Raw genomic sequence first — 72089 nt, 5'->3', positions numbered from 1 at the left:
CGGTTATTGTACGAAGAAAATTGATTCTCTGTTGGCATTTTTGTTTCAGATACCTAATGTGACATCCCCAGGTGCCTTTGGAGTCGAACCAGACCCCGAGATATTTAAATGTGAAGACCTGAGCTATGGTTTCACCCCCTAGTTGAAGCTGTAATTGTGCTGGTTCTCGCTTCCTTGAAAATACAACCAGCTCAGTTTTCTCCGTAGAGAACTCGATACCCATTTGAAGAGCCCATGTCGACAAGTTGTCGAGGGTATCTTGCAATGGTCCTTGGAGATCGGCAGCTTTGGGTCCTATAATAGACACAACGCTGTCGTCGGCAAGTTGTCTTAGCGTGCAAGATGTGTTGATACATTCATCAATGTTGTTCACGTAAAAGTTGTATAAAAGGGGGCTTAAGCATGAGCCCTGAGGAAGACCCATGTAACTGAATCGTATTGTCGACAAATCACCATGCGCGAAATACATGTATTTCTCGGACAACAGATTATACAAAAAGTTATTCAAAATTGGTGAAAGACCATGCTGATGCAACTTCTCAGATAGGATGTTTATGGAAACTGAATCAAAAGCCCCCTTGATGTCTAGGAAAACTGACGCCATTTGTTCTTTACGAGCAAATGCCATTTGAATTTCGGTTGAGAGCAACGCAAGACAATCGTTCGTTCCTTTACCCCTGCGGAAACCTAATTGTGTATCTGAAAGTAAGCCATTAGTCTCGACCCAATTGTCTAGACGAAACAGAATCATTTTTTCGAACAATTTCCGGATACAGGAAAGCATAGCAATCGGCCGATACGAATTGTGATCGGAGGCAGGTTTCCCTGGTTTTTGAATGGCGATAACTCTTACTTGTCTCCAGTCATGTGGGACAATATTATCCTCAAGAAGCCTATTGAATAAATTCAATAAGCGCCTTTTGGCAGAGTCAGGCAAATTTTTCAACAAGTTGAATTTGATTTTGTCTAACCCCGGAGATTTATTGTTACACGATAAAAGCGCAAGTGAGAACTCGACCATCGAAAAAGGTGTTTCGTTTCTGTTTGATGAAGCGACGCGCATGATTGTCTGTTCCGGAACAGAGTCAGGACATACTTTTTTAGCGAAATCGAATATCCAGCGGTTAGAATATTCCTCGCTTTCGTTTGTGGTGTTTTTGTTGCGCATTCGTCGGGCTGTGTTCCAAAGAGTGCTCATTGATGTTTCTCTCGATAATCCGTCTACGAATCGACGCCAATAACCGCTTTTCTTCGCTTTAATCAAGCTTTTCATTTTAGCGTCTAATGCCGCGTAGTTTCTGAAATTATCAGGTGTTCCGTTTTTCCTAAACTCGACAAATGATGCAGTTCTCTCCGCGTTTAATTCTGAGCACTCTTTGTCCCACCACGGGTTGGGGGGACGGATGTTAGTTTTCGCGCCGGGTACACGTTTCGTCTGAGCTTGAGTCGCGGTGTCGAGAATCAAGCCAGCCAAAAACGTGTACTCTTCCTCCGGAGGAAGTTCTTGTGTTGTTACTAGTTTCTCAGATATCGAGGTCGCATAGCTATTCCAATCAATATTTCTTGTGAGGTCATACGAAACATTGATTGTTTCCGATGGTCTTAATCCGGTGGCGATTGAAATTACGATAGGCAGATGATCGCTACCGTGGGGATCAGGGATTACCTTCCACGTGCAACCCAACCGTAGCGATGTCGAGCAAAGGGATAAGTCTAGCGCACTTGGTCTTGCTGGTGGTGCAGGAATTCGTGTCATTTCTCCCGTATTCAAGATTGTCATATTGAAATTGTCGCAGATATCATGGATCATAGTTGATCTGTTATCGTCGTGAAGACAGCCCCATCCCGTACCGTGTGAGTTAAAGTCTCCTAAAACCAACGTCGGTGCGGGAAGAAGCTCTATGATATCATTGAGCCGCCGATGCCCAACCGAGGCTCTTGGAGGAATGTAGATGGAAGCAATGCAAAGGTCCTTGCCTTTGATTGTAACATGACATGCGACAACTTCAATACCTGGTATCGAGGGGAGGTTAATGCGATAGAAAGAATAGCACTTTTTGATCCCCAAAAGTACTCCTCCATAGGAATCATCTCGATCCAGACGAATAATGTTAAAATCGTGGAAGTTTAAGGGTATTTCAGAAGTTAGCCAAGTTTCGCACAATGCAAATGCGTCACATTTCAGATTATTTACTAGAAATTTGAAAGGATCTATTTTTGGGATGATACTTCTACAATTCCACTGTATAACAGTGATTGTATCCGTGACCTCGGTGAGTGTCTTAGCCATCGAAGGATACGATCGCTGAAAGAAGGGGCCATTTTGCAGTCAACTGCTTCAAGAATGTTTTAACTGTAGGAATAAAAGCCATTATCAGGCTTTTAAGAGGTTCAGAAATATTGAAAGTAGACATGATCCAGTCCACAATATCAGAGAATTTAACAAACCCAGTATTTGGTAAATTTTCTGACTGATCTTTAGGGACTTTCGGGGGTTTTGAAGTCCCAGGAAGTGATGGAAATTCTTGCTCGGAATTTAATTTTCCAAGGCCTGGAGCTTTTTTCTCTGGTTTTTTGCCATCACTACCAGTTGTTGTAATTTTTCGGAACCCATCAGAGGACATCTTCGAACCCTTACTAGGGAGCTTTTGAGAAGATTTATTTCTTCTCTTTCTAATTGATGAGCTATGAGGGACAGCCGAAGATGTACCTTCGAGGGGGTCATCATATTCGCTCTCGTCAGTTGACAAGTAAGCGTAAGGATTTTCGGTAGGTGGCGTAGCACATTTCAACATTTCTGCAAAAGAGCGTTTGGAATGTTGCTTAAGTGAACGCTTCATTTTATCCTTACGCAATTTGTACACGGGACAATCAGAGAGGTCATGCGGCCTCTCCTTACAGTAGAGACACTTTTCATTGTCTCCACTGCAGGAGTTATCCGCATGACTCCCTCCACACTTTATACACCGGGATTTATTGCAACAATGGGATGCTGTATGTCCCAATTGTTTGCAATTGGTGCAGTTCATGACCCGCGGCACAAAAAGACGAACAGGTAAACGGACTCGGTCCAGGAGGACGTAATTAGGCAAAGCCGAGCCAGCGAAAGTCACCCGATACGAGTCTGATGGGATATAGGACTTAGTCCCATCCTCAGCGGTCGATACTGAACGCAATTGCTTGCAGTCCAGTATCTTAACGTTCTTGAGTAGGGGGTTTTTAAAACCGCCTGCCCCATGCTTAAGAACGTCCTCGCAAGTCAGACTCGGATCGGTGATCACGCCGTCTATCTCGACTTCGCGAGCTGGTACGTATACGCGATACTCCCGCGTGAAATTCTCACTTCGAACGATCTCATTAGCCTGTTTTGCACTGGCTAACAAGACCCTAAGCTTGTCCGGGCGTACTTTCTCAATTTTTTGTACAGTATTGTATCGCGAGGACAGGTCATTAGAAAGTTTTAGAAGGTTCAATTTTTTACCATTCGCTTTGGTCCGGATGTAAACCGCATACGGTCCGGCCGAGAGTGCAAGCCCATCGGGATAGCTTCTAATGCGAGATTTATTGCCATCAGAAGCATCCATTTGATCATCTAGGGGAAGGTCAGGCAATTCTGTGCCTTTTGTCATGGCACGGAAATGTGTCCGTGCGGGTAAATATTAGGGGGCAATAAAAATCTAATGGTACTGAACAACAGGGAAAAAGAAAAAAAAATACTTAGCTTTAGCTCTCGAAGGGTGATCGGCCGACAAGGCCCGGTCCTAGGCGACCGGTGAATACTCCAGTTCAATAAAGTGCAAAAAACCTCTCTGAGGAAAAAGCACTTTGTTTTTAGTCTCTCACTACACTGTCCAATGAAACCAATCTTTTTATCACTATATATATTTATCACTGTTTCTAATGTACAACGATATATACGCAGCGCCCAGCGCTGGCGCTGGCTAACGGTACCACACGCAGTGTTGCTTTACACAAGCTCACAGTCGGCCTTGAGAACGGATTAATTAGAACTATCACTCGACCGCACTGATGCACACAATAGAATACGGGATGACCTTGATAACGGAATAAAACAATTCACCACGCGATTGGAGAAAGCAGAATTTACGTCCGATCGATCCGATAGTCACGGCACGAATGAATACAAGCTACTTGACACAAGTCGAGACATGGCTTGCTTTGAATATTTTTTCCAACATTTAATTTTCACTGTGTTTTTGCAATCTCTAGGGGTACTCGCTATGGAAATTGCAATTGTCTCATGATCTGAAATCTTGCAATCGGTCTCCACACACGAATAAACTCCGTCAAAATTGGAATATACGTGATCTATCAAAGTTCTGATATGTCTCGAAATTCTTGTAAATTCATTCACAGTTTGTTTGAAACTGAAGAATTCTGCTAACTGTTTCAAGTGATTCGAACTCTGATCACTGAGCCAATCAACGTTGAAATCTCCCGCAATAATATTAAGTTTACTAAAATCTACAAAATTTTCCCACCAGTTTTCTAGAATTTCCAGAAACTGGCGATCGCTTGAACTAGGGGAATGATATACAACTCCATAGTTTCCCATCTGCATGCCTCTCTCAACTGATATACCCAAGAACCAATTATTTCCAACTACTTCGTTTGATAGAATGCTGAGCTTAATCGATTCTCTGGCGTAAATGGCCACTCCACCCGTGTGTCTGGAATGTGACAAGCAAAACGCAATAGTGTAACCCGGAATACTGAACTGATCGAAAGCATCAGAATCAACTATATGTGTTTCTGAGAGCAAAACTAACAAAGGACAGTTATTCTCCACAAGATGCCGCAATGCGACAAAATTAGTAGATAAACCGGCAATATTTAAGTACAATATTTCCGATAATCTCTCCTTCGTTAGTTGCTATTCACTTATGTTGTTCTTTCTCGATTCAAGCAGTTTCAAATATACCGGACACTGCCCACATTATCAGATCCGAATGGATTCCGAATCAATTCCGAATCGGCGAGAAATTTTCATTCGGAATTTCATGTGGAAATCATAATGGATTCCGAATCAATTCCAACTCCAGTGCAACAACCGATTCCGAATGAACCGGTTCGCCTACAACCGGTTGATTCGGAATTGAGTGAGAAGATTCGGACTGAATTGTCAATTCGTTTTCTTCTTCTTCTTTCCTGATTTTGCACGTTTTCGTGCTGATTTTCAGTTTATTTTTAAACGAAAACATTATATAACTGAATATACAAATTTAAATCTTCATGTTTTTCGGATATACAGAACTAGTAAATAACCAGTTCTTCTTAGAATCCCAACATAAACTAATGAAATTCGCTGGAAATTAACAAAACGGCCTACCTTAGTCAGCATCATCCATTCCTCTAGCTGGAGTGTAGTGAAATGGCTTAAGTCGCTTAAATTTCACACTAACACATTCATAAAACGAGCGAATATTCAATGACATTTATAATGTCACTGTCAATCAGGTTGGTCGAGCAGCCAACTCAGGCGAAAATTCTAGCACTGAACCGATCGAGCACTAAAAAATCATGCAGTCGAGTAAGAATTCATTGCTCATTCCGTCATTTCGATAATGTGGGTGCTTGCTAAATGCTGGATGGTTGATGTCCAAATTCATTTTACGTACAGTGTTCATTTTCAGACAATTAACGCATTTAAAATCAGTTGAAGTACACTCAGATGTTCTATGTGCAGCATTGCATTTGGAACAATTTTCTTTATTCGAACATTCGGTGCTCTTGTGACCAAACATACGTGAGTATACGAGCACTCGACCAATTTTTGGATTTGAGAAAAATGCAGTCAGTTGCATATGGAAGAAACTAAATTAATCGGTTGTTTGAGATCCATCAAATCAATCTCAAAGAACTTATTATAATATTTTCTACCATCGAAATGAGAAAACCTACTTCTTGTTTATTTCTAAAATTTTTTAGTTTTTTTTATTATTTGTCCATCGGATATTAAATATAAATGGACAATCAAAGTGGGGAAAACTCGATTTTAGTTGAACATAGACCTGTGCGCCGATCAAAATTGTCAACATCGGCGGCTAAAGCGTCTTTTTGACCAGCGGCGGCGACAAATCGGCTTGACGCCATTTCCGGAAAATATCGACGGCGGAGGCGGCGCGATTCGGCTTAATCAATTATAAACATATTATTAATTTTAGTAATGACACAGGACATTTTCTCTATTTAATTAATTTCTCGACCTACATACAACGATCCTAATGTTTATGTGATCCATTAAAGCCAAAGCCATTAGTGAATAGATATGGTGAATGGTTTCCAATGCAGTGAATAAGAGAAGAAATTGAGATGAATATGAGTGCAATTATTTGAAGATGGTTGACTATTGTTTAAATAAATATATCTTTCATATACAAAAGGTTTTTTTTTATCATGAGCAAGAAATATAAAGTTTTATTCGGAACTATTTTTTAAATCGCTCGCGGTTTTTAGATAAAACTGCTGAGGCTCCTGTTTAAATTGAAGGCTAATAAGTGAAAAGAAAACAAATATATCTTTTTCGTATACTCACGTATGTAATTGACATAAAATCGATTTTGCGCTCAAATTCGTTCAGATATCGAAAATAATGTCAAATTAACACTCGATATCACTGAAAATATTATAAAATTCATTTCATACAAATCTGATTAGCAAACAGTTTTATCAAAAACCTGAGTTACAGTTATTAGAAATGTATTTCTCACCTAATAAGTAAGTTATCTGGAATTTTCGTAGACAGGCATAATTATACTTTGTGTAATGTGTATTTTACTCATACCGTTTGGTATAATGAAAAATCTCGGTTGATATTGCATTAGGGCGTATAAGCAAGTGACAGTTTCTCTGTGTTTACTTTCTCTTATATTAATTATCAAGCGGTTTCCACGTTTATCACTCCACTCTTTGCATGAAATGATACCCGAAACTTTCGACTTTCAAACAGAGTAGTGAAATCAATGATAATCTTTTTAATCACATCACAATAATCGAAAGAGAGAGTGATTAAAGAGAAACTGTCACTTGCTTATACGCCCTAATGAAATATCAACCGAGAAATAAGAAAATTTTCCAATATTCTGCCAAACATAAGTTTATTTTAATACAAACTTTCTATAACATAACGACATTTAAGGCTGTGAACCATTTCGTGGTTAATTTTAGCTTTTGGTTGAAATTGGACACTCGAGTGGTTATTATGAAAGCATGGTTATTTTTGATAGATCGATGATTATTTTTGGACATAGAAAAAAATCTCGCAAATAAAATTCTAATATCAATCCTTTAGTTAAAATTATTTACAGTGCAAAATAAACCCAAATAACTTTCCATCCGTCAAACTTTGAAATGGGCTGCAGTTTTAGTTAAATTTAACTACTCGACACAAAATAACCATTCAAGTGTCAGATTTTAACCAAAAGTTAAAATTAACCGCGAAATGGTTCACAGCTTAAATATATTTTTTAAAGGCGAACCAGATTATGGGCAAAATTACGCCCCAAAATGAAATGTAGAGGCGCTGCTTGTTTAAAGATGATCCTTTCAGTAAGAGCTGTGAAATCGGCAGGAAAATTTTCATTTACTTCACATTTTTAACTATTTCTTATGAAAACGGGTAAATTCATTTGAAAAAATCATAACAGAAGTAGAAGAAAATGTTTTTACTCTGAGTTGGAAACGTTTAGTTTTTTGGCGAAACAACTGGATGATTCACAAAACTCGTAAAGATTCTCATCAGCGTTGAAAATTCGAATGGAAACAGTTCTTTGTTTATTAAATCTAAAACGAGTTTTAAGGTTGTGGAATATCTCATGGATTATTTTAATCTGTAGTTGAAATTTGACAGTCGAGCAGTTATTTTGTCGCTGTCAAAAAATTTCTTCTGTGTAATCTCTTTTTATACTTTGTCAAACGAAGTAAGTTTTTCTTAAAGTTCTTCTTACGTTCTCTGTATTGCAATTATTATACCATCCAAATAAGTTTCCATCCGTTAAACTTCAAAATGAGCAGCAGCTTTGGTTAAATTTAGCTACTTGATAAAAAATAACTGCTCGACTGTCGAATTTTAACTAAAAGTTAAAAGAATTTGCGAGATGGTTTACGGCCTCAGACATCGCTGGTGAAGTATTTCTTAATGCAGTAGCAGGGTTGTATTCCGCAGTGTTCTATTTGGTATCCGAAAATTTACTTTAAAACACAATCCAGAACTCTTCACTGATCAATTTCTTTATTAATAACGCTTGTTGGCTTTTTCTGTGCCGATGAAGCGTGTCATTTTCTATTAGTTGGTATATGACATATTGAAATTTCGTGGTTTACACGGTGTTTAATGAGTCACGCTTTCAAAATATTTTTTTCTCGTTTCATTTTGAAAGTTGAAAGTAATGTTTATAAGGAACGTTTACAATATTTCCCCTGAAATGACCCCTTCGTCAAAAATTTTAAGAATTACCGTCTTAAACTGATTCACGACCTAGTATTCGTTCAGCTTCAACATCATACATGACCAAACAAAACAAAAACGATAGGATTCAAATCCGGGGAGCTGAGAAATTACAAAATTTTGCCCAGATAATCGGTTGGATTGTCCCGATTTCGGGGTTGGATCAGATTTTCCTTATGGACTGGTCCTGCTAGAACGGGAAGTGTTTTTTTTCCTTGGAGGATTCGAAGACTGGGGGCAATAATCTTTTCTAAGACCTCAGATTTGTAGTACGCTGCATTGATTTTGACGTTTCAATCAACATTGAAGAGAGCTTACCACATTTGTTTACAGCCCCCAAACCATCACCGACGCTGCACTTTGGAATCGAAGTACATACCCGATAATTCAAAATATTATGCGGCTGCTGGCAAAAATGAACCGGATCTTGCACGGTATTCGATCGAGGTCGTCTTCTGATGTCGCCTGATGGATGTGTAGACGAAATTCCGCTTGATTTCAGGAGCTGAAATATACCACCTAGTTGCTCACAGCTAAAAAATCGCCTAAAATCCAGTGTCCCAATAACATTTAAATAGAGATGGCATGTAGGAAACCCTGTCGAGTTTTCTACACGTTTTCTACGAAGAATACCTGCGGTATAATACCTTAACGGAAATAATATAGATGGATTTGTAGAATAATTAATTAAACTAATGATTTTGAGTACATACATAAGGTATCAATGCAAACTTCAGTCAATCTTAATGTTCACAATTATTAAAGTTATTGTTCAAGTAAACAAGAGGGCCCATCGTCTTGCAACAGCCCTTTCCGAGACTCGCAGGAACTCGAGAGATTCTCAGATACTCGTACGTAACACATTGCTGTATCCATCGTTGCTCTGACTAATCCATTAAAACTTTCTCATTTATGATGCTGTAGTTGAAGAAACAGCGAAACCTGCTAGAATGGTTTCCAAATTCGTAAAGTCCATTCCCATTGAACGGTGGGTGGATAAACGCTCGATTCTCGTTTTTTTTCTGATATTTTGTATGAATTTGATCAATGCATGGCTTTCATTTCATTTAAGAAAATAAGCTTTTAAGATTCTTGTAAATATTCTACGAACATTAGACAGGTAACGAAGGAGATTTCCACTATTCGAGAAGGCTTGTCATTTGCATATATCCAACATATATTCTACTGATAGAAGTGCCTGATCTTATCTATTTAAATCTTATTTATTTCAGCTGTTGGAAATCTTTAGAATACGTTCGACGGATCCACGCGGTAAGTAGTAAGCAAGCTAATACCAAACATCCAAAGATGCTTATATCACAGAAAGACATGGCAATTACCCAGTTTGGTTTCATAGGGTAAGTCATGGAATTGTACACTAATGACCCGTCAGTAACATTCTAGCTTGTTCCAGTTATGTCATGATAGGTCCACGAAAACTAGGCATTCAGTATGACGAAAAAGAATTGGAAGGTTTTGTTCACCTTTGGAGAACTATTGGTCATATGCTTGGGATTCAGGAACGGTGAGTGAGGCTGGGTAACATAATTGGAGTCCAGTTAAACACCGAATACTATTTCAGATTCAATCTATGTACTGATAGCGCTTCGAAAACATTACGCCGGATGGAGGCGTTAAACGAACAGATCGTACGTCCGGCACTGCAGGTTTCCAGTGCTGACTTCGAACAAATGACTAGAGCGTTAGTAGATGGGTTGTGGTGCTACAACTTTCTTATGGAATACAACACGTTCGTGTTTCTTACCAGAAGGCTTTCGAATGTTCCTGGTCACTATTACTGGGATGACGAGCAACGCGACACTCCTAAGGCGTTGTATGAAGAGTTTAGTTGGTATAGTCGGGCAATGTTGAACTTCACGCTGGTTTTACACGAGATTTTTTTGAATTACACCGTACTTCGATGGTTTTTTAACTGGTACGGAAAAATTAACATAATCGTGAATTGGTATTTTCCATGGTTGGCTATGTTGAGCTACGGTATTAAAAATGCCTACGTTAGATTGGTGTACTAGATAATGTCTGTAAGAAGAAAATATATATATCAGTGAACGAAAGAATAAATAAAATATCCATGACTTTTATAAACTGTAATATTCTGTTTCTATTGTTCATCATATTTAAAAATGGTCTGTCATTTAAGTGATTGTGGGGATGGACTTCTATTTATCCAAACTGTTGAACGAAAGGCACTGTTACTTCCTCGAAACATGCGACATCGATTGATGCTTTTTCGGACAGAAGGAAGATTCATAAGCCTATTCCTTCTCGAGTGTATTTGGTTCAAACAGCATGTATTATTATCTATCACAGGTAGCCCATGAGAGTTTTGTGATTAGGTAGGTATCATCTCTGTCTATCGAAATATTGTCTATGACTGCGCTTCTCCACATCAGGACAAATAGCAAATATTCGTCCGGTTTATATACCGAAGCATTCTGTTACAAGTTCCAAGACTACCATGCTTTGATCTCATGTTTTAAAATCATACTGAAATTTTTATTCTGCAAAATAACGATTATTTCAGAAAGTATGATAGGCACGTCCATACTTTCTGGGCAGTCTTATGAATCAATTTTGAACGATTATCGAGAGAGAAAATAACAGATGTCATTCTGTGTTTATTCAGATCAAATATATGTTACAGCCGTAAAAATAACTTCAAGGGACAGCCCTACGGGTTTGTTCGGACTGTTAAAGAAGGACTCCATAGCCACTCTCAAAATCATTGTTGATTTTTGTTGCGAATATAAAGGCACCAGTTTGGCCGAGTTTCAAAAACGTAAGTTCAAATGAAAGGTACTGTTCCACATGGAATTCCTGAATTTCATCCGGATCCGACTTGCGGTTTCGGAAGTATAGGGTAAAGTTTGTTAAAAATTTCATACTATCACTTAAAGGGTGAAACAAAAAAACATTAACAATTTTTCAGTAGAGTAAGGGCTCCCTATTTCATCTCATTTGTTAGGACGTTATTTTAAAAACCTGATTTAGCCACTAAAATCACAATGATTTTTCCATATTTCTGCTTAATTCGCCTCCACATTGAGAATTGATTCACAAATAATATTGGAAAAATCAGCTAAAAACACTTCTGATATGTTTACCACTCTGCTCCTAATTTCATCTCAATTAGCAATGGCGACAACAATCAAAACAAACCATTGCACCATTACACACTCAGGTTCAAAATGTCAGAATTCTTCTTAAAAGGGGTCTAATGCCAACTATGAGGCAACACACGATATTTTTAGAAAGAGTTTTGAATCATTTCGACGCTTAATTAAATTTTAATTGATCAACAGTTATTAATTGATTACTCGATTGGTTATTCGATTATTAGTATTTGGTTCTCGAGTTATACGATTAATTAAATTATCGAAAATAAATTTAGAGCCAATCGATGAAATTTCAGTCGATTATTTGTGTTATTATTCGATGACTCGATTAATAAATCGTCAATCCTAATACGCTAACTGAATGAAGGGCTCTCTTTAAATGCTATGTTATTCCACGTTTGCTGACAATAGAAGGGGGCAAAGGACAGCTAAAAAAATTGCCCTGTCGTAGAACAGCACATGTTTTGAATTACAACACTCACACTAGCTTTTCAATTGGAAATCCAGGATCTGGATTCTTGTCATTGGTTTCACAAACATTTCCGTTGATTTTTTTAATAATCAGGTAGCTGAAAAAAGTTGTTTTCAATTGTCCCGGAATTAAAACAGCAAAATAGATAACAACAATCTTTTTGATTGAGTCAGTAAAGTGTCTAGACTTATATTTTGTTATTTCACAATTAAATTTCAGTGTTTTTGATAGATTAAATGAAGAGTAACGTAATAATGATGATTAGAACAATTAGAAACTAGCGCAATTATTGTTCGATTGCTGTTGAGATGAATTGGAATTATTTTGTTTTGTTTTTGAAAGTGATACGTTTTGAACACACCAGCAATTGACGCACCGAATGCTTAAAACCAATTAATTATCTGAAAAAATAGTTGATTTTCTGAATCTAGCTGGTTATTATTCGAGGTAATTTAAAAATCTGATGCAGCTAATCTGAATCAGTATCTTGTCATTCTTAAATATAATTAAAGCCCTGCCTCTAGTGTATATTTTTTCCAAAAAATAATCTATTCTGTGAGTTTATCAATCATTTTACGTCTCCAATATATGTTTCCACTCAGTCATTGCAGAACTGAATATAACTACGGTGTCTTCACTCCGAAAATTAATAAATCCTTGAAAATAATTGCGGTATGATTTTACGTAACAATCTGCCTTTGGTAGTGAAAGGGCAGACTATCAAACAGACTTCATAGGGTCTGTAGATGACGATAGCAGACAGCGACTGGCACAGTGGAGAAGGCAGCAAGGGATTATAAATATACCGTCCTACCCAGTGCTTGAGCGAAAAATAGGTTAAGATCGTGAAGACTAGTGTGTTGTTGTTTGATGAACAGAGAAAATGTTCTGATATGAAATACCGGTCGTGAGGCGGCCAACCAACTCGGTTCTGTTGTAGTTGTTGTCTACTACAGCTCAGGGTGGCGAAAATGGTGAAAGGCGTTGGCATGGATTTCATAAGAACACAGAATCGAGTGCTGCCTCTGAGCATATCTTTTTTCCAAAAAAATCATATTTTCTGTGAGTTTCTTCTCATTCATTTGGCTTCTCCAATATATGTTTCCACTCAGTCATTGCAAAACTGATAATCAAATTGGTGGTGAAGTTACTGTTCGTTTAATTTAAATCAACCAAACTGTGCAAACTTTGTTCAATTTTTTAGTAATGATATTGATTTGAACTAATATTTTTGCTGATTTGGTCTAGGTGCAATGAATTATATTCATATAACGAAATTTTCTGAAAAAAAAAGTTATTTTTAAGTTCGGTTGTTAAATGAACGGCTGAAAGCAAAAATCGGATAAGTGCAAGTGCCAAGTGTGGAAAACCCGTTTAAGTATTTTTGAATGCAAAAACCGGATAAAAACATTGAGAGCAAAAACCGGACATGGATTTTGCAATGCAAGAAACTTTTAAAGACATCTTATTTGCAAAAACCGGACAGAAAAACTTTGAATGCAAAAACAACCGAACATAAAAATAACTTTTTTTTCAGAAAATTTCGTTATATGAATAATAATTCATTGCACCTAGACCAAATCAGCAAAAATATTAGTTCAAATCAATATCATTACTAAAAAATTGAACAAAGTTTGCACAGTTTGGTTGATTTAAATTAAACGAACAGTAACTTCACCACCAATTTGATTATCAGTTTTGCAATGACTGAGTGGAAACATATATTGGAGAAGCCAAATGAATGAGAAGAAACTCACAGGAAATATGATTTTTTGGAAAAAAGAGATGCTCAGAGGCAGCACTCGATTCTGTGTTCTTATTAAATCCATGCCTACGCGTTTCACCATTTTCGCCACCCTGAGCTGTGGTAGACAACAACTACAACAGAACCGAGTTGGTTGGCCGCCTCACGACCGGTATTTCATATCAGAACATTTTCTCTGTTCATCAAACAACAACACACTAGTCTTCACGATCTTAACCTATTTTTCGCTCAAGCACTGGGTAGGACGGTATATTTATAATCCCTTATCGTCATCTACAGACCCTATGAAGTCTGTTTGATAGTCTGCCCTTTCACTACCAAAGGCAGATTGTTACGTAAAATCATACCGCAATTATTTTCAAGGATTTATTAATTTTCGGAGTGAAGACACCGTAGTTATATTCAGTTGTTCAAATGTTACTAAAATGAACGCATAGCTTCTGAACTTCTTTGCGTCATCAACAATTTTAATTAATTGAACAAAAGCGAAAGCAATTGTATTGTTTCAAATCAATTCAATGAAAAATTCGATTGCAGATTACTTGTCCAGGACCCAGTGTATTTCAAGCGTGAGCTAATTTCAGTAAATAGTTATTTATTCCAACTAACGCTGAGTTTGAGTTCAGTGTTGATTATTGATTAGATTGAAATGTGTCTTTGTAAAAGTAACTAAATTTTGGTTTCACGCAGCGTTTTTTTGTTGTTGAAATAGTGACAAAAGAAAATCTGATTTGAAATGTCAAATACTGTTGCTTGAAGCTACAAAATAAAATATTTGATTTTGCTCAGTGCATTAGTTTGTTTCAAGATATATTTTGTTTAAAATAACAAATATTTTACTTGCGTGTTCCTGTCAACTTCTTCACAAACAATTTCATCGTAAATTTAACTTTCAAAATAAGTTTAAAATGAACTAGCTTTAGATAACGGTAATATTATTAGTTCTTTGAATTTATAAACTTGATGAAATGGATGGTAAGATTCAAACCGAAAATAATTAGTACTTCAACATACGCTATTGTTTGTGAAAATCATACATTTTTGTTTGGCATTACTTTTAAAAATAGATTTCTTTCAAACTAATTTTCAAGATCTTTTTTTAAACTAATTTTATTTCGATTTTTATCCATTTTCAAATTGTTAATTGCTTTCAATAGCAATTCAAATTTTTCACATGCCACAATCAATGATTCGATGCTTTTCTGTAAAAAACGTGTTATGTAATGTAATGCAAGTTCAGTAATATTTTGAATTATACATACATACACTTGAACTGTTAAAAGACCCCAAAGAAACGAAAGAAACACTTGAATTTTGCTTCTAAAGCACAAACAGAAACAAAACTGATACGGTTCAGTTGTCATTACACAAATAAGATCATAGATAAAATGAATCAATTTTTTCTTGATATAAATGTAAAACACGATTGCATCAACAAATACGTTTCCAATAACTTCAACTCAACATTTGTTGACATGTAATAAATGGTTGATTTATTTCAACGATAAAATCTGCCGAAACAAACCAGTTTTTCATTAACCAGGATGAGAATTTGTCTTCAAATCATTTTTAATGAATGAAATTACGGTGCACTTGCAAGAGCGTTCTTTTAAAACTGCGAGGCGGATAAATATTGACATATTTTACCTACCCAGTAAAAATGGAATGTTGCTCACTATACATAAAAATACTACGCGATTCTAACAGTGTGTACTTGTGGCTCGCAGTAATTGGTCGGCAGCAGGGCCGGTGAAAGAGGTGGGTACAGTGGGTAGCACTACCCACCCGAAAATTCCAAAGGTGGATAATTACCCAACTGAAATTTCGAACAAAAAACAATGGAAATATTAGCCTTATTCATAATAATAAGAATATTTTTATTGTAATTCGGAATAATAAATAAAATCAAAATTTTAGAATGCTAGTTCTCAAGGTAGAGCAAGGATGTGAAGATATACCACAGAAATGTGAGACGTGACAAGGGTCATTTGAGCAGGCAGATATCTTTTAGTAACTTAACTTTTCCCTACCAGCAAATGAGCCGAGCTTAAGCAGCTCATCAATGCGAATCACTCGTGTCTCTGAGATACCGGAAAATACCGATAAAGGTCTTCTACTCTTTACATTCAGAACCGGCAAAAAAAGAATGCAGTAACAAGTAGAAAGTAGCAACTTTTGGTAGTTTTGCCGGAATAGTAAATATTAGAAGACCTTTATCGGAATTTTCCGGCAGATGTTTAAAGTCGATTCCTCTCGTAAAAAATGAAAGTTAAGTTACTAAAAGATTTCTGCATGATGAAATGAGCAATGTCACATCTCACCTTCTATATCTTCACATGAAGAAAATCATTCAAAATCTTTTGACGTAGGACTACGGTTTTTTTATTCAATAATATAATATAATTTCAAGGCACACTGCTTGAGCTCTAAGATGCCAAGGGTATTTTCTAATCTTAATTAACGACTAGCTTAAAACTAGAATAGTATCATTCGGTAATGTCGTATCGGGGTTGCGGATTTTCGAATATTCAACTATAGCATAAGCATGAGAGTCTTCCAGAGTGCCAAAATAATATGCTATACTTCATCAGGCTACGAAGACTCGGCGGGTGGCCCGCAGCCTGGTCATCGACTGGAGCGGTTCTCCGTTGTCGGTGATGGTGATGTTACTGAAGAGAATGAAAGAGAAGTAAATATTCGGGAATCGGGCGGATGACTACGTTTTTGCTTTCTATACCGGTGTGCAAATTCAAAATACTGAGAACAGTACAAACAGTGCTCAGGTTTTGAACATCTATATCTCAATCATTTTTAAATAATTTTCCATATCATTATATAAACTGCATTAAAAATATTTCTACACTTCGATTGGAGTAGATGAATCTATATCTATAAAATCATATTTCAGATAATTGGTGATCGAAGCTTCAGTTAGTAACGAAAATCTTGGTCATGGTTTCTTCTAACAAATACATACAAGTTCACGGTTTCCATTAAATTTCTGCGTTTCAATGAGTGTGTTCTCATACAAATCAAGATTCTGTATCGAATAAACTTGAACTCTGTGTGGTTCAGAAAAGAAGTGAAAGTTGCTAACACGTCGATCAAACAGTCCAGGAACTAACCAGAAAAACATAATTTCGTGTGCAGGCATATTTTTTATTCATCAACATTATCATCTTCAAATGACATACAATCGTTCTAGCACTTTTCATAATTTTTCAATACCATCCTTATAGAATGATTTGTCACTGGTCTAACCATCGGCTTCCTTTGCGGCGATGACTGTCTTATTCGAGCCAAAAAATTTTCGCTGGTGTGTCTTTTTCTGATCCGCAAAGGACAAGCAATCGCTGGGGCTAGGTAATTGTGAACAAGGTGGATGAGGAAACAGATCGCAGCCCAATTCGTTTAATTTTTTCATTGTTTTCGTTGACTTATGGCACGATGCATTGTCTTGGTTAACGGTGAATCACTTGTGATGGTACTTTCCTGTTCAAGATAGTCGATGTTAATTATACCTGGAACATCTAAAAAACTTATGCCATGATTGTTTCAGCTACCTGTTACGTTTTCAGATGGCTTTCCCAGTCTGAATGCTGGTTTGACTCCGGATAAAAATAGTGGATCCATGTTTCGTCCACTGTTCCATACCAACGCACTTAATTTTATTGCGGCAGACTTTTGTCGATTATGAGCGGCCATGTTCGAGATCCGTTTGGTGACGATTTTTTTATGCTCAAATTTTCGTACAAGATCGTAAAAGAACTTCCAGTTCATGCGCTTACGATTTCAGCATATCTAATCTCAAGAATTTTGATTTTGCGTTCTTACATCACGATTATCAAAACTTGCTTAATTTTTTCCGGTTGACTGCTTCATTTGGCCACGTTCAAAATCTGAATACTACAAACCTTCATTTTTAATGGGTTCTAATGGGGAAAACACTTCTCAAGCTATAGCTGGGCTTGCGCGTTTTTCCCTTTAAAAAGTAATGTTTTAGCAACACACGGAATTCGTTATTTACATTTTTCATAAATGAATTAGTAACGTCACTTATATGTTGATGATGTTAAATGTTCTTTGAAGGTTGGTACTTTGAGTTGAAAACAAATAGGTTAAACCTTAGGTGCGAAATTTTGTTTTAAAACTTAGTACCGAAAACTCTTCAAACTTCTAATTTACGCGTTTTATGAAAAGTTTTATAGAATCAATATTTTATTGAAAAAAACGACTGCACTTTTTAGGGATAAGTATCATTTCCATTAGAATAGAGAAATACTTCGAAATTGTGGGTCTTTCTTCGCAGTAAAAAAAATTACCCATCTGGGTTTAACATGTTTCACCGGCCCTGGTCGGCAGTGTTTCCTAACGACTTCAACTTTGAGTTTTTTGTGGTTATGCATAATACTGAAAGTGTTATAAAAATTGCTGATCATATGTGCGGTGGCATGGAGCCAAAACTGTATTGTTACGCTTAATAAAACAAGAGATATTCATGATCAAAAACTTATCCCTCACTCTCCGTAGTAAAGTGAGTCTCATAGTATAAAGCTCTCGGTAGGATTCAAACCTGCGCTTGCTAGTAGGGTGAGTTCCTACTCTACGATTAAGGATCGTTGGAGATTCACAAATTACAACAAAAGTTTGATTGACTACCCTCCAGTCAGTCCGATGACAGTTTAACATTATTCCGTCATAATAAAGCCAGTGCATAGTTCAGTATGATAGCAAAAATATTATTTTACCTCGATTGTCATCTACAATCGTGTCACAAAAGCATTTTGATACATCGTAAATGGAGTTGTAATTAACATAATGCGAAGGTTTTGACGAGTGATACCATCACAAGGCACAAACATAGTCGTGATATTTATGTAATTTTATTACATTTATTGGTTTATTTCTATAACGTCTTCCGCATTTCAATTCCACAAAAGCTAGCACGCAAATTTCCTCTTATTTAGATTTTTCTCTTTATTCTTAGCTTCGTTTTTAACTTTAGTAATTTTGGTGAACTGTATCCCTGCATGTTCGCAAAACCATGTGTTTAGCAATGGCGTACTCGAAATTTAGCACGCCAAAAATATACTCGTCATACATCATCAAACACTGCCAGTTTCTATTCTATGTCCGGTAATAGGTCTCGATTCGGGAATGATACAAAATACCTTTCGCGCTTGTTTCACAATTTTCTATGGGATTACACCGATAAGTAGTAAAATATACCAGTGAACATCTATTTATTTCACTATATAATACCGTAAACCGGCTTATATTTCTCATCTGAATGTGTTGTAAACTTTGATCAAACATTGACACTGACTGGAATCACAAAAGGCTTACCTAGTAATGCAAGCTCGTTGGGCCTGTTGAACTTTACGTGCCACACGATTAAGGTACGATCTCTCGCAGTAGATTGTTCCGTAAGGTGGTTTTATTTTTGATCTTGAAATTTATATATGAATGGAAATAACTCTTTCCCCCTACAAACAATAATCAGTTATGTACGTGTACGACTATTAATTTCCGTGAGATGAACGGGATACATTTATGAGAGATTAGTTCAGCGTTTAGACATCATCGTATAGTTTGAAACCAGTTGGCTAATTTCTGCAAATGCATTTGAAATCTTATATCTAGTTGAACGTAGCGTAGCTTTCTAGTAAGCTGCGTTGTCAATTGTTATCAACAAAAACACTAAATAAATGTCTAATTCTTAATACACATAGAACGGTATGACGCAGCATCTTTATCGAACGAATAGAATATAGTAAAACTAAACAAACACAATATCACAATGGAATAGTTTTTAATATTTAATGTATGTGTACAGCAATATGTTAGCAGATATTATGTATTATCAAATCAACGAACTGCACATTAACTTCTTTTTTTTAAATATATTGTGTATTCAAATATTGGCTATATAAGCCTGTTGATTTGGAATATGGACATGGAATATGGTTTAAAAAAGAAAACACAACTTGTAAAAAACTATGAGGTTCTGATTTATATATTTCGTGGTGCTCGCGGTCTTATAATGAAGATGAAGAATTTGAATATTAAAAAAGAGTATACGAACAATTTAAATCGCATTTTTCTCGAAACCATGTTTTTCGAACCGATGACCAACATATGTGGAATATCAATGCACAGTGGGCGCAAAAAATTAAAAACAGTCACTAAACTTAATACTTCATAGCAATTCAAGAAAAAAACAAACAAAATAAGTGTTTCTTATGTGAAAATGTCCGCAGAATAGTTTTCCCTGTTTTTTTCTTGTTATTTTATAACTTCACGTTACCTTTTATCTCACTCCTGACATGTGACTCCAAAGTCACTAGACTTGCTGAAAGTCAGAATGAGAATAAAAATCAATAAGCTGTTTTCTCATAAATTAATCTTTCAGTTAAATTATCATTACTGATCCTTATTACTTTCTGAGCTAATTTTTTTTTATTGTTCTTCATTTTAAAATTTAATTCTTATTGCATTAGAACTTCCAGCGAATAAGTAGCCATACGACCAGGTTTACCCAATTTTTTTATTATTCGAATTTTGGGATAAACATTCTTTCGCATTCCGAAAGAAGACAGATTGTTTTTGATTGAAAAAAAAGTGTTCATGAGTAGAAAACCTCACGAACTAAATTGTAGATATTTTCAACTAACGCACGAATCTGTTCTGCAAATTAGTTGAATAAAAATACACCATTTTTCAAACTGTGTCACGGGAACGGAAGTATATGGCAGAAAATTGAAATTTTGTGTACTCCCATAAAACTAGGTAGGAAAATATAGAAAAAATATTTCATCAATCCACCTGTTTTTAAAACACTAACTTGTTCGTCAATTATTTCTTCATCCTGACCTAGAGTGCAGTAAACTTTTAGCATTTGGGAAATAAAAAAAACTCTATTTTGAAGTAATCGATTTTTATGTTTCATTTTAGAATTTGAATAAAAATACAACCGTTGTTTTTTTTAAGTTAGATATAAAAAAATTGACGCATTTATTTGCTCATTCTGCTATCTAGTTTAAATACTTGAAGACTTACTTGTACATCCAATACAGTCTGTTACATAAGAGCGTGGTCACGATTATTCACGATCGGTAAAGTGGAATGGTGTGATTATTTTTTTTACACAGAGGGCAGTAGTGTCCTTCATGCAATGCGAAAATAAATTGGTCGACTATTGTTCAGAATTCGATCTCAGTATTTTTCAAAATGAGTACCGCATACGCTTCGCGCTTCAAAGCAGTTTTTTTGTGCTCGCACCCGAAAGGTGCCAAAATGACTCAAGCTGCCGCGGTGAAATACATGCAAAAGTCGAAACAGTTTGTGAGTAGGTGGTTGAATCGTTTTAAAGAGGTGAAAAATGAGGTGACTTTCCAAATCGCGGTTCTGTCGGTATATTGTCGGAAAAAGACGAACAAGTGATTTGTGATCTGTTTTTGAAGAATCCGACATCAACTTTGCACGAAGGTACTTCAAATTTGACCAAAAAAGGTTTAAATATATCGTACGGAACTGTTCGGAGACATTCGATCGCAAATAATTTGAAATTTCGAAGTACTTTGCAAAAACCGATGTTGAACGACAAACATGTGCAAAAACGTCTTGATTGAGCCATGGTGTCGTGACCTTGGATTGCCCTCTCAGTCGCCCGATGAAAATCGTCGCGTTTCGGAAGAATACGCGCAAAATCTCGCTCAAAGTATGCCTCGGAGGTGTCAAGCCATTATTAACACTGAAGGGGATTGGACTTTGGCTATTGACCTATGAAACAATATTCAAAAGTATTTTCGTGTTGAGTCTTTTCATTATCTCACAACAATGACCACGCTGTTTTGTAACAGACTGTATGTATAAACTTCAATCAGAGGGTATGAATCACCGCTCCAAATGACATTAACCGCTCTTCCGGAATCTCCCATAGCTATTATTGGCAATTTGCAAAACAGCAAATTCAAGTGCCCTTTGAGTGTTCATTTTTGGAAATACAAATAAAATTCGATCGAAAACCCAATACGCCAATATTCAGAATAACATTCATTATAAATATCACGCCATCTATATTTTGTAGGAAAAATGATTGTTTCATATACATACAACCTTTTCGCGATCTTGACGAACTGGTACGAATGGTGTATGACCAGAGATGCCAGATAAAACTTTCAAATATCTTCAGACAGGGTGGCAAAAGTATGTGAACCCGAAAAAAAATGTCTGCGGGCTTTCATTTCTCCATAACGTATTACATATACTTCTGGATTGGCGAGCAAAAAAAAGTTCGCGAAAAACTCGATTTTCAAAAGTCTGCAAAAAAAAATGTCTGCAGCACTTCATAAGAAATCTGCAGGTATGACACTCGGCCTTCTTTTTCTCGATTCAATTTTGATGCGATTATTGGAACTATCCGCAATCGATTGGCTCTAGTCTGTTACACATTTAAACTTTAAAAACAACCATTCTAGGTTACCATAACATGAAACTTGGGGTGAAATGAGCATGATAGCATTTTGGTCATCCTTCTAATTAAATAGAAGTATTTTCCAATATAAAAAATAGCTATTACTTTTAGTGTATCATTTCTTCAAACTAACGTCTTCGTGGATTTGTTATTCATTTTGATGTTTTAGCCCACTGTGCAATGTCATATCTCAAAGGAAACCCATATCTCAAAGGAATATCTGTAGTCATATCTCAAAGGAAACCCATCCAACAGAAAATAACACACATCGCATCGCAAGTCTATCTTCACTTTCTCTGATGACTACAGATCAAGTGATAGTGGTCTGTGCAAAGAATTTTTTGTTTTTTTTTTTCATAAGTAAATGATATGGAACAAATAAAATTTAAAGAAAATATCGATCGTGAGTACTTTTATTTAGAAAAAAATGATTCTATAATTCTTAAAAACTTCCTGAAAAAATCACCCTTTTCTCAGTGTAGATTAACCTTCAACTTAAGGCCACTCTTCTCGGATTCAAGCTAACATGTCGGTGTGTGTGTGAAGTCCCGAATAGAAATCTACATAAACAAAGCCGTCGTTTTCAGGGTAATATCGCCAAAAGGGTAAAATCACCCTTATTCTGAATAACGACGTATCGTTTTTTCGATCGTATTTCATTCGTATTCCTAATAACGCCAGCAAAATCAAAGGTAGCTAGGATTCGACCGTACCATATTCGATCGAAAAACCAATACGTCGTTATTCAGAATAAGAGCAAATATTTTGAAAATTAACATGTTTTCATGCACATATTTGGACTATGGAATTAAATATAAAATTGATTCGAAGTTCTCGAAAAATTAATGCATTCCAATTCAATTTTATATCGATGACAATTTTTTCTTACTATTGATTTACTCATCGTGTTATTTTCATTTTTTTTCTGTATATTATTCTTCCATAGCATGTAGTAAAAATTCAATTGTAAATTTCTATTCGGTGTAACGACCCCCCCCCCCCCCCCCCCCGTTTCACTGACTGAGAAATAGATTCTTGCGCAAAAACTAAGGTCGTTTTCACTTGGATTCGATACTAACGCATTTCCGAACATTTGAAAGAAATTAGGTTTAAAACCAAATTGAGTTTAACTTCAAACGAACACGCCGTGAGCTGATGCGTGTATTTTTTTTGTGGTAAAATTGAGTAATTTTTTTTCACACACTAACGTTGTTTTAATCTTAGTCGAAGTCAATTAAAGTCTAAGTGGGATCTAGCAGTTTTCCATCATTGATTACCGATACTCGCTCTCTAAATAAAGAATCACAACAAATAAATTAATAAGGATGAAAACTGTCTATTTTAAGTATAAGAATCATATCTCACAAGCTGCTACAAAAAAGAAAACACGAATTTTTGAAGTATCTATTGTGCACTAGTTCTCTTAAACATATTTAATACCTGAATCTCATTCTGATCACCATACTGAAACTAAACTTCCAGTTGCAAATCAAAACAGCCTAGCTGCAAAAATTTACACGATCAGTATTTGCTTGTTCTGAAAAAGGTTTGAATTGATTTGTAGCAAAACTATACACGACGGTATCTTAATTTTTAATGACAAACATACTAAGCCTTTTCCGGAAGAAAATTTACGCCGTGGCTACTATTTTTTTCGGTTCTATTATCGGTAAAGCATTTTTTTCAATAATGCGAATTTATTAAAATTGTACGCTGTTGACCTTATTCGATTGTACAAATATATATTCGTAGCATCACTTTCACTTGATTATCTTAAAAATAAAAGAATGGATTTATAACAACATTAAACAATGGACACACTACTTATGGTTATGCACGTTTTCTTTTTTGTTTTGTATTTAGCGACATTGCGTCGGTTTAACACCAGACTTTTTTGGGCTTCTATGAACTCAATCGTTATTGTGCTATAATAAAAATAGACTTTAAAATGAAAGACGCTTGTTGTTCATTTCACCATTCCCTTCGCTAAATATCATCATGTGCTAAGCTAAAACATAAATTCTAAACATGTTTTAAAAAAAGATTACTCCTTCGGATCGGGCGTCGTCACTACGGATGAGGAACTCGAAATGAACTCTGACCTACGTCGACGAACGGTGGACACGAGCAGTTTGAGCAACGCGATGAAAACACCACGAAGCGAGGGCGTCGATGGTATTGCCAAAAAAGGCAACAACCACCGCTGTATCCAATCGGTGCTCCGATTGCGGGACGTTAGCGAAGGGAATGTTAGCGAATCTTAAATGATGATTGAACTTTGTTTCGCCACCAACAGATCGTTGTGCGACATCACAATACCACCGACTAGTGCCACGAGGGCACGATCCAGCCATGTAACTGGGTTCGGATAGATTAGGCCACCTTCGTAAAATCCGAGATGCCCACCGTTAGCAAGCTCGACGTAAAGTGATTTGTTGTGTGTTGCTGAAATCGGATGAATGGCTCAGTATTTCACTACGTCATTGAAATACAAAAAAAAACAACTTACATGCAAATTCCTTGATCGGAGAAAGCAGAACATCCGGCACTAGAGGATCGTCCCTTGCGTTGACAAACACCATTGGACGTTTGATGTTTGCCAAATAGTTCACCGAACTACTCCAACTGTACATGTCTTTGACGGTCTTGAAGTTGTGCACACGTCGTGTGTAAGCCTCATCCAATTCGGGCAGTGTGGCCGCCGCGGCAATATCGCGCTCATTCAACTGATGTCGCTGCTTGATGTCATCCGCCAGAAGCACGTGGCGGTGCTTCATGATAATACTTTTCACGTTCTCGGTCAGAACGTAGAGATAGAAACGATGGAAGTTTTGCCACTTGAGTAACCATTGGGTTGCACTGAAACGGAAGAATTGACATTTGATTGGCTGCATATTGACTAATCGACTACTACACTCACACAACTGCGTTGTACCCCTGACATATCGAAACGCCACCGATGATGTTGCTAGGCCGCTCGGCTTCACCCAGATACTTGGAAATTAAATTACCGCCTAATGAGAATCCCACGGAGACAATGTTCGATGTAGGGTACTTCTTCAACAGGCTGTTAATCATTGCACCGTAATCATCGGTGTGGCCTGCCAACGGGAAGAAAAAAATTCAAACACTGAGAAATTCTCAACAAAGAAATTAAAGCAATTAATTAGAATAAATTTTTAATTCCAATAATGGTTTGTAGCGGCAGGCATTTTCTTCCACAAAAAGGCTACATACGGCCTTTTTGTGGAAGAAAATGCCTATTTGTGTTTTTTTCTCAAAGTCATCACAGTTCTTAAATATAGTAGTGATTACGCACTCTTCTAGCGAGTTTTGAGTGAATGATGAGAGTTAAAACAATTAACTCGTCGTACATAGGCAACAGAGCTAATAAAAGTCATTCTCATTGACTGAAAATAAATGAAAATTACGAGAAATAAATGTCATTCTCAGCTTCGCTTGCAAATTATGAGAACGAGATCCATATTCAGTCAACGACATAAGAGGAACAGTAGTTTCGTGTTCTTTCTTTCATTTTCCCTTTCAGTCATTTTCGGTTTCCAGTGAAAATCGTATGCTGTGCAGTGTCAATACTCAATCGATGCTCTGAGAATTGATAATGACAAAAAACGATTGACAATGATTTTTACCTGTTGGTGCTCGTATCTATAGTACTTTCGGTTCACAAAGAGGTTCTGGAGTGAAACTACTTCGATTTATCATATTTTAGATACTCTTGATAGTTAAACGTCACAGATTTTCAATATATCGATGAAACAATGAGAATTGAAATTCGACTGATTCAGAAGTTAGTTTTGTTTCGTCTTGCCATAGAGGAACGAGTTATGGTGGTATTGATACTCTCTTTGTTTTGCAATGAGAGACGAAAATGGTTTGTCTATTTTCGTTTGTTTTGTATGCGGTCATTTACGAATGAGAGAGTGAAAAAACGTTTTTTAATACACCTGAATGATGCCTTTCTCATATTGCTTATATTTTCAAAGATATCACCAGAAAATTTAATGAAGAACTATTTTTTTTCAATCTTGAATGAAATAAGATACTTTCTTTGGGTATCAACTAACATAACCTTTTCAAATTGTAAACAGTTGTTATGTCAAGTTGATAAGAATTTTTCTTTATTTTGTATCGTCGCAGTAAATGATTAAACCCACTTTACCCTATAGTTCTGGAACCGGAAATCGGACCCGGAAGAAATTAAACAGCAACCTATGAGACTATAGGAACTTTTATTTGAGCCTGTTTGTGGAATTCGATCAAATCATCACTGAGAAAATTGAGTGAGTTTCGTTTTAAACTTTTTGACCACTACTTCTGGTACTTCTGGAACCGGGAACTTGGAACCAGTATAGCCAAAGTCGGTTTGTTTAGTAAGTAACTAATATAGCCTACAAAATGAATCAATTTTAAGACAAATCTAGAAGAATTTTCCTCTTCGTCGCTCTAAATGACGGCGTGAAATTCAATAGCAACCTATGGGACTACGAGATTTTTTATTTTATGAGTGACATTATTCGACACATACTAACACACATACACGCACAGATACATACATTGCTCAGCTCGATGAACTGTGTCGAATAATATAGAACTTAGCCTTAGCCCTTCGGGCCAATTTCCACTGGTGAATTTTTCAAGTGATTGTATAAACTTTCTATATGAGAAAGGCAATAAGTGTACTTTTATAGAAAAGTATTTGCATATTTTTCACCTCAAAAATATAAATTTTCATGTAGCAATCCTGCACGCTATACGAAATTGAACAAAGCACGCTGCGAACGGAGCAAAACTGCACGTACCAATGCGTACCAGTTTTGCATCATCATTTTGAATTTGAATGTTTTGACAGGATGAAAATGCACAGTATATTTAAAGACAATGAGAGCTTTAACGGCTTAACCCTTCGCTATTATCGGTGCTTTCGGTGCACCTCGTTTCGCCATCGCTTATGAAAAAATACTCATGAAATTGTAAATTTTCACTAATCGCACGGTAATACCGGAACCGGAATCGGGAATTAACTTTTCGGGGATTTTTTAAAGAATTTTAAGACCTTTGATTTGCTTCTTAGTTTCTGAAAATCGGTTAAGAAATTTCCGAGAAAATTTATTGCGCATTTTTCATAAATTTTCACATATTTACACATTCCGGATCCGGAAGTTGGATCTAAATAATTTCAGGAAAATTGAATGAGGTTGTAAGACCTTCCATTTGAACCTATAAGTTTGTGAAAATCGGTTCAGCGATCTCTGAGAAACGTGTGTGACTATTTTTTTCCTTTTTTCGGTGCAATTCCTGTAATTCCGGAACCGGAAGTCGGATCCATATAAAACTCAGGAACTTTGTATGGGACCGCAATGGTTCAGAATCTGTCAATTTTTATGGCTGCGTCCTGCTGTTTACACTCTTCTCTAACCACTTGGGCAGTTGGTTTTTCGTTTTCATTAGTTTGTTACGAAATGCGTGGACTTTCAGCAGAACAACGTCGACAAATGGTGCACAGAACGCGGACTGTCACTAAGAAAGATATCAAAAATGGAAGGAGTAAGTGAAAACGCCGTGCGAAATGCAATCAGGAAGTTCGGTGAGGATAACACCTTTGAGGATAAACTGAAAATGGGTGGAAAAAAAGATCCTGCAAACCAGAGATGCCAGGTCTGCAGATTTGTCTGTAAATCTACAGATTTGGGGTATAGTGCTGCAGACATTTTTTGTTGTGCAGACTTTTACAGACTTTTGAAATTCTCGCAGACTTTTGCAGACTTTTGAAATTCTCGCAGACTTTCGTCTATATTTACAGACTTTTGAAATTTCCGCGACCTTTTTTTTTTGCTCGCCAAGTCAGTTTTGCGTGTCATACTTTATAGAGAAATTGCTGCCAGCAAGACATACTTGCTGACTGCAGATTTTTTTTCAGATTTACAGACCCTGTCTGCAGATATTTGAAATTTTTACCTGGCATCTTTGCTGCTAACCCTCAGTTGGATGAACGTATACTGAAGGCGTTCGAGCAAAAGAAGGAGGTTTCAGTTCGGGATGTGGCCGAACCTATAAGAAGCAGAAACAACCAAAACGTAGTCCGAAACAAGAAGCATTGATCAGGGCGAGGGTTCGAAAGCTGTACAATACGATTCTTGTTGGAAATTTGAACTGCATAATCATGGACGACCTATGTGAAACTCGATTACAAATCCTTGCCTGGACCACAATATTATACGGTGCGAGAAGGGCAAGTGTTAAACCAGTCCGAGACATCGATTGAAGTCGAAAAATTTGATGAGAAAGCTATGGTCTGGCAAGCAATTTGTAGCTGCGGTAAGATTCCGAAACCTTCATCACCACTGCTTCAATGAATAGCGAAATATACATCAAGGAATGTCTACAAAAACGACTTCTACTCGTAATTCAAAGCCACAAGGATCCTGTTGTCTTCTGGCCAGATCTTGCTTCTTGCCACTACTCGAAATCAACGGTAGAATGGTATACTACCAAAAATGTCACTTTCGTCCCAAAAGACATGAATCCACCAAATTGCCCACAACTTCGACCAATTGAGGAATTTTGGGCATTAAGGAAGGCACATCTTAGGAAACATGTCTCGGCAACCGAAACCATTCAACAGTTCGAAAAAGATTGAAAAAAAGTTTCAAAACTTGTCGCCAAGAAGTCTGTACGGAATTTAATGAGGAACGTTCGCAAGAAGGTGCGCCAGCTAGTCTACAATGGCTAAGTAGCAAATGTTGAGAATAATATTCTGTTGTTGTAGTCTAATATTATCAGTATATCGAATAAAATTTGAATATCTAACACTTGTGAATTATTTACAGCGAAATCAAAGTGCGTCCATACTTTCTGTAACAGTCTTTAAACATTTTAGGTAGTTTTTGTTTTTGTTTACCCTACCATTGATCTATTAAGCATATACATCACTTGAGGCAGAAGGTTCAAAGTGATATCCAGGTAGAAAATTGAAGTTACGAGTTTTGAAAGAAATACATTCCTCGCAAGTAACGCATTTTCCGACCATGATTAATTTTCATGGGAGAAAAGTTATTGTTCATCGTTTGAATCGTTTTGATTATTAAATGATGAACATTTATCATGACTTCATGACAAGTTAAAATGATTTTTTATTCATGACAGCAGTAACGGATTTCTTTCCGTGTGATACAACGAAGAGTAGTAAGACGTTTGAACAAAGAAAATGCAATCTCAGCTTTTCGAAGGACCATAAACACAATTTCTATTTTTTCCGCTTATTGTGGCAATACAGTACGACTACATGTAGGATCGATTAGTGCCACCGGGCATACGCGTTCGTTAACAACGTTATTAAAAAAAACACAGTTTTTGTTTTCAATTAAACATGAAATCCATGAAATTACACTTATCATTTTAATGGAACGTTTCAGATTTCATGTTACTCTCAGTGCAATCGCACATTGACATATATTCGTTCGAGACGTCAGTTTAGATATTGCACTCCGGCGAAACGTGAAGTGTTTTACAAATAGCATTTACTTTACGTTTGCTTGGCGGTTTATGTTGAACCGTTAGCTAGCGTTGGCAGTTCAATGTAAACTGTCTAACGCACTGATAAGTCGAAGACGAAACGTGAAACATAAATTAAAATACCTCATTCAACCGAACCGATTGCGAATAGTTCAACGTTAAAGGAATAGGCACGAAAATTATTTATATGGTATATGGAAAAAGTATTGATTGCATCTACTGATGGGAATCATGGAGAAAAGTACTTACCGTAGGTAAAAATTCGACTAGACGTAACCTGAACACTATCCAGAACTCCGATATGATTCAACACGGCACATCGATAGCCGTGACACTGTGCGTAATGGACAAAAGTTCGGATGTAAACCGATTCGGAAGAATTGCCGATCCCGGGACAGATAGCTACTGTGATATCGTCTGTATTTGGTTAGGATAAACAAAGCAATCAATCCGATTAGACTTCACAATTTTAAGTAGCACAACAAATGACTTACCTTCAACGTTGTTTATCAATGGCTGGTACAAATCGTAGGTTAGCGTTGATCCGTCCGCCAGGGCCAGATAGACTCGTTCCCCCAGTGGCCAGGGACATTTTACACGACCCACAATACTGTGGATAATGGTCTGAATGTGACCGCTGAAGCCCCATAGGCGCGTAGGAATGTATCTAGATAGATTTGAAAGAGAAATAAAACCTTTTAGAAAAGTGTAAGTAATTTTAGAACAAGTAAGTTTTTCCATAAAATGTCTCTTCTAGCTGTTCAAGAATCAAAAATACGTAACAGCGACCTGCAACAATCTACCAGAAATCGTTTTATAAGCTTCCACTTTGCTCGAGAGTTTTCATTTATCACATCACTATTGCTTCCGGCAAAGGTCAGGAGAGATCGGATTTTCTATTGCCGCTTGAATTGATTTTGCCACTGCAATCTTGTGAAAACTCTGCCAGCTTCATCATGACACGGTCTGCACTGCTGGCGTTGCTCATAAAAGACAAGATTAAGCTCACTGTTGGTCATGCTTGGGCACCAACGAAGCAATCCAGATTTGTGCTGATGACACAAACTAATAACATATGACCAACCACGTGCATGGTTTAATGGTTAGTGCGGTGGAAAGCTTTCCATGGCATGCTCACATCAAAAGTGAATTTATGAAGATAGGATGTGAATGGAAAGTTCATCGTCAGACACTTTGAAGCATGCATTTTTATGTATAATGCTAGAAGCGATTATTATTAGCACAGAGTATAAGAATCAAATATATCAGCTTCTATCTCACGGGTATGAAATAAAAACAAACTCAAACTGGTATCGTGAATGCATCGTATTTGTCTTCAAACGTAAATAATAACTTAAGTCTGGATAAAACTAATAAAAAAACTAAAAAAACTTACTTACTGCCTTACTGCACTTAAACTCTAGATATAGACCCAGACTTTAAATGCATTAGCGTTTCAATGAAGGGTGCAAAACTTAAGATTTTAGGTTTTTTTCAATTATAGGGGTTCTACCATTTAGGTCATTCATTTAACCTTTTCGGGCCAGAAAAACTTTCAGATCCTGTGTGCGGGGTTGGGAATCGAATCCAGGTGGGCTGCGTAAAAGGCATCGACTTACCCATCTCGCTACACCCGTCCTCCGAAAACTTAATATATTGTTCACTCTTTCTTGAGAAAGAAGTGGGGATCTTTTTTCTATATTCTCTCATCCCACTTCTATTCCCGTGATTCATAATATGAAATGTTTGGAGGTAATGGGTGGAACACTCTCGTGTTCGTTCATTGATTCATCATCGTTGTTAATATTGCGAGACCTAATCTAATTTCTTTCATCATTACTGATATCGGTTACGAATTACACTAATCCACACTCAAACAAGAGTTGAACATATATTGTACTGTTGGTTTTGTTTATTGGAATCTCTCTAACTTTTTTTACGTGAAGGTATATTTGCTCCATCAGCAAAACTTTAATTTCGTCTATCGCAGTTCGAATACGATAGTACTTGAATTAAACCTAAGATTGCCATTGGTTTCGAATGCATTGGATCTTCTTAGTTTAGTGCGTTAGATGGAATTGTATAAAATCTTGGCATCCCTGAAATATTTCGCAGACTGCAGAACTCATATAGATTTATTTGAGATGATTGGACCGGTTTCTACAAATGATAGAATGGATTCAAATGAAATTTCAATTTAATCCGAATCCGGCTCCTGGTTCTATAAATACACGTTTCTTCAATAACTTCTGTTAGACTTGAAGAAGTAGTCTTTAAGGTATTTCAAGAATACTGCTAGTGCTCGCAATCGAGAATGATGCTCACGTTTTAACAGACTTTTCCAAGTTTCATTATTGAGTATTGAAATAAAATTGTAATTACATTTTTTACGTCTATAAAGCACAACAATCAACAAGTCTTGATGATGATGCGATAGATTTTGAGTGGTGGTCCGAGATAGCTCCCTTACTCCAATTCGAGGAGAACGGAAAACATATTCTGAATTTGTAGGTCATTATACATTTTGGCCATACTGCGGTTTCGGTTTCAGGTTTCGAAAAACGTGGTCTAAACTTCCAAAAGGAAACGATTTCTCAGATGAGTTTGGGAACAAATAATAGTTTGAAGAACCCAAATCAGGTGAACAAGGTGGATCTTTTCGACCCATTGAGCCTCCTTTGAGGCACTTGTGCCGACTTCAGTCCATGGTCAGGTAATATTTTTTTTCCTGGTGTATGATAATGGATCCAGCATGTATTCGAAGTGCGCTTGCGTTCGTCTTTATAGTTCTTAATAAGCATGTGCGGGATACAGAGGCAGGATATCTCTCATCTGCAGAATCTTTCCAGTACAATTTTATGTAGTATTATTGCGGTTTAATTTGTTCCGGTTTTTTAACCTACATTTCATGTAGTTTTGACATTGTCAATGGTAGTGAAGTTTCGAAGATTATTCAACTCTTAAAACCACTATTTTACAATGTAATCTGAAGGATCATCAGCCATATTATTTATTAAGCTTTTTTTTTGTTTCCATTTATAATTTCGGGAGGGGCCAGGGCCTAGGTACGTGCCTGATACTAACAAACTTTTAAGATGAAGACTACAAAAAGTAGTGTTCGGAATTGTAATTATTGCATTTCAGTTATAGTGTAGTGACGTGACAGTGGATAGTTGAATTCAATGGTTAGTAACAAAAATGTGAAATTGGTTCTGAATAATGATCCCCAAACACAGCGATTGATTTGGACAACTCCATCGCTTATACCAACTATTTTTATGATTAGATGTGAGTGAAAAGAAATAAGAGTGTGCTTGCGCAAACAAAGTACTGAGTTTAATTAATAAATGTAATAAATTTGGAATGAAATGCGAATAACTTAGGTACTTAGTAGGGTAAGGTGTTCGGTTGCCAATTTTCCATTGATGTATATGTGTCCGCATAATGAGTACTTAGTCACGTTGACGGCCGTTTTCGTATTGATTGAGCGTGTTGTATTCTTGATTGCTATTTTTTTTATCAGAATAAATTGAACTGGCAATGAGAATCGGAAGCTGAACTGTCATAGAGAATCGGCAGGTAACAAATTACCGTGGTATGTGAAACTATACTAGTAATGAAAATATGTTTAAGGTCTGAGGCAAGTGTGTTTCAGAGGTTTTTTTACGCTTCAAATTTGATTTTCTCAGAAACGGTGACGAATATCAAAAAACCCAACTGACAATCTCTTAGAAAATTAGTTTGGATTATGCTGTGAAAATTTCAGAATGATTAATTGACTTTAGCGGTCGGGAAAGTTTTTTTTTCTAAAGGAAGAATTGCATAGCTGAAAACGGCAACTTTCAACTTGTTCATTGAATATCTCGCCTTCAAAAGCATGGATCAAAAATACATCCTGACCATGTCTAGATAATTCAATTTAGATGCGATTAGTGCATAAAAGCGTAGGTGTCGTCGCGATAAAAATGCAGTGAATGTCATTTTTGTGAAGGTAAGTCGATTTCTTTGCACCCGCCATTTTTTCTGTTCTAGTTTCCTGGTAACGTAGTTTTGATATTTTCGGTTACAAGTTTGACTACATCACATAAAATCCAACCGCTTGTTTGGCAGCCTTTTTGAGCCGATTTTATTTCTCTCTCATGTTTCGTTACGTTACTAGGGAACTGGAGCAGAAAACAATGGCGCCGCCATAGAAATCGCCTTACCTTCACAAAAATAACATTCACTTCATTTTTATCGCGACATATTTTTATGCACTAAAGTCAATGAATCATTCTTAAATTTTCACAGAATAATCTAAATTAATTTTCTAAGAGATTTTCAGTTGGGTTATTCTGATATTTGTCACCGTTTCTGAGAAAATTAGATTTGAAGCGTGAAAATAGCACTCTAAATCATCCTAAAACAAACTGGCCGCAGCCCTTAAATCCTCTGATCACAGTTTTTATCTTGCACACAATTGTAACAAAAAAAAATGAAAATGTGTAATTTCTGCACCTACCATCCATTAATTCTCAACGCGAGCAGTTCCCAGAACACGATATTTTGTTTCCAATAGATTTTCCGATTTTGTTAATCTCTACTGCAAGCAACAATGCAATTGAAGATAAATTTGGTTGTCAAAGTATGCACAACATGGGCGTGCAAGTGGGCTGTTAACGGTTCCCTAGGAAGCTAATGTAGCTGAACTGAACTGTCACTATTCGACTGAAACAAATTTCTATTTGCTTTCCAAGTGATTCAGCAAATTGCCGTTAGACTTTCATTTTCAGGTGAATGCATATATGACTTAGTCGGTGCTGTAGCGCTATGATAGTCATTTTAAGCGTTGGCAATGCATTGGACGGTAAAATGACTGCGGCAAGCGTGTTACAGCACGTCATTATTTATGAAGTCTATGGTTATGGTGAATAAACAATGGTTTTTATTTCGTTAAATAAACATTAAATGAGAAATATGAAAATTTCCCTTGCATATCTGGAAAAACGCGCAATCCTTTCAGAATAGAATACAGGTATGATGATTGCATAATTCATTCTACCTTCGAAGATTATATCATTAGAGTGGACTAGTAAATTGATGGATGATCATTTACCACCAAGATAGCATCATTCGATCAGGGTAATTTAATGCATTTTGTTATCTTGCTTCATTTAACAACGTATGCACTTGACCTTCGTAGAACGAACTAGAACTAGGCAGACTATTAACTACGAAAGAGCTGAACTACAGTTACTGTCAGCAAAAATGCTTTACAAGGATTCCTGACCAATTGCAAACGAAACAAAAGAGCGAGAAAATCACTCAAGTGCATCTTTCTTTGCTGTTTACTGTACCGGCTAGAGAGCCTATCGTAATCCAGTACTAAATATACATTCGCCTTGGTTATTGCAGTACATGGTGGTAGGTGTTGATTTTTTTCTGCAGCACGATATTGCATTTTTGATAGGGTTACACATCAACATTTGTCTGAGATGCTTGCCAGGTCTTTGCAATTCTCACAAAATAATAGTTTAAATGAAACACTGATTAGACGAACTTTCATTGTAGATTTTTGTAATCAAACAAATAAGTTTTTCGGCGTGCTCCTGAAAAAAAGTTCAATTTCCGAACCTAACTTTAAGGGCAGTTTCCAATTTTTTACGTGAACGAATACAATTAATTCAATTGAATGCAATGATATAATGAACCCTAATTATGCCCGTTAGGGCTGTTTAAAAGTCGTTCGGTAGTTTAGAACGGAAGTCGGCGATAATGTGATCGAATGGATGGTTCTAGTCAAGGGAAATCTAATTTTCAACAATCAACAATTGCTTTCGGAATATGTAGCACGAGAGAATAGAATGCAACCACTAAGTAAGGGTTGCCATGTCTTTTCAATAATAACAAAACTGAAACGTCTCGTGCGGTGTGCGGACTCAAATTGCATCACCTTCAATTGACTATCGTTTTACCGATTGGGTATTTTCAATGAGAACTTTGGGTGAAATCAATTCAATGTGTAATTTTTACATTGTGTTAATGATAGTAGTAGTTTAGCAATCGATGCGAAGATGGAATTGGCTGCTATTTCTAGCAGCGGTGTAAAATAGTTTTGCTCACCCACCATGAAAATCCGGTTCTCTCTCAGCATGCCATTGTCAGGAAGTTGAGCTTTCAAGAGGAATTCAAACAGTTCGATAAGAGATGTGGCGAAAAAACTGCAGTTGAGTAAAACTTTCGTGCGAGATGCAAAAAAATACAAACAAAGTTCAAAAGGCACCGAATCACAAAGAACGGTAGAATACGGTGGGAAAAACACGTGCATGGAAGCTCTACATACAGATGTAGACAAAACCGCATTGTCTCATTATGGATAACGAGACGTACGTGAAAGCAGACTTCCGTCAGCTTCCGTGACTCCTGTCTTTCACTATCCATCATAAGTTCGACGTCCCAGAACCAGAGGAGGTTGAAGTTTGCCGAAAAATACATGATTCGGTGATCAATTTGCTGAGTGTTACAACCGGTACGATCAACACGCGCGTATACATAAAGCAATGCCTCCAAAAGTGCCTACTTATGCAAAATCGCCATCGTTTACCCGATGGGTTTAGTGTCATCTAATTACTATAGAGTTAGTTAACTAGGGTTAGTTTTAATTGATAGTATAAAGCACATACATATATCTGTTAGATTGTTGTAATATGTTGATATAAACGATGAGGAGGTTTTATGCCTGTTGGAGTGAGAAATTGTGATATTTCAACTCCATCGGGCTTTTTCCTGCTCCAAATAAATATAGATATAAATATAAACCGCTCTGAACTGACAGAACTTTAACGTCTATAAACGACTAAGAATCGGCTGCGAAGTCTGTTAAAACAGAAAGGCCAAATCCCACAAATGGAATGTAATGCCAGGATTTAGCTTTTTTGAAGTAAACAATAATATCATTAAATTCTTCGGCAGGCTATATATTTGGACAGCAACAAGCATATTTCTGATAAACCAGTTGAATGAAAATGGAGTGATCCTGGAGATTTTTTAGGTCTTCCAATCGAACCTAAACCATTATTCAGAGGAATTAGAATTAGAAATAGTTAGGTTATTTTAGATGTCCTACAAAATAGATAACTAAGTTACAAAAACGGGTTTCTGTCCGATGGTCGGGCTGGTGTTGGTGTCTACTGGCGTGAAATAAGACTAGCACTATCATTTTCAGTTTTCCACAACAAATTTTATCGGATAAATTGATTTCAGAACCCAAAGAGACATGTATATTTCAAGAATCTACCTAAACTTTATGCTAAAATTTTACCTTATCAATTGTTGTTGAATAAATGAAACTGTTGACAATAATATACAAGCGTTTTAATTTTTTGTAACTTTGAGATAGTACAACTGGCTGTAGTAGCCAGCTGAAGATGCATAAAAATACATTAATGCAATAATAATCTAGTTATTATAAAGAAATGGAATAAAATAACTAAGCTAAGTACATAGTTTATTACAATCATCAAATATATGTGATATGATATGTATGAATGTGAAATGTATAAAAAAATCAAAACACAGATTACTGAACCGATTTTCACATTTTTGGATTCAAATGTGCAATTTTTTGGTTCAATCGATTGTTAGTAAATTCAATTTGGGTCGATAAAAGGATTTGGAATTCTACAGTCCAGAGTTTTTCAAACCTTCACATAAGTATCGAAACAATAATAGAGATTAAAAACCTTTCAATCCAGGTCAAAAACTCGTGATTCAGAACCCCTCCAGGCAGAAATCACATCTGTCTACGTTTACTCTTTTCTCCTGATTTACCCGAAGCTAGATTTTTACGGCTTAGTTGAAACCAAATCCGGCATGGTTAGAGTTTGTGGTAATGTTAACAATAACATTGTTGCTAAAGAGTAATGATAGTATTTTTACTGTTTTGAAAGTGCTACTTTAAGGGATTACGTTTAAACCGCACATACAAATTTTGTTCTCAAAATCCGAGTTTATCCCATTATCATCAAATTTCCTGGGAGTAGAATGAAACAATTGCAGTTAGTTTTGGCATCATTAATTGAATTAATTTTACTTTGTAGTTTTTTGTATCTTTGTGGTTTTTGTATCTTTCACTATTTCAGGTTGGTTTAGAATGTACTCCTTACTAATGGCTCAGTATTTTTCTATTGAGCCCAGCTTCGGAGTATTTGGGAGGTTCAGATTTTTCAGCACGAAATCGACATCATTCGTTTTATACCACTCCATGATGAAAAATCCGACCAGAAGATTGTCGGACTATCATATGCTTCCAGGAGAGATAGAAAGAGAGAGAGAGAGAACCCGCTTTGGAAGATACTCTTTTAAAAACACAGATAACAAGAAGTATACTCCGCTTTCCGCAAGTACAAATACCTTGCCAAATAAAGAAATTCCGCTTTCCGCAAGTACATACAACTTGCCAAAACATCTTGGCGAACTTCGACTTTATCTGTATCCGGAGGTTCTCGGGAACATCTCACCTATCCTTGGTAGTCACTTACAGGTCACTTGGTAGTTGGAATCTGGTGGAAACTGAAGTTTTTTTTTGAAACTGTATTCTGTTCATTTTAGGGTTTTCGGTTTGTACAAAAAGTACATATTTAAAGCAGTTCAAACTGAACCGTCAACTCCGTCTAATAGTTTGATTTGAACCGCTAAGCAGACGCAAAGTTCACACAATTTATGTGACCCTTTAAGGATACGACACTAGCTGCCATATCCTTCTGACGTCTCGGGCGGAAACGAGTGACGACCGACTACTGGCCGCCACAGAATTTAAACATTTAGGAGTCTGTGGTTTGTACAAAAAGTACATAATTAGTTTCGATTTCCTATTAGCATTAGCGATATCAGCAACACAAAAAAAGAAATGGAAATGTTCTTTAAACGAGTCATTCTGCAAGTGAAGTAAAAGCAGCTCAATGTCCTTTGAACAACTTTCTGATAAATTCTATCTTAGGAACTCAAATCTTGCATTGTGTTTATACATCATTAGTACGTAAGCAGTTGTTGATGTTGTTCAAACAGCACATTTTACTACACAGAAAAATGTATGAATTTCACAGGTTTCATAATTCTACAAACGATATTATTCATAACTACAAAGTTCGGAAAAATGTTGTGATTTTACATTTTACATAAGATGTACATAAATGGAACGTATTTCACACAAATTTGTATTCAGGAACATGTAAAATTGTGTGATTTGAAAATTACATGGCTTGAAATCGAATGAAATAAAAACAAAAGATCGATGGCAACAGCGCGACTTGAACCGAGGAACATTAGATTCCAAATCACGGCAGTCAATCGAATGAGCCACAGAAGCCCATATCTGCTTGATGAATAATTGATACATATAAACCCATACCGCGGCACTTGGTTGTCGAGTGCACATTACACTCGGAGCCTGTAAAATTCTGTACGAATGGAATATTGTGTCATTTGACAAGCTAAGTAATTATGAATTGTATCGTTTGTACAATTGTGTATCCTGTAGAATTCTTCATTTTTTTCTGTGTGCTGGAAATGTGTCATTGCACAGTTGTAGCAGTCACATTACCTTGTAGCGTTCCATTTTCTATTTCAGGTGTTTATAATCACTCAATTGGCTCAAGTATGTCATTGCTAAACTCCCAGCATGAGAAATCAAAAATGATCGTTAAAAAAACAACTGTCTATTAGCTGTTAAGCTTTCTGGATCTGAGCCGTATAAAAGAATTTTATGAATAAAAATTAACTGGAGTTAGATCTGCTATTTCTGTTCGATGCATGGGTAGAATAAGTATTGGAGCATAGTAGCATAACTCAGTTAACGAGATAACTATTGGTACAATGACCCTACACGAGCAAAATTCCGATTCTAGAAATGAGCAAAACGAATCATGATTTGGGAAAAATAATATGTTTTCATGTTATGATAATACACCATGATTAGAACTTCTCGGATCATGATCTATTAGGACTGATTTCGCTGAGATTTAAACGTAACGCACTTGACGTTGGTGGGTATAACTTCAGGCGTGTTTCTGTTACGATGGTAATTTTTGCAACATAAATTCAGGCGTTATGTGTAATTTTTGCAACGATGTTAATTTTTGAAACATTAATTCAGTGAAAAGCACGACGAACTTCTTTTAATCAGAGTCACTAACAAATACAATATTATGTTTTTGAAAAACGACTACGCCTAAAATAACGTGTTCATTGCTTCAGTTTTGATTTTTTGTTTCAGAATTTTAACACTTAAACGAACCGCATGAAAAAATACGTGTGAATCAAACCGCTTAAAAAGAAACTCTATGTCGAATTCTTGCAAAAAACAATCTTCTTTTTTATAATATTTAGGTAAATAAATACAGCTTGTGTTGTTATATCTATGAAACAAAATAATCAAAGTGGTTGAACACAATATTTTTCTGATTTTCGTTAGATGGTGTTCTACAATCGAATTTATTTTTTGGTTTACGCTAGCTCTCGGAATATTATTCTAGCAACAACGGTCACATCAAATATGTAAGAATACATTCAAACAAAATGTAACATGTGATGTTTGTTAAATGAAAAGCGTAGCCGTGCTTAGTCTCTTATGATGTCAATTTTCGGTTCATTATCTTTATTTTTATGTTATGTTTAATTCTCTATCAGTCGGTGGGTAAAACAACACGATTATTAAATGAACACGCTTCAGAATCAAGTAAACATTTTCAGTAGGTCTTGTTTTTCAATGTCTGCTTTTTGTTTTACCATTAGTCTATTAAGCAATCTATCACATCACTTGAGGCAGAGGGTTCAAAGTGATATTCGGATAGAAAATTAGAGTTACGAGCTTTGAAAAATATGCATGCTTCAAGTAATGTATTTTCGAACCATGATTAATTTTCATGGAAGAAGAGTTATTGCTCATGGTTTCAGGATAAGTTAAAATTATTAGTTTCATGATTTTCTAATCATGACAGCAGTAACGGATTTCTTTTCGTGCATAAGTGACAAAGAGAATTGTTACCAAGCGGAATCAGTAAAGTGAAGACTAAAACGATAAACCCAAAACATTTCACAATCATTCAACTCTATATAAGATTTGCTACATAGTCAGTGATAGCGATTTATCAAATAGTCGGATTTGTCGGATTCCATTATCGTGCCAAACCCGATGGGTGTGCTGATATAGCAGTAGATTAGTTTTCGAGCTCAACAATTTCGCCGTTGTCCCAAAGTCCCAATAGATCACTCACGGTCAGTAAATGGACAGACTGGCAATTTATGGGGAATGCATAATCAAGATTTGCTCGTGTGTGCGCATATTGAATCATTTTATCAGAAATACTTATCTTTGTGTGACGTTTCACATATGTTCGTACCCTCTGTATCAGCTGGCTATAGAAACTAGTTCAGCATTATCGTTTCTGTTGTTCCATCGCTTTCGTTTCAACATTCATTACTTTGATAGATATATAAGTTGAACATTTCGACCAATATTTTTGACTCAATATATAAGCAATGCATGTGTCCCAGGTCGTTTTGATCTGAAGTATTTGATTTTTTTTGGAAGATTTCCGCATGTATATTTGCCAGATAACGTTTCAAGGTCGAGAAAACTTCTGAACTATTGAAATAAACCAGTAAAAAAAAATAGCGATTAAATTTGTTTCAAATTTTCTCATAGATTCACCAAATTCAATGGAAAAAGAGCCATGGCAAATTTTCGAAGTTACATATAAACTTATAAGACACAAGCGAGCACAATTATCATTCACCTCACGCATCGACCGGAATGTGATAAGCTTTTGCCCCCTATTTTTCAGCCGCAAAAAGATGATGTAAAACTGCCGGTGCTTTCATGCAACGCTGTGTAACAGTTCGTTGCTTTGTACCAATAACCCATAAGGCGGAACGCCTTAGCTCGTATACATTTTTTTCTGTGCTGACAATTACCGAGGATTGATTGAGAGACGCTTCTCGATTGCGAGTTGAATAAAAACCGAGGACGTCCTTGTCGTTCCTACGAATTACAAAATGTAAAAAGGTTTGTGTATTTTTTTCGAAATTTATAATCTCATTAGTACGAACACGCGGCGTAAGTTCAGTTCCGGTCAAACAAAATTTTAGAAATTAAATATTTTCTTTAACGAAGCTCAAACAGGGAAGATATAGGAAACAATAGTTCTCGAGCAAAGAATCACTACGGATGAGCCATTCGGTAGTAAACTGTTCAAAATAACTAGTTCTTCTGAAAAAAGGATGCTTAATATTTCTCCAATGTCATTCAATTTCATTTGAAATAGTTTATAAAATGAATGTGAAGTACCCTTTCTTTTCATTCAGAATAAGGCATAAAGGATCAACTTTGTTTTGGCCTGATCTAGCATCCGGCTACTATGTTCAAAACGTCTTGAGGCGGTACCGAACCAACGCAGTCAATGTTTTGCCAAAAGAATTCACCCAATTGACAAATTCTGGGCAATTTTTTAGACAAAATTCACAATCATCCCAAAACTATTATTATTCTTTTTTCCATACATTAGACCACATAATTTTACTGAAATAGCTCGATTGTTGTACAGGGTGATTTTTTAAGAGCTTGAGAACTTTTTTAAACAATAAAACGCATAAAATTTGCAAAATCTCATCGGTTCTTTATTTTAAACGTTAGATTGGTACATGACATTTACTTTTTGAAGATAATTTCATTTAAATGTTGACCGCGGCTGCGTCTTAGGTGGTCCATTCGGAAAGTCCAATTTTGGGCAACTTTTTCGAGCATTTCGGCCGGAATAGCCCGAATTTCTTCCGAAATGTTGTCTTCCAAAGCTGGAATAGTTACTGGCTTATTTCTGTAGACTTTAGACTTGACGTAGCCCCACAAAAAATAGTCTAAAGGCGTCAAATCGCATGATCTTGGTGGTCAACTTACCGGTCCATTTCTTGAGATGAATTGTTCTCCGAAGTTTTCCAACTTTTCTAGGGCCCATTCACTGAAAATTCGACGTTGTGGCAGATCGTTCGGCTTCAGTTCTTGCAGGAGCTGTATTTTATACGGTTTTACACCAAGATCTTTGCGTAAAATCTTCCATGTGGTCGAATAACACAAACCCAATTGCTGCGAACGGCGACGAATAGACATTTCACGGTCTTCAGCAACACTCTCAGAAACAGACGCAATATTCTCTTCTGTACGCACTGTACGCATTCGTGTGGTTGGTTTAATGTCCAATAAAGTAAACTGAGTGCGAAACTTGGTCACAATCGCATTAATTGTTTGCTCACTTGGTCGATTATGTAGACCATAAATCGGGCGTAAAGCGCGAAACACATTTCGAACCGAACACTGATTTTGGTAATAAAATTCAATGATTTGCAAGCGTTGCTCGTTAGTAAGTCTATTCATGATGAAATGTCAGAGCATACTGAGCAAATAATAATGCATGAAAATCATAACCTCAAAAAATCTGAGCAAATACTAATGCATGAAAATCCTAACCTCAAAAAAATCACCTTTTATTTTCAGAGGCGTGAGTGAGATCTTAGCACCAGCCATGTAATTATTCTGCACGCTACGAATCAGCTGCGAAATATAGTAAAATCAATTTCCACAAAAATTTTTCCTATGAAAATTGGTGTACCACGATGTAGCAAATTAGGAACTTTATTGTTCCTCTTGTACTCATTTTTTTGAACCGGGATCCGAAAATTGCCGGAAAGATGGGAGAAAGTTGTCGCTAGCGACGGACAATACTTTGAATAGTACATCTGTAAGCACTTTTTCGCAATAAAGCTTTTAATTTTGAAAAAAAAAAACGGCGGTTGCAAAGTTGTACACCTGATATTAGTGCTCTGCCGCTTTAAAAAATTTGAAATGACAATATTTTGGCTCGCTAATAAACAGTGTAACCGACAACAACCACGCACATTTTTAAAATAATTTTCGCACATTTTTAAATGAGTTACTAATCACTCATCACGCAACATGTAAACTTTCAATTTTATACCAGATTTAGGTCAAACTCTTGAAATTTAAAGACTGTCCCAGAAAGTATGGACGCACTTTGATTTCGCTGTAAATAACTCACAAGTGTTAAAGACTGTCTCAGAAAATATGGACGCAACCAAAAACCGCTGCCATTTCGCAATGGTTCAGAATCTGTCAATTTTTATGGCTGGGTCCTGTTGTTTACACTTTTCTCTAATCACTTGTGCAGTTGTTTATTCGTTTGTTTCGAAATGCGTGGACTTTCAGCAGAACAACGTCGAAAAATTGTGTACAAATGGTGGCCACCTCTGTCTAGTTGCGGGCGTTTGCCCGGATTACCCAAAGCTAGGAGCCATCCCTTAGTTAAATCCGAACGAGTGTCAGCGAGGTCGGACAGCAGGTCATTGAAAACGATGAGGCGTAGCCGCATTAGACCTTTCAAAATTGCAGTAAATTAGAACAAATTCTATTAAGCAGTATCTTCATCTGTTATGCCAAATGACTGTTATGCCAAATGACCATTATACCAAATAACCTTTATGCCAAATAACCATTATGCCAAATAACCATTATGCCAAATATAACGACATTATGCCAAACGGTATTATGCCAAACGGCTTTAAGCCAAACGTGGTAGCCCCGTGAGATGTATTATATGATTTTTTTTTAATCAATAATAATATATTTAAAGGCACACTGCTAAAGCTCTAAGATGCCAAGGGTATTTTCTAATCTTGATTAACGACTAAGTTAAAACTAGGGTATTATCATTAGGGTAGTGACGTATTCCGGTCGAAATGGTCGATTCTGGCAGATTCAGCCTGCAGCTGGCGATTGGCAATGGTCGGTGGATTGAGTGTCTTCCAGATGACGATTCTACGTATCAATGGGTCCGCGAGAAACACCCCCAGGCCACGGATACCCGGTGGGTGGCCCGCATGTTGGTCATCGATTGGAGCAGTTTTTCGTGGACAATGATGGTGATGTTGCCTAAGAGATTGAAAGAAATATGGAGAAGTAATTTTGTGGAAAACGGAGTGAAAAAAGGGGGTATGGGAACGAATGACTAAATACGACAAAGATCTAATTAGTTGACATCGACAGAGTAGAGAAACGAAAACGAAAAAGTTAGTGACAGCAAAAAGATCTTGTTATTTTCGACAGAGATGGTGGACAGGCTAGGGATTGGGAGAATCGGGCGAATGTTAGTCTCGAACCTGTAGGTGAAGATTATTCTTAGCCTCGACAAGAGAGAGGATACTACGGATTACACTTGTATATTAATGTGTTTAAGGTACTGGTATATGAGAAGCATATATAAACTATCCCGACTCGCCAACACATCCCGAACCGGAACCTTGGGTGGTCTACCTCGGGCCCTAAGGGATTCCAGTAGCTGCGACCTGACGTCACGATATTCTACGCACGACTACACGACATGCTCGATGTCCTGATAACCGTCGCCACAGGTGCAGAGACCGCTCTCCGCAAGCCCAACACGCCGGAGATGTGCGTTGAAGGTGTAGTGATTTGACATGAGCCGCGACATCACACGAATGAAATCGCGACTCACGTTCATCCCCCTGAACCAAGGTTTCGTCGATACCTTAGGGATAATGGAATGTAGCCATCGTCCCAGTTCGCCATTGCTCCATGAAGTTTGCCAACTTTCGAGAGTTTTCTGACGAGAAAAACTGAAAAATTCATTGAAGCAGATTGGTCTTTCATAAATATCACCTTCTAATGCGCCCACCTTAGCCAATGAGTCTGTCTTTTCATTGCCCGGAATGGAACAATGCGAAGGGACCCAGACTAACGATATTGAATAAGACCGTTCAGATAAAGTTCTCAAATGTTCCCGTATTTTCCCCAGGAAATATGGGGGATACTTTTCTGGCTTCATTGCCCGGATAGCTTCTATTGAGCTTAGACTGTCCGTGACAATGAAATAATGGTCTTTGGGCAAGGTTTCAATGATCTCGAGGGTGTACTGAATAGCAGCTAATTCTGCGACGTAAACTGAAGCCGGATCACTGAATTTGTAAGAAGCGGTGATGTTTTGATTGAAGATGCCGAAGCCTGTGGACCTGTTGATGTTCGATCCGTCAGTGTAAAACACCTTTTCACAGTTGACTGTTCTGAATTTATTATAAAAAATATTTGGGGCCACTTGAGGGCGCACGTGATCCGGAATTCCACTAATCTCTTCTCTCATGGAAGTGTCGAAAAACACAGTAGAATCAGAAGTATCCAAGAAATGAGCACGGTTGGGAACAAACGAAGAAGGGTTAATATTCTGAGCCATGTAATCAAAATACAAGGACATAAAACGGGTCTGAGAATTAAGCTCGATAAGCCTTTCGAAGTTTTCAATCACCATCGGATTCAAAATATCGCATCGGATTAGCAATCGATATGAGAGATCCTAAAATCGATTTTTCAACGGTAAGACGCCCGCCAACACTTCGAGACTCATCGTATGAGTTGACTGCATGCAACCTAAGGAAATACGCAAGCAACGATACTGGATTCTTTCCAGCTTGATGAAATGAGTGTTCGCCGCGGATCGGAAGCAAAAGCATCCGTATTCCATTACGGACAATATCGTTGTTTGGTATAATCTGATCAGGTCTCCTGGATGGGCACCCCTCCACGATCCGGTTATTGTACGAAGAAAGTTGATTCTCTGGTGGCATTTTTGTTTCAGATACCTAATATGACATCCCCAGGTGCCTTTGGAGTCGAACCAGACCCCGAGACATTTGAATGTGAAGACCTGAGCTATGGTTTCACCCCTTAGTTGAAGCTGTAATTGTGCTGGTTCTCGCTTCCTCGAAAATACAACCAGCTAAGTTTTCTCCGTAGAGAACTCGATACCCATTTGAAGAGCCCATGTCGACAAGTTGTCGAGGGTATCTTGTAATGGTCCTTGGAGATCGGCAGATTTGGGTCCTATAATGGACACAACGCTGTCGTCGGCAAATTGTGTTATGTATTATATGTTGTTGTCTGTTGTATCCATTTTGGTATGCTTAACAAGTTCAATTGAGATGTCGAAGATCACCACGCAATACGATGCGATGTTAAATAATCGTGGCTTTAATGATCCGCAATCTTCATTTTGTAACTAAGATCACAGATATAAGTATCATACAGCTGTCTCACTTGCGCCTAGGTTTGTGTAAATCGGATGATGATCACTTATGTCACCTTTGTTTTTGAATTAAGCCACTTCACTTTCAAATCTTCGAAGCTTTTAGGAATGCAATGGCAATGAAACCAACTTGATAGGTTGAACATATAAAAAACCAACATCACTTCAAATTTTGTGTTTGATTCGAGTCTGGTAATTAAACTGTGATCAATAGTAACAGCATTACGTATGTTTAATTATAATTTTACCGCGGTATTTCGTGGCTTTACATCATATAGTAAATCAGCTAGCTTTTGAAAATTGCATCATTGTTAAGACACTAGGTAACTTTATTTATGCATCATTGAAAATAACTGCATAAATTCATTAAAACACTTTCTCGTCAAACCGGCACTGAATGTTATTTAGGGAAGTTAAAAGCTAATGACTTGAAATGAAAATTTTGCAGCACGTTCCATGTCCTTGTACGCTTCATTTGGTTTCATATTTTGCATATTGATTGACTAAAGCGGTTTCTATCATTCACATACTGAAGTGAAGGCGCACGCAATGTTTGCATTTTTGGTTATCAGTAACTGTTAAATCTGTTCACTATCTGCAAGTCCGGAGAACTTTTCACCGCGCTAAACAAATTTCACATTTTGTTCGATTTGTCGTTGTATAACACATCAACAAAGTGTCAACACGTAGGAGAAGTGCTCCCTTACGTATCGCTGCTTCACCATTCATCTTATATAGAAAAACAATTAGTTAGAATGAGATAAACCATCTCTGTTCAATGGATTAACTCAAAGAGTAAGATAAAAATAGGTGCAATCGCATCGAAATTTCGCGTCACAATAAAAGAAGTATTTTTTCTCGGATCATTGCTTCATCGGATTGAAGCGAATATTCATCGACTGATTAAAACGAAATCCATTGATAGTAAGCCGAGTAGCAAGCAAAAATATTATGAGATGAGACGACTAATGAGATGGCTATTGGTACGATTCCACTATTAACTATTCGTGCTTTTGATTCTGGTTTTGCCTTGCCATTTAGTTACTATTGTACCATATTTTCTACACACAATAAACTCAACATGTTCTACACAGTTGAAATAAAGTTATCCAATGAGTATTATAGAACCAGTAGTCATTCACTCAGTGGTGTAGTGATGCCATTTTCAACGTATGAGAAATAAATGTAAACTTCATTTCTAGTTTTTTTTTACAGTCTCTTCCGAGGCTCCGGGTACCGTTATAACTTACAAGAGTTTGTTTACACATGGATTTACAGTTTTGGAAGTTATTTGGATTTGCTCGAAACACGAAACAAGCGAAAACATGATTAGAATATGATTTTGACTTTTGGGTTTTGAAGTACCTTATTCGTATCTTCTCTCAATTCCTATATACACATATACACTTCTTCCTATATTTACATTTCTCATCGGAAATGTAGTATGAAAAACAAGTTGTACAAATTTTCTCTGGGTCCTTTCTTAAAACATCAATTCAAGAATTATGTTATAGAAATCTTCAAAACTCTTTTCTAAACAAGAATGGGTAGAACTTAATCGTGAATATCTCTTGTTGTATTTAACCAAACAACAAAACTTTTTCTCCGTACTATCGGAAATATATATGATCAGCAATTTATGATAACATTTTCAGTAGTATGAAATAAACACAATTGGCTCAAAACTATAGTTTTCTAAAATGTTCCATGTCTTCCTCGTGTTCGGACGACAGTTTTGAAACAGAGAGCGACATTACATTCTCGCGTTACCAAGTGAGTAGTTATAAGACACGTTTCATTCGTTCTAGCCTGTGCAGTTTACTTTTAATATCAGTTAATTCCATTGAAATTATTGCTTCTCGTACCGTACCGTTCTGTAAGTAAACAATTTCGTACTCTCTTTTACCTTGTGTGTCGTGAATTCGTCCTACTTTAGTATAGGTGAACCGTTACAATTCTGGAAGTGAAAAAATGAAGCCTCGCACAATTTACACAATATATCAACTTATGAGAACGATTTGGGGTATTCAGAAGTGCGAAGCAACGTGTTAGTTTTATTCGTATTCACGTCATCCAGTCTCTGACATTACCCACCCACTTTTTGACCATGGAATGACAAGTTTTGAGTTAGTAAGTATGTAAACCACGAAGTGCAACTACGGGTGGTCCACGTCAGCTTAACTCAATGTTTTCAAATGGTTTTTGCATTTTAAATTACTTTTTTGGGTTTTTCAAACTAAGTTGCATTTATACAATTTTTGGATTCAGCCGTTCATTTGAATTGAAGTTTATATCTTAGTATGTATGTATCTTTGTATCATATCTCGTCATATTTTTGTTACACACAGATTAGATTAGCGATCTCTACAAAACGGATTCGGCTGGTATTTTACTATCTGTTTTTGACTCAATTACAGAAATAACAACAATTACAATTAAATAATTGTAAAATTATACATCGACTGGCTTTTAATATTTACAATTGCCAGATTATGATGCCACAAAGGGTAAGTTTAATGAGAATGTTTAATGTGGTGCACTCTACTCATGTTTAGTGGTGCTTTTTATGCCAGCATGGCTTCTTTTTCTTTGTGTTCTTTGTGTTCGATTAAATATTTTCAAGGTCTTCGTAGTTAGTTAGCTTATTCCGGTGGTAGGATTTGATGTTACTACCCCACGGGGGAACGCATTAATTCCTTCTACTGTGTAATGTAAGCAAAAATGCTGACTTGAAAGGAAACAGATCATAACCCACACAGAAAGAAATAATGAAATTTACACGAGATGTAAATCAATAGTAACATGGAATAGACATGAGTTGAATCGAAATATTGATTGAAAACCTTCATCGATGCAAAACTAAATTGAATTGCATTGAATTTTCAATGAATATAACTGTATCTTTCAATTAACGCGTATGTTGCGATTAAATTGTATTGAAACGTACAGAATCGTAAAGTAATTTTATGTTTAATTACCTGCTCCTAATATGTGCATGAAAATAGATGTAAATTCACAAAATATTTTTATCTGTGCATTTTGGAAAGTTTTAGTAGAGGACACCGCATCAAGTTTAATGAATTCATTCCGCAGTTCATTCCACGTCAGGAATTTCCCGGTAGATTTGAATTGTACTGCCACAGGCAGCTCGTACATTGTTTCAGCTGCTGACTGTGTTAATGCAAAAGCAGAAGTAAAACCTTCGAGATATGTTGGAAATAGAACCTTTACTTTGTTGTCCCCGGGTGTCTACTTTCCGTAAAGGAAACTAAATTGAATTAATTTAAATAATCTAAACAGCAAAATGTCACTCAGTAGCATAAAAGGCATCCTTTGCGTTTACTTGACAGTTTTTAGTGAATTCTAGATGCAGAGCGTGTCCTTCTGTCCGGGAATGTCTAGCTGTTTTTAATTTTTGGATACCACAACTTGAACGGATGAAAAGATTTCAATTCACTTCCTTTTTTCTGCTTCGAACACATTTCACCAGAAACTTTTGTTTGAGTTTTCAGCTTTTTCGGAACCCAAAAAAAATATCGATATGGATAAACAAAATGATCGCACGACGCACAAAGCTTATTATTTAGTGGTTAATTTCTGCTTCAGCATATCTTCTGAGAATTTCGTATTGTATTCGCTTCGGTCTAGGTCCTGATCTCCTATTTGGTCATCTGTCGATTTTTATCCAAATTTTCTACAATAAACTAAAATAGAAAGAGTCTAAATTGTTTCTAAATCTGTTATTTCAATCTTCTCTAATTAGTCATGTGTTAGTAAACATTGCACATGAGGAACTGAAAAACAAAAGCAATTAAAAACGCAATTGAAAAAAAAACATTTTCAAGCGCCATCTGTGCTTTTTCCGTCGTCTTGTGCGTTCTCTTTTTGTTTTGTTTTATGAGCTCATAAATTCATTGCCATATGTTAGTCCAAAATGAATTTAAAAATTTAAGTGAACTTCAATGGTGTACTTACATACTACAAATTCTTAAAAAAGAACATGGAAGATACAAAATACTGTATCAAATATCAAATATGATAACACACAATGGAATTATAGGGAATAATAGGAATAATTCTTAATAATGAAGTATGCGGTATCCAAAATAAGTAATAAGCATCCAAACTAGAGTTGTTTTACAAATGTTTCGTTAAGAATATTATTCCTTGTATCTAGAACCTTGAATCGTAAACTTTTACTATTAATATAATTTCGTAAATGTTTGAAATATTGCATTTTAAATGTCATTGCAATTTGTTGTGTCTTGTACACTACACTGTGGCCCTTATTACCGGCATCACTACACGGTGAAAACCAAGTGAAGTGATTGTGACCCTTATTATCAGTATCACTTTACAGTGAAAATCGAGTGAAGTGAATGTAAATCTTTATTACGGAAGTCGTTTCAGAGACAAAAGTAATTACTTGGATGCACTATATGTCATTATGAACATCACGTCACCAACATTTTGTTGAAAAAATTAGTTTTTTGATCACTTCGTGATACTGGTAATAGGGAAAATCAAGTGAAGTGAATGTTGAAAAGCAGTCTATATTTTGTTGTCTCATTCACACAATTTGAAAGGGCCACGTTACGCACTTCGAAGTTTTATATTACTTGATTTAAGCTTTCCAAAAAGTGTATGTCTGCGACCCTGCTTCCTATTAGTAGTTAAAGTTAGTGCATATAAAAGTTTAAATGTTAAATAACTTTTTAGGTCTCGAACATAGTAGACACTGAAAATAATTGTGAAAAAAGTTATGTACAAAAAACTGATTTTAAGTGGTTTCAAACGAAATTGTTTCATATGTTTGAAACATTTTGCGTTAGACCTGTAGCTTCTTCGGCAAAGTTTTTTCTCGTTAGAAGTTCTAAAACTTTGTAGAAGACATCGTTTTTCTATCTCTTGAGGGAAAAAAGTTGTTGAAATGAACTTTCATCGTAGTAGGCTTTGCACATTTTTTATTGTGATTAAATCACGAGGTAAATTTTTGTGAATGAGTTCTTCAAAGGAACTATGTATATCGGATCAACGGTTTAACAGTTATAGAATTAAGTTCACGTTTTTGTTGATTCAAACCACTGTGCGGAGTGTGGGTAGAAGTAATTTGGCAACCATGATCATAAGAAGATTTCACACCGGCACTTGCTTTGCTGGTTAAGAAATAGATATCCACTCGTTCGGTTATCAGCGGGTTATCACTTAAACGCATGATCACGCATTGCTAGAATGACAACCGCCGGTGTGGAAACGCGGTTGAGCTTCAGCAACCGTGATATGCACAACCGGTGCAGAAATGAGTGTTCAAGTAAAATAGTAACGCAATGCGTAATCATAATAGACACGCATTTAGCTACCCACAGGTGGGCTTGGTCTTAGTGACGACGCAAACTTTTGGCGAAACTTTCGTTTTGAAGAATCTGATGTTTTTGGCGAAAACTGTAGGAAATTCAAATAAATCTTTATAATGATCTGTGGCGCTGAAAAGTGCCTTGATATGCAATGTCCTATAGAATCAGCATTAAGGCAGAACTGAGATGGCTCTTGGCGTGTATACTCGGTAAAATCGCATTGTGATTTCCAAATGAATTCCAGGCGGAGTCGGTAGGTGCATATGATTCGTAATCCATTTGGAACTCACAATAAATTTCGAACAATTCAACTGCGCGGCAGTATTCACGAACTCAAATCGTTGTGAAGGTTCGTTCTAAAAGCGTGAGGTCTTCGATGTCTTGCATCGACAACCGTTGGACAGAATATAATATAAAACCTGTTTTAATCCCCTTAGTGGTGTAATGATACCTTTATCATATCTCACATATTCTCATATATAAGTGTGTGGTATTCTTAAAAATAATTCTCTTTGATTCTTGAAAAACAAAATAGATTGTACATAAACTACACTCTTAGAAAAAACGAAATTTACGCTTGATGTAATTTCAAGCATGCCGCAATTTCTTCGGTGATTACACAATATTACATCTATTTTCATGTAAAAATAAATTTTGCGTCTGTATCGATGTAAGCTTTAGCTAAACGAACTGTGAAGTTAATGATATGACTTATCTTTACATGCTTTGGATTGTGAACGTAAGTGAATCGCGACACTCGTTTATGTTCAATTTAGGGTGGGACAAAATATTGATTTCAGCTTCACCAAACTTTTCCTGTTCCTTTTGGGTCCCATAAGCACCAAGTAAAATTTTAGCTCGATCGGAGAAACTATATTTTCGCGCCCGAGGTTTAAAGTTTGTATGGGATTCAGTATGGAGAAATTCACTTTTTACAAAATAAATCGGCTGGAAATCAATCTATGAGCTCTAAAAATCAATGCGGTTTATTGATGAAGTTATTGACAGACTTGCTCGACGTACAGAGGGCCGAGGGTCTTCTATTGTATCATGAAACGAAATAGGTTGAATAAAAAATTCCCATTCAAAAGTATGTCGTTATTTCATTGTATTGAAAAACACTAACGAATATCCATTTCTCAATATTGAGTTTTCACTTACAACGAACTGTTGCATCTGAGATATCATAGCAAAACTTATGTTGATACGTTAGATACAACAAGAGAAACGTGAACTTACTAGAAGGTCATCCAGCAAGTTTGGAAGGGTTGCGGTCAAGGGGAGGACGCTTAGAACAATGTGCCAATCACACATTAACACAATGCGTTGGTGCATTTATCAATATTGGCACTTTCGTTTTCATACAGTTGCACAGTTGTGGCACACAAAGGGCTCAGTTTTGACAAGTAGCTGTTTCTTGGGGCACAGAGTGGCACACTTAGACTCACAGTATATCACGTGTTTTTTAGAGGCACAATATAGTTCGTATTAAGCGACTCTCTCCTTGGTTGCGGTTAACATTTCCGGGACTGAAGATGTAATTTTATGAATGACGTTACCGAAAAGCTGCAGTGATTTTCAGTATATTAAATTTTCTTGGAGTTATCTAATCCGATTTCTAAAATCGTAGACGCGTAGACGCGTTTTAAATTCACGCTTCTGAGTGTATTCTTTGAAAGTTTTTCACCTTCGATGAAGATTGGGTGCCAATATTTTAGGGTCATCTCTAATTTCGTTAAGTGGTAGTGCTCAAAAGTTTAAGCACCTCAAAAAAAGTCCCTATGTGAAATTTGAGCTAAATCGGATATGGATAAGAGGTCAAAGTTCGAAAATTTTCGATCTTGAAAAATCAACATCTCGATTCTGGGACTTTTTAGATTTTCGAAATCGATTTTTTTGTTTTTGTCGAATGTCTTACAATTGCATGAAATTTCTTCGAGATAACACCAGATCTCCACGTTTCATGAAATTCTAAGACATTTGGCATTGAAAAAAAATGTTCGATTTCGGAAATCTCCAAATTGTTTTTCGAGATAACACTAAATCTTGAAATCTTTTGGTATCAATAGATTTTCGATAACGGAAATTTTATGTAACCTCCTACTTTTCAAGATCGAAAATGTTCAAACTTGCGGCACCTCTTATCCATATCCGATTTAGTTCAAATTTTGCATACGTGATGTTTCAAGGTGCTTCAACTTTTGAACACTACTGCTTAACAAAATTAGAGATGATCCTGATATATTGGCACCCAAACGATGATATGAGAACTATGGAACAAAATTTGTGTTAGTTTTAATAGATATTTGGAAGTTTCCCACTTTACCTAACGATTTTCGTAAATGTCCATTTTGAGCATCGTCGGTCGAAGTTTAGTAACTCAACATAAAATCAGTTTTTGGTTGGTTTCTTCAGCAAAAGACATCGAAATCGTTAGAATTTTTTTAATTGACTTTGAGCAACCAGTTATCGAAATAATATCGATATTTCTAGAACTATCAGGTGTACAACTTTGCTTTCGCCGTTTTCCGATAGGTGGCTGTACCGACTGAGGCTGATCAAAATACATAGATGATAATGCCTTTAAAGTGAGTGTGTACAGTGCCTAACGAATTGTCATCGCCGTTTCAGTGATAGTTGTTTCGTATTATTCACGCTCGAAAATGTCTGTTTATGTGCCCAATTCTCGCCATTTGCGGGAAGTTTTTCTTTTCTGTTACAATTCGAAAAAAAAAAATGCAGCTGAAGCGCATCGAATGCTCTCAGAAACTTACGGTGATGCTGCTCTGAGCAAAAGAACGTGTGGGGAATGGTTTCAGCGTTTTAAAAATGGTGATTTCGATGTCTAAAACAAAAATGGTGGTGGAAGAAGAAAAACCTTAAAAGATGAACAACTAGAAGCATTACTTGATGAAGATTCGTGCCAAACCCAAGCAGAGCTTGCCGAATCGTTGGGAGTGAGTCAGTAAGCCATTTCAAAACGTTTCAAGGCCCTGGGTATGATTCAGAAAGAAGGAAACTGGGTGCCGTACGAGTTGAAACCGAGGGACATCGAGCGCCGTCTATTTGTATGTGAGCAACTGCTTCAAAGACAAAATCGTAAGGGGTTTTCACATCGAATCGTAACCGGTGATGAAAAGTGGGTTCGATACGATAATCCTAAACGCAGAAAATCATGGGGAAAGCCCGGGCATGCTACTTCGTCGAAGGCAAAACCGAATATTCACGTCGCCAAGGTTATGAATTGTATTTGGTGGGATCAGCTCGGTGTGATTTACTACCACCACAGGAGATCGCTACCGAACGCAACTGATGCGCCTTAGTCGCGGCCACAATATCAAGAGCGACATGACAAAGTCATACTCCAACACGACAATGCTCGGCCTCACGTCACAAAAGTGGTCAAAAAGCACCTGGAAACGCTGAAATGGGAAGTCTTGCCCCACCCGTCGTATTCCCCAGATGTCGCATCTTCTGACTTCCACCTATTCCACCGTTCGATGGCACACGGCCTGGCAGATTAACATTATCCAACCCTTCGAAGAGTTGGAAAAATGGATTGCTTCATGGATAGCGTCAAAAGAGGACTCCTTTTTTCGAGCCGGGATCCGAAAATTGCCGGAATGATGGGAAAAAGTTGTCGCTAGCGACGGACAATACTTTGAATACTACATCTGTAAGCACTTTTTCGCAATAAAGCTTTAAATTTTGGAAAAAAAACGGCAGCAAAGTTGTACACCTGATAATTTGGAAAGTGACATGTAAACAATGAATTTCGGTTATAAGTAATGAGATGATGAAACAGTTCAAATATTTTTTATGTAATCTAGACAACATACCGCAAATGCAGCATTCATCAATATTGCACTTACAGCATTCGAAACATTTAAAAAACATGGAAACTGAAATAAGGAAAAGATAAACCATTTTGTGACCATGCACGACATGTAAGTAGAAATCCACTGGATCCATTATAGGTTATTTTTTGTCGCTGAATTCGCGACCTCTCGGCTTGTCATGCCCGTAGAATGATAATAGGTACATAAATATAAAGTGTCATTCAATTTGCTAGCTTGATAAGTTTCACGACTAGTAAATGTTACTGGCCTTTGCGTTAATAATTAACACCGTTCAGCTGTACACTTTCACATCAACATCAACGACGAAAGCATATATCGTGCAGGTAAACGCACTACTTTGACTATAATCATGACTCGTTCCACACAAGCGTATCCAAGCATAATAACTGCTTTCGCTTTAATAAATGATGGCTAGCCTAAATCAACATGGGATTTGCTAGCATGAAATTGTTTGGAATATTCAACAGGCAGACCGAATGTCAACCAATCATGTCAGGATGTTTACCGCTCGCTACCAACTTAATTGGATTCCCGTGGTGAACCCGTCCGGTCGATGGTTCAGATAAGAATAGTTGCAATTCTCAAACAATTCGCTATCATAAAGTGCGACACGAAATGTACGATTTTTCAAATGAATACAGTAGAGCCGAAAATGATTGACCTAATTGACGTAGTCTAAAAAAAGATAATCGTTATATGAACGAAAACAGCATGATTGGAGAAAATTAAATTGAGCAACGGGGAATGTGGGTGGGGAAGCCCCAAGCTCTGAAGTCCAAATAATTAATTTACCTTCATCTGTCTCATGGAAATTTTTCTACTTTGTTCGACCGATAGCGATTAGGATCAGGCTGTGTACACGTGTTTCGAAAGAATGCCAAAATTGTGGTAACAACTGTCTACATTAACGATTTCAAACATTGAATTCGAGACATCAACGGCAGTTTTATTAGGAATATTTAAAACAAAGGAAGGGATTCTAATGTTAGTAGACATTTTCGTAGCACCAATCAGGTTATTGTCCCACACAGTAAAAAAACAACTGCAAAGTATATCGGATCAGAAGGCCAAGTTCCGAATCGAAATTTAGTACATAGACTTTACTTTGCATGTTTGTGGAGAACAAATAAAATTAAATATTTATTAATACGATGTTTATGAGTAACATGAAAATATCCACTCATACACGACGGAGTAAGCAAATAGTCGAGCAGTGTTATTTACTGATGGAATATTCCAACTCTCAGTGGTTACTGAACCTACTTTTATGAAGACAGTACAATGTAATGCGTAATATAAGAAAATATCTATTTTCACAAAAGTTGATTTAGTTGAGCAACACAATTTTTTATTAGAAATCATTAACTCCACTTAAATTCAATTAGTAATTTGGTTTACCCTGCTGAAAATTTTCATGGTTAAAATATATAACATGGGAATACGAATAGCAGAAAAAGAGAGCATGTGTCCCATTCAAATAAATGCATCGAACAAAACCATAGTACTTTATTGGAATCACCGTACATTGAAAACTTCTCGAAAAAGATAATATTATGAATATCCTCCGGCGCACTCCTACACTCTCGTACGATCGTCCCACCGTGGTGTCGCAGGTTAAGGTTATTTCATTCTTACGGATCTCACTCAAACCGGCACAGTATGGTTTTGTTATTGCATCGTTTGCAGTGGCCGTTAGTCTGGGCGAACGATGTGCGGTTTTCCGGTTAAGGACGGGAGAAAATATGAAAATGCGTGCTGGAAATAGTCGGCCTTCGTGGAGTTGCCTTATTGTGGTAAGATTAGCTTCAATTCAAAACGTGAAGAATGGAGAAAGGTTTCGGCAAATAATTTTTTTTCTGATGAAAGATTATACAACATATAGTAAGAGCAATGGGGATCAATTCAATGTTTTTAAATAGGATAAAGTTTGATCATCCATATCTTCTAAACTATACGAGATGAAATGATTTTCGCCCTTATTCTGAATAACGTCGTATCGTTTTTTCCCTCGTATTTCATTTGTATTCCCCATAACGCTAGCAAAATCAAAGGTAGCTATGATTCGATCGAACCACATTCGATCGAATAATCTATACGTCGTTATTCAGAATAAGGGCGTTTATCTTCGACGAAGCTGTTGGATTCAAAATTATTTAAAACTGCACCGAAGACACAAATTGCAATGAATTCGTACTATTTTCCAACGTTTAGGACTTTTCGATCATAGTTCTTGAGCAATTCCAGAAATGTGTATCAGTTAATCAGACTTCACATACTCCGATTAAAAAAAAACTTTTCACACGCCTTTGAGCTTGAGCGTGAGATCACCCCTGGTTAATACTCCGATTTTGATCGGGACTGGCAAATCATCGTTAAATGTACAGCTTCTGATAATTCCAGAATTCATTCATCAGTAGCCGACACCGGTCAGGCCCGAAAGAGTTTCGACTACGGAATGGGAATTTTTTGATTATTTATTTATTTATTTATTTATTTATTCATTTACATGTAACCAACAGACAATGTGTAGTCCCAATGATTAAAAACTATTCCTATTTCTAAGTATGTTTGAAAAATTCGTTTGAATTCTGCTACGCGTAATGTGAAAATCGAATTCGGCCGATACTCCATTGAAAGTTCGTTGTAGACCAATAATAGCACCGTTATATCCATAATTCGTACGGCTAAGAGGCAATCTAAGAAAGACGTTATTCCGAAGAGCTCTACTGCGTACATTTAAAGAAATTTCGCTGAGGAGTGCAGGGCAGTCTATTTTGTTGTTCAACATGTCGGCGATCAACATAGCACGGGACAAATCACGTCGAATGCCAAGGGTGTCGAGTCCAATCAATAATCCACGACTTTCGTAGCTAGGCAGCTCGTAAGGGTTATTCCAAGGTAGCTGTCGAAGAGCAAAACGGACGAATCTGCGCTGTATTGATTCTATTCGGTAGGAGCCGTTAAGGTAATATGGGTAATATGAGTGAGCAATATAGAGACTTTAAACAGTAAATGTCTGTGAAATGTTTTGCTATTCTCATTACAAATCCTAAACTACGGGATGCCTTCGCTACAATAAAGTTGATATGCTGCTTGAAAGACAATTGCTCGTCTAGAATTACACCGAGATCCTTAACACACGTGGGTTCTGTTGATTACTACTTCATCAAGGCAGTAATTGTATCTTATAGGAACTTTTTTGCGTGTGAACGTGACGATTGAGCATTTATCAATGTTCAAAACCATTCGATTTACCTCACACCACTTTGAAAAAATTTCAAGTTGGTGTTGGAGGAAAACAGCATCCTCGTTACTTCTAACTATTTGGAATAGCTTGAGATCATCAGCGAAAGATAAACGTGGACAATTTAGAGAAAGATTCACATCGATAAAAAAAGGAGGAAGATCAGAGGTCCGAGATGGCTGCCTTGTGGAATCCCAGAAGAAGCGATGAACTCTTTGGATACAGCGTCATTTATTTTGATTGCTAATCGGCGATTATTAAGGTATGAGGAAAACCAACGCAGCATGTTAGAACCAAATCCCAATCTGTCTAACTTAGCAACAGTAATGGCGTGGTTAATTTTTTTAAAGGCAGCGGAGAGGTCCGTGTAGATAACGTCAGTTTGTAAACCGCAGGATATAGCATCCGTCACAAACGTCGTGAAGGTCAAGAGATTGGTAGTCGTAGACCGTTTCGGCATAAACCCATGTTGTGTTTCTGCAATAAACCATTTACAATGGTTGAATATAGATTCAAGTATCACCATTTCGAAAAGCTTTGGAATAGCACTGAGCGAGGTAATTCCACGGTAGTTGTCGATGTTTTTTTTGTCTCCTTTTTTATGAACTGGAAACATGTATGAAAACTTCCAGGAATCATGGAAGATCCCAGATGTTAGCGATAAACGAAAAGTTTGGCAGATAGGTGAAATTAAACCGATGGAGCATTTTTCACAAAGATTGCAGGAACACCATCGGGTCCGGAAGAGCTCGAAGATGTCATTTTGGCGATAGCCATTTTTACTGAATCTTCGTCAACACTGATAGTATCCAACAACTGATGTGATACTGGAACGTTCATTGCTGCTTGGGCGATTTGGTTCGGTGACAACACTTCATTGGAGGAAACGCTGGAAAAATTTTCGGAAAACAGTTGACAAATTTCATCTAGATTAGTTCCAACACTTATCCCATATACCATCGACGAGGGCAAATTCGATTCTTTTCGTTGGTCGTTTACGTACTTCCAAAAAGATTTAGGATCAGACTTCAATTTGTTCTGAACATTCCGAAGGTAACGTGCGTAGCAACGTTTTGCTGTCCTTTTATATAAAGAGTAGATGTGTACGTAGTTTGCGCGCAGTAATGTTAGGAATGTTAGTCCAACACTTATTGAGCAATGATAGTATTCGCGCACGACTTAGTATGTCTCAAGATGATCGACACTTATACTTCACGAATGAAAGTTTCAAAAATATTCGAAATTGAAGGCTGAATATATTTGTATTTGTGAAAGCTAAATTCACACCTGCTAAATGTAGACTAAAAGGAAAATTCCAAGTGCTATCGTGGAATGTATAGAGAATTCCCTTAGCTTTTTTAAATGAAATTGACTTTTCTAAAAGAAAAAAGTGAATAGGGTTTATGAAACAGTGTTGGGTAATATGACAGATTTATCTATGTTATTAAAATTATAACATTAACGGATTTTTGCGATGATTGTTATACTTCAATTTATAATCTTGAATGACAAGAAATAACACAGAAATGGAAAGTCCTGGCATTACATTCTTTTTATGGAATTTGGCCTTCCTGTTCCCACTGACCCTATGAATTGAACCGCCAACCCGGGCTAAATTCCACTTTTCACACGTCTCCAATTACAGGGTTACCACATTTATATCAGCATTTTTCAGAAAAGAAATCTGTATCTGGGGATCAAAAACTTGTATTGGAAATCTATGCATGGAAGAGATAAGAAATCAAAGAAAGAATGAAAAAGTCTTTGGAGCCCAAATTTAAAGAAATCAAATCTTTTCTTGGTCTGAATTTTATGATTTAACTTGTAGTTAGAAAAATGTTGGAACTTATTTTTGCGTTTGAACTTCTTGAAAAGATGACTTGTTGAAAACCTTTCAAAATCCAATCTGAAAGTGAGAACTTAGTCTGATTATTTTCATTTTCGTTTATTTAAGGGAAAGTGTTCGGTTACCGGCACCCTTTTATTTTAAGCTCATAACTTCTGACTTAGTGCACATTATGCGAACTTCTATACATCGATCGAAAGCTAAAGTCCCTGTCTAACAACTGATAAAGAAACTAAGTTGATTTCATTGATTGAAAAAAACTTTAATATCAATTCAGTAAAGTGATAAATTTTGGCCATTTCAAAAAAGGGCACCCAAGAAATTTTGGAAAAATATAAGTAAAGAATGCAAATATTCAAAGGAAACCCGTAATTTAGACTTTTCGGAAATGTTTTGGACAAAAGTCCTGGTTCCCGGTATCCGGTTCCGGAAGTACCGGAAATAGTGGTCATATATACCAAAATGGATCTCACTCACTTTTCTCAGCGATGCTTTGACCGATTTCCACAAACTTAGATTCAAATGAAAGGTCTTCCGGTCCCATACGGAATTCCTGAATTTTATTCGAATCAGACTTGCGGTTCCGGAGTTATAGGATAAAGTGGGTTCAATATTGTACACCGTTACTTAAACTGGCGGAACAAAAATCGTAAACAAATGTTATAAACTGGACTCTAAACAGTTATTCTCAATCTTAGGGTCAATTGAAAGGTCTTACGGTTCTACCAAAAATTACTGCATATTTTCGGATGAGACAAACATTAAAATCGTAATTTAGAGTGCGTATTAGTAGTGTTTGTATGTCATGTTAGTTGGTGGCCGTACGAACCGACTTTGATTATACCGGTTCTCGGGTTCCGGTGCCGGAAGTGCATATAATAGTGAACCCACTTCGTTTTCTTAAGGATGACCTACGCAATCAAAGCACTGTTTTATTCTGTATGTTATACACAAACAATCTCTTGGTTTCTTTCAAAAATCGAAGAGAAATTTTTTGAATAGAATACCACAATATTATACATGAGAAAGGCATCATTACACCAATATGTGGATTAAAACAGGTTTTTTTTCTTAGCCGGAGCATCTGCTGTATGAGCAGCTAGATGTTTGGCCAAAACTTTGGCTTGCTTTGTCTCGACAGCAGCTTGCATATCACTGACATTCACAATTTGTCTAAAAAAATGGGGTGCCGGTAACCGAAATCGGTAGACATTTTGAAAATGACAAAACAAATCTTTGGTTGCGAAAATTTTGATAGCATCCGGCATTAACTCACAAAATAGATCGATTTCGCTTAATAAGTATTCAATCCACTCATCTTTTCGATTGATGCAGCAAAAAGTACAAGCGTCTGTTTGCTCCGGTATTTGGCACAAAAAGAATGTGCTGCTATTATACACACACATGACAATTGTCGTAATGACGCTATCTGCTTTCTGTCAAAAGTTACGGTGGGGTGCCGGCAACCGAACACTGCCGGCAACCGAACATCTTCCCCTAGGTATAATGCAATTGACAATCATTCTTTTGTCGTAGATACGACTTACTTTACTATGGGGTGCATTTTCAAAATTTATCCTCTGAGAGAGTGATAAGTTTTTGATCGTGAATATCTCTTGTTGTATCTAACGAATCAACATTATTTTTGCTACATGCCATCAGAAATATGATCACAATTTTATGATAAAATATTCAGTTGTGTGACTCTCAAATAATTCATAATTAAACTTTTCTGAAATGTTTGGTATAAACGAGTATCAAAGAGGCGCGTTTGCCTTTTTCGTATTTTTAAAGCTCATAGCTCAGTGATCTGTGAAAGGATTTATATAATCTAACTACCAATAGAATCGAAATTTTTCAACTTAAACTTGTATAAAAAAAGCATTGAAGTATTTCAAAAGTACACTATTGAAAAACCTGTCTTATTTGACCCATGTCAACACCAGCCAATCAGAAGGCGTTCTGAGGAAGAGAACAAAATATCTGCTGCTGTACAACAAATCGTTCGAGAAAATGTTCCTACAATTTGACCCTTCTGAATGCTAGAAACGAATCCCTACAGCATATTGATAGTTTCTTTATATAAATTATGCAAATCCGAAATGAAATAATCGACATTAAAATTCTGTATGCGGCTATTTTCATAGCCGTTAGGACCGCCCATTAGTGAAAAAGCTACAAACGAAATCACGTAAAAAGAAACCTCTCAACAAAAATTGGATCAGTTTGGATTCTGTCGCCACTGCGAGCAGATGTATTTTGTGTCGTTTGCAAAGCTAGTTTCGCTCCCGGCAAGAGCGATTACGTCACAGCTGCCAGTCATTTGCATTGGTGAAAAAAGAACGGTGGAGAGCATTACACAAAATCAGCCGTTCTAATGGCTGTAAAAGTTTTCTAAAGAACTATTAAGATTTGTTGTTCGCAAATCGAAGGTTAAATATCCTCAGTTTAGTGCAAATCTAGAACAGTTTGGTTATATTTGTGCACTTTTCGCTGTGTGAAATTCACAGTAATACAGATCAAGTGATGCCTTCTTTGTTTTTGCGAAAAATGTGGAAAAGGGGAATGCTTGCATAATTCATACAATTGATCAACTAATTGATATTCGGAAGTGTTAAGGAACATGTCAGTTGTTTTCGTATTCACGACATCCAGTTATGTCTCTGACATTACCCACCCGCATTTTTTACTACCTTACGTTATGACCGATGCCATCATCCTTTCATCTTATCAGAAGCAATTTTTGAAAGCAAAAAATTTACGCTACACTAGTTGAAAGAAAAAGTGAGCATAAAAAATCTTTATTAGCAGGTGGGACATCTGTGTTAATTGTCCTCGATATTCTCTGTTATATAAGTTCTATCCACTTTTTAGAACTAACAATCAGGATAATGGTTTACTTCGAGAATAAACAGTACCATTATTTAATATATTTTAGCTTGTTCATTGTTCACTGAAAATATCACTAGGCAGCTTTTCGATGTAAGGTTTTGCTTCGACTAAACAAGCATTTTAACCGTGCAAAACGACTAATGATCGATTGCTACTTAGTATTTAACTATTAGCAGTGCTAATGTCTCTATTTACAGAATAAAAATCCAGAGAAACAGACATTTTTTCTCATAACAGTCACTCAACGAACATTATGCCCCACCTTCGATTCAACAGTATGCTTCGAGTTAAAATATTGTTTTAACAATTTATAATGATCATTAAAACAAAAAGTAGCGTTAGGAGGATACAAAATGGTGGTTTCTAATTGTAATTACTTGATTATGCAATTGATTTCTGACTTTTATCGGCTTTTTAACGATCTTCAACTAACTAGAGATTATGAGAGGAGAAAGATTATGAAAATATAGAGCCATAGTACTCAAGGAAGAGCAAGGATGTGAAGATAAAGCACGGAAAAGTGAGACGTGACAAGGGTCATTTAAGTAAGCAGAAGGCTTCTCGTATCCATACTTTTACCTACTACCAGAGTAGTCGAACTTAGGCATCTTATACCGTTTTAGTTTTAGAACCTAAACACGGGCGACTCTGACTCCGAGTAAAACGAACACATGGTACGCGTCCTAAACAACAACTCATATAAAAAAGAAAAATTAAACACGCATGGATGCGTGGTGCGACCCGAGAAAATTTTCAGAGCGAAACTACGCGATTGGAGTCCGATCTAGAGCGACCCCAGGTTGCTAAAACAAACTCATCAAAAGTTGTTTTGGTGACTCTAGGTCAGCTCTCGGGCTGCTCTGATCAATAAACGAAAACGGTATTAGTGATACGAATCATTCGAGTCTCTGATATGACAGAAAGTAAAGGCAAATAATAATATACTATAACACTTTACCCTATTTCTTGAAAAAAATCAGAATTTCGATCACAAATTTATCTGATAAATCCGTAAAATACAGAATAATCTTTATATGTGGCAACCCTGATGAGAAACAATTTATTTTTAAGGATGGAGAGACCAATCCGATCAAGTCTTATGTTATCATCGGATGATTGATTTTTTGTGTGCTTTTTTCACATAGTAGCTCGGAAACGGTTGAAAGGTAAAAGATTAGCTAAAAAAAACCCCGACTTTCTTTCGGAGCTCCGGAGACCTCTAGTGTTACATACCATTTGACTCAGTTCGTCGATATTGAAAAAATACTGTGTGTGCATATGCATGTTTGTTCTTACCTACTAATTTTCTCGAAGATGGCAGAACCGATTTCAACAAGCTTACACTCGTTTGAAAGCTACTATTGGGTTATTAATCAAGTTTGAGGATCAAATGGCTATCTCTTTTTGTTCCGGAAATTTTATGTTATAAGTGTACGTAAACGACAAAGTCTACTTTTTATTACCAATATCAACAAGCTTAGGCTCGTTTAAAAGTTACTATTAGGCCATTAATAAAGTTCGAAGACTAAATGGCTGTCACTTCTTGATCCGGAGATATAATGGTATAAGTAACGTAACCGACAAAACACAATTTTTTCGTAACACTCAATGTTTCTGGAAATGACTAAACCTATTTCATCAAGCAGTGGCTCGTTTAGAAGCATCTAGAAAGTCATTGATCAAGTTCGAAGACTAAAAGGATGTCCTTTGCTGTGTCAAGCATACGTCTCCGCATAACTCGGTCCATGGCTGCTCGTCGCCAGCTACTCAGGGCACGGATGGTTTGTAGATCGTTTTATAATGGTATAAGAGGCGTATCCGAATTCTCTTACCGCAGCAAGTTTACGCTCATTTGAAAGCTTATAATGAATTATCGATCAAATTCAAAGACCAAGTTTAGGTTATTTTTGGTATAAGTGACGTAAACAACCAAACTCCTGAAATCGTGAGCCGATTCCAATAAATTCAGGCTCGAGACTAATATTGGGTTGAGGATCGAGTTCGAGGATCAAAAAAACCTAGTCATTTGAAGTTTTGCTTGCTCAGTTTCAAGTGCCAAGTAGTCTAGCTGCTTCATTGTCTTCGCTGTTGATAGTGGGCAAGTTCGAATGAATATAATTACCTTATGATCAAAAAAGAACCGGAATTTTATTAAAAAAATTTAAATTTTTAATAAATTTCTTTATTATCGCCTTCAAAGTACTCCTCCTGCGGCAATACATGCATGCCAACGCTTGATCCAATTTTCCATACAAGTTTTATAGGCCACCGAAGGAATGGCCTTTAGTTCACGCAGCGAATTCTCTTTTATGATCTCTATGGTCTCAAAACGCGTTCCCCGGAATGGAAATTTGAGTCTGGGGAAGGGGAAAAAGTTACACGGGGCCATATCTGGAGAGTACGGTGCTTGGTTGAAGATATTGGTTGAGTTTTTGGCCCAAAACTGCGACACAACCAACGCTGTGTGAGCCGGCTCATTATCGCTTTTTTGGCACCAGCCGAGAAGCGACGCGTTTCAAACAAAAAAAATTAGTTAAAATGTGTTCGGCTGATCCATAAGAGATGCCCAACAACACAGCAATCTCTCTAATCGGTACAGAACGATTTTGCAACACGATTTGCTTCGCCGATTCAATGTTTTCTTCAGTAACAGATGTTGTTGGGCGGCCAGGGATCTCATCATGATCCAAGCTTGTACGACCATCTTTGTAGCATTTATACCACTCGTATGCCTCCTAGACACGATTCACCAAAGGCCTTTTCTAACATTTTCAATGTTTCGGAACACTTAAATCCATTTGCAACACAAAATTTGATGCACGCATGTTGTTCTAAATTTTCATCCATTATAAAAATCGCCACACGAAAATTTTTCAATTTCTTTGTATAGACGCCAAACAAAAACTAATCGTACGATATGCGTCAAAATTTGACCGAATGTGTATAAAAGTGTTGCCAACGTTGAGAGAATAAAAGTTTGGAATTGGAGAAGCGCGGGAATTTTATAATGAAAATTCCGGTTCTTTTTTGATCATAAGGTATAAATGGAGTAATGTATTAAAAATGAAAACTGAAGGAGGAAACTATTAATTTATGTGTATTCTGTAAATGATATATCAGCTACCTGGTTTGTCTTTCATCTATTATCTTGAAACAATTCGAATGTTTACATAAACCTCATTAGAAGGTCGCTCTCACACTATTGAGATATTTTGTTATTTCAAGAGATCAACTGACGGTGGTTAATCTGAGTTTTGATTTGAAGAGAATTGATTGAAGAACTGAATGCTGCCGGTTCGGTACGTCCGCGAAAGTTGTGTGTGTCAGAGTGTGAAGTTTACTGCAGTAGAGAGATCGTCAGTGTGTTTTACATTCGGTTTCAATTGAATTGAATAAAGTTTTACTGCACTGCACAGTACCAGCAGTCTCTTGTTTCAGTTCTACACTGGACCCTTGAGAAGATTTTCTTCTATGAGATACTATTTTAAATCACCAGTGAACATGTTTAGTGAACTACCTGAATCAATCTGAAAGATGACCAGAGAAAAAAACGGGAATCCCGCGCAGTGGACAAGATTTTCTTAATTTATCTTGGCTCTAACAAATTGCATGATTGTCCATTATGATATGTAATGAGACAAAAATTATCAGGGATGTCGTAAAAACACAGATGATTGTCGGGTTCGACCGCTTCAAACCAGACTGATGAGTATGTCATAAACCGGTAGAAAATTTATCACATCTAAACAGTATCTATAGGAAGTTGTCGATCGTTCCACGACCTTAGCATAAGTTCCATAAGACCGATAGTCCATTTGTCTGTTCTAGGCCCGCACTGGTGTCAACCCTAGCTCTATGATTGCCTAAATTAAACCGCTAAGAAGATAAACCTTATTTCAGACACAAGAACAACCCTTGAAACCTTGGGATTGTACAACTGCGAATGTGTTTTTAAAGAATGATGTGCGGCAACCGGTTTTTTTAATCAAAACAAATCATTCATTTGTTTACTTCAAATATGATTCATTCACAGACTTGACGATAACTATCCGATTTTTTAGTCATGCAGGGTTTTAGAAACAAAATCCATGGCTTTTAACGGTGAGGTTTCATAACTCACAGGTAAAAAATATTCCATTCACAGATCTTGTTCTACGTTTTTACCCAAAATTCCTTTCATTCGCTTCGTTGCTATTATCGCTTTTACGATATCGTCTATAAATTCCATTTGTTTGCCTGTACGATTCCTCAATTTGCTCAAGTGACTCGTTCTACGTTTGTGTGCGAGCTAGCATGTTGGATGGTATGGCGAAATACAGGTAACGAAAATAAAAAACAAAACTTCCATCCGTGTTTCGGAACGATGTGGAACTGTAGTGAAAACCCTCACTTTTGAGATCTTGAATTGTTGGAGTTTGAAGCAGGTTGCATGAGTCATTTCACGAAATTATTACTTTGCACATTGGAGACGCAGCATACTTCTTTGTGAGCTAAATATGTACGAGCAAAACGCCGACTAAGAGAAAATGATGCAAACAATGCAATTAGCCTGGCTGGTACTTACTGTTCCCTCAGCATCGGTGCAATTTTGTTGAAACATTCCATGAATTGTCCATCTCGGCATAGCAGATACGGAATCTGCGGCTGACTATTGACGTTCAGTATTCGGAACAAAATACACAAGATGACGGCGATCACCGCCAGGAATGCGGGCGACATGGTTCACGGACAATTGTTCGGTTCGGAAATTTTTAATCCACAAGCCTGACTTTTCTTCTTTTTTCACTTGATAGGAATTACAATTTAACTGATTTTCTCCATGGCACACTAGAAATGCATTTAACCTTCGGAACACGACAATTTCACACCCGCAAGCTCTTTATTCACCCGTGGGTGTGAGCTAATCAAACGAAAAAATCAACTCTGAAACAATGGTATGAAAACTTGGCATCCGCAAAGAAAAGTAACAGAAGTAACAGTATGTTTTCCACCCGCCACTGAAAACAGCCTACTGTTTTCTACAAGTGAACCAACCATTCAACCCGCTAGTGTAATGTGGCGTTAGTAGATAATAGATAGGTAAAACCTAATCATAGGGACGCGTCTGTAGGTCTGTACACTAAACCACCCGCGAAACCGTATACTACATTCGAAACGCACCATTAGACTGAAATCTACCGCCGATCTAACAGGCTGGGTTAGTCGAAAATGTTGTCACCAATACCAGATGAGTGCAGGCCACTTAACAGCATACATCACCACTACCCCTCAGAATGGGTTTGTTTTGGATATGGTTGTTGTTGTTTTTGTTATTGCTGTGATGTGCATCTTCGAAAACATTGCATGCACTGTCAAGTTGACAGTTCGAATTCACTGTTTTGTGGTTCGTTTTCGAATGGTTCCGAAACATATCGTGAAACAATGCCCGCCGGGCGTAAAACTGGAGCTTTGTTTAACGAAAGCTCACGAAGGTTAGCTTTCATGCTTTCTTGAATTCTAAGCTTTCTAATGAAACTGAAAGCATATCCAAACGATGGCTCAATATAACGTGTCACATGATTTCAATTCCATTTGCTTTCTGGAATGAAATCACATTTCGAATTTCACTCCAATGCACTTTTCCGTGTGACTCAACGGATGTATTTGAAGTACGAAATATGAAGAAAATAAACAGCCATAGTTAAAAGATCTCGCGTCGTGGTTTATTCAGCTGAAATTCAAGCGAAGCAAACGTGGCTTCGGTGGGTATAGTTTCAGGCGTATTTATGTTATGATGGTCTTCTTTCCAAAAAAAAATCAGGCGTGTCTTGAAATATGAAACTATTTCAGATATGAATTGAAATGATTAATATTTTTGTTTGTATTTGCGAAGGATTTTTTCACTTTTTAACTGATGCTTTAAATCTTATGCTTTTGGACAGTAAAAATGAGAGCCGAAAATGGTCGCTGGGGACGTATATGTGGAATTTCTATTCTTTCTTACATTCCGAAACTGTATGAAGCAATTATCAGTAATAAACTGTTTAGTCAAATTAAAACTAAAATCACACATATGCAACATGGGTTCTTTAGAGGACGTACCACTGATTCTAATTTACTCGAATTCGTCCAGACCGCCATGGACAAACGAAAATTATATATGTCATCTTTATATAGATCAGAGAAAAGCATTACATCGTATTGACATAAGAATGTTAATATCCATGAGCTAAGCTGAGCTGGAGTAGATCACCCGTAGTTGCACTTCGTGATTGACCGAATGAGTGGAAATGTACAATGAACCAAGAAAATGAAGCTTGGGAGAAGCAAATCATTTTCACTGTACAGTCCTATCTTTTCATTAAAGGATCAATAACGACGCCGGCTACGACCAAAGGCTGTGCTACCAAATACAAATTATAATACGGAGTACTTCGACAAATTTTCAAGGACACATTTTGCATCGTGCGGTACACTGTCAGAGTGACAATATACTTTAACGAGTTTTCTATAAAACTAGCACACTGAAGGGTAAGAACAAGTTCACCATAGTTACTGTTTATTGTAGTGAAAAATAAACTTGAACTATGTTGTTGTGTATGAGATATGGTTATTCCATATCGGATTTTGTTTTTGTCCTCCTTGGCTTTTCAGAAATTTGCTCCTTGGCTTTTCGGAAATTGCTCAGTATTATATGTTAGAATGTCTCGGCAATGTTCACCGAATCGTTATGGTAGCCATCCGTTCTTCACATTGCAAATCACTCCCGTCAGAGGAGTAGGAATTTTTCCAACATCTGCCAAATGCGGGGAACCTTTACGTCATAATACTAATAGAAAATAATTCAATTAATAAGTTTATCCATCATGAAAGAAAAACTGTTGTGTCTGCCACCGTTCGGGCTATAATCAATTTGTCTGGGTCACGCATATATGAGTGACTATTGGGAAAACGCATACACAGCTTGCATTTGTTTCTCTTTTAACTTTTATTTTATCGTGTAGAGCGCTAATCGCTGTTTCCGTGGTACGTATACGAATCGTACCCATGTTCCACACCAAGGCCCGTCTATGAAATAAAGTCCCATCACTGCCAAAAAATATCGAAATTCTTCATTCATCGATTAGCTGGAGTGTATCTTTGAATTTGTTGCAATACAACAACGGAAAACATAAACAAACAAACTTGTTTTGCGCCGTAGCAACTAGCATAAAGCGTTGCCAGAAACGATCTCCTTCCACATTTTCAAACTATCGCAACGAAAGGGAGTAATTTGCTAGGCTTACTTGTTCAGGCTGTGAACCAAACATTGGCGGTTCGTTTGTATGGGACTTAGGGGTATTATTATTTGTATTTGTGTGCTACTAAGGGAAAGGAAGGAAAGTTAGTCCGATACACGTTGTTTCTAGAGACCCCGGGTACCGCTGTATCTCCACGAGCATCACGGGATAGCTGATTTGTTAGTAGGGAGGGAAAAAGATCCGGATATAATAAGGCATTATAAGAAAGAAAACTTTAAAATATCTCTAAGGAACGATCTCACTAGAATCCATTTTCATCTATTCTCATTGTTGTTAACAACGCGAGATGAAACACTGTTACTGAACAAATAAAATAAACATTCGCGAATGGGTTTGCTGCAGACCAATTTTAAATTTTCAGCTTGAATAACACGATTGACTTGAAGATTTTCACACATTCCATAGAAATCTGATAACACCGACAATGATATGCAGACGGCGCTTCGATCGGTTGATATCGTTGAATTTTGGGGCGGTAAATTCTCAGTTTCCACCGCTTGAGCATTTTTAGTTTTGCGAATTAACATTATTGAATAAATAGCACTCTCACTACTAAACTCACACTTGCCACACCTGTACTATCACTCAAAATAATTGTTTCGACTAAATTTTTAACAAAGCG

At 36.8% G+C, this 72089-nt stretch overlaps 2 protein-coding genes across 2 annotated transcripts in view; one reads left to right on the top strand and one right to left on the bottom strand.

Annotated features, from left to right (window-relative positions):
• Window positions 1-10579, top strand: part of LOC131428215 (uncharacterized) — a 19487-nt gene extending 8908 nt beyond the window's left edge. Inside the window, exons 4-6 of the mRNA XM_058591966.1 lie at window positions 9700-9825; window positions 9882-9992; window positions 10050-10579. Coding sequence (XP_058447949.1) covers window positions 9700-9825; window positions 9882-9992; window positions 10050-10500 — 688 coding nt within the window. The 3' untranslated portion in view covers window positions 10501-10579. The remainder of the gene's footprint in view (window positions 1-9699; window positions 9826-9881; window positions 9993-10049) is intronic.
• A 12122-nt stretch (window positions 10580-22701) lies between these two features.
• Window positions 22702-69395, bottom strand: LOC131428214 (abhydrolase domain-containing protein 2). Its single transcript, XM_058591965.1, has 7 exons — window positions 69222-69395; window positions 68752-69110; window positions 30345-30517; window positions 30100-30267; window positions 25238-25418; window positions 24827-25176; window positions 22702-24762 (listed from the first exon to the last, which is right to left on the bottom strand). The coding sequence occupies exons 2-7, from the start codon at window positions 68904-68906 to the stop codon at window positions 24578-24580; spliced, it is 1212 nt and encodes a 403-aa protein (XP_058447948.1). The 5' UTR covers window positions 68907-69110; window positions 69222-69395; the 3' UTR covers window positions 22702-24577.
• Window positions 69396-72089: the final 2694 nt, after the last annotated feature.

The sequence above is a fragment of the Malaya genurostris genome, chromosome 2 (assembly GCF_030247185.1).
Source record: "Malaya genurostris strain Urasoe2022 chromosome 2, Malgen_1.1, whole genome shotgun sequence".
Lineage (NCBI taxonomy): Eukaryota > Metazoa > Arthropoda > Insecta > Diptera > Culicidae > Malaya > Malaya genurostris.
Note: the sequence above shows the minus strand (reverse complement) of the source record. Positions and strands in the feature narration are given on the sequence as shown.

Coding starts and splice junctions, on each gene's coding strand:
- LOC131428214 (XM_058591965.1), bottom strand. CDS start 68,906: ATGTCGCCCGCATTCCTGGCGGTGATCGCCGTCATCTTGTGTATTTTG. Junction 30,518..68,751: donor GCACCGATGCTGAGGGAACA/GTAAGTACCAGC, acceptor AAATCTATCTAG/ATACATTCCTACGCGCCTAT. Junction 24,763..24,826: donor TCCGATCAAGGAATTTGCAT/GTAAGTTGTTTT, acceptor ATCCGATTTCAG/CAACACACAACAAATCACTT.